This window comes from Orbicella franksi, chromosome 3 (assembly GCF_964199315.1).
Source record: "Orbicella franksi chromosome 3, jaOrbFran1.1, whole genome shotgun sequence".
NCBI lineage: Eukaryota > Metazoa > Cnidaria > Anthozoa > Scleractinia > Merulinidae > Orbicella > Orbicella franksi.
In genome coordinates this window covers 24,554,162-24,624,912 of record NC_138147.1, presented here as the reverse complement: position 1 = coordinate 24,624,912, position 70,751 = coordinate 24,554,162, and the positions used below count along the sequence as shown (strand labels likewise).

The window sequence follows — 70,751 nt, the reverse complement described above, 5'->3', positions numbered from 1 at the left end:
GAGGTAAGCCTCCTTGCTGCATCCTTTTTTTTCTTTAAAGACTATACCTATAAGAGCACTTTTGTGTACTCGTAAATATCGGATTCTTTCGTTCGGAAACTGCTCGATTCCGAAAATAGTCACACGACAAAGCGCATGGTTTCCTAAACTCTAAAGAGTTGTGGTTCGCCATTTCGTGTTATTGTTGGGTGTTGTTTTGACGGAGTTGATTTCTCTCTGTTGTTGATTGCTATTATCGGTGCTATGGATGTTTTTTGTACTAAAAATGCTGATAACAAGTCTCTAGTATATTCGGGGACAAACGCATTATCGCAAGCCTCGGGTGGCCGCGGTAATTCGAAAGGCCAGGAGACGTGTAGCTTCGAAGAAGCTTTAGTCGAGTTTGAGAGAGAACTCTCAAATACTTATCAAACAAATGCTATACAAATGCTAAATAATCTATACCAAATAACAAATGCCAAATACCAAAGGCTGAACAACTGTGAAATACATGACCTGTCAGATGAGAAATCGCTGAGACGTGAAAATACCAAGGAGCAGAGCGAATCTGTTACGGTACTCGAGCAGTATATCGACACATGTATTAGAAAACCTGAACTTCAAAATGGAATTCTACTCCAGACGTCAAGTAAGTTTAATTTTCAATGCAGTGGTGATCGTCAATTTCCAAATGTACTCGACAATAGCAAACTTCAGCTACGAAATTCAAGAGCAGTGGTAGTCTCTCATTTACGAGTGAGACGTGGAAGAGAGCCCTCTAGAATTTCTTTCAGAATGGTGACTAGACTTTTTAAAAGGAGAAAGATGCGAAAGACGGTCAAATTATACATAAAGAATTATGTGCCTCCATCATCTATGTTGAAGGTTATGCTGTGCGGATATACTCGTAATCATTTCTTTGACTTATGCACAAGATCAAAATTTACGGTTTTCCCAAAGAAGTGTTTTATTAGATTAAGCTTCATTTGTTTGTTTTTCGACTGAGGACAGGGAGGCATAAAAAATCACCTTCGTTTTCAATTTATACTGAAAACAATATTTACAAAACATTAAGGCAGCTCCATGTTAAAACTTATCATTTATCTAACAGAATCAAATCACTTAGTGGAGATGTTGAATTAAATCCAGGGCCTTCAGATCTAGAACAGACTTGTAATCCCTTGTGTAGTTCATCACTTATAAACTCTGCATTTCAATTAGAAACAAGATTGTCTCACGTAGGTAGAACTGCAGTTAAGGTTGGAGGAGGTGGTGATTGCTTTTTTAGAGCTGTATCGCATCAACTTTATGGCAATCCTAATAATCATTTTTATGTGCGCAGTGTTGGTGTTCAGTATTTAGTGCATAAGCCTGAACAATTTATAGAGAGTAACACTGAGCATTCTTGGCAAGATTATTTACAGAGAATGTCAAATCAGGGAACATGGGCTGATGCAATCATAATTCAAGAAGTTGCTAACTGCCTTAACTTATCAATTCATATTACTGAGTGAAATCCAGTCTTTTCTCCTGTTACTGTTGTTGAATCAATAAATGTGACAGCTGACAGCCTAAGAATTTACATTGGGCATGTAGATGAAATTCATTATGTTTCCACAAGTGAGATGCAAAGGAGATACAGTTATAGTGAAACAAATAAAGACAAAAAATACCAAGGTACCCAAAAACGGAAATTGAACCTGGAACATGTAAGGGAAACTAAGCGAAAGTCCTTTAGAAAACGAAAAGCAGCTAACCCGAAGCATATAAGGGAAATTAACAAGCAGTCAGTTAGAAAACGAAAACTAACCCAGAGCGTGTCAGAGAAATTAACAAGGAATCTGTTCAAAAACGAAAGGCAGATAAGCCAGAGCTTGTAAGCGAAACAAATAAACAGTCTTTCAAGAAAAAGAAAGCCAATAACCCAGAATACATTAAACAAATCAATATAACTTCCTAAGAAAAGCTCAAAACAGTGTCAGGTTTCCATACAGCTAATGGAGTTACTGAAACACTTTTTCATGATCTCCCAAATGTATCACAAGTAACATTTGGCAGTGACAGGTTGCATGCACAAAAAGCAAAGATACTAATGCAATCTCCATGATAAATTTGTTTCACAAAAACATTGCACATGGCCCAGAATATGTATGCACTTGTTGTGATCAGTTGTGGTACAAAATCTCTGTAGTGAAATGTAATGCAAATAAATACAAGTCATGCTCACAAAATGTGGTTAAGTCCTGTATTACTGGTTTTAAAAATGTTAATGACACTGAATGGATTTACATAACTTGTGATTCAAATCTGAAGAAAGGAAAGTTGCCCAGCTGTTCTAAAGCCAATAAAATGGGTTTTCCTGACAAGCCTGATATATTAAATTTGACATCTTTAGAAGAGCGACTAATACCGCCACGTATACCTTTTATGCAAATCCGTGAACTACCTAGAGGTGGTCAGTTGTTCAGTCATGGAAACATTGTAAATGGCCCAAGTGATGTCAATTCCACTGTACATTGTCTCCCAAGGCCACTGAGTGAATCACAAACTATTCCTATAAAACTTTAAAGGCATCCCAATTATAAGCGTCATTGTCAGTTTCAGAATGTTAGACCTAAGAGAGTATTAAATGCAGCCAAATATCTTGTAGACACAAGTGACTTGTTCAAAGGAGAAGGTATAGAAGTTCAAAATAGATGGCTAAATGACATTAATTCTACTAACAATGAGGATTGGCAATAATTTGTGGAAAACCCTAGTGTCCTATATCCTATTGATGAAACCCTTTCAAAGAAAAAAAAGTGAAGATTTAAGTAATAACAGCATTGCTAACACTGGCGTTGGTAGTCAGGACAAAATAGTTGATAATAATGATGATTCAGTGGTGTGAAGTTGAGGAACGTCCATCAGGAGTTACAGATACATTACTGCAAGAATCCAACTTAGTAGAAAGTGCAGACAAAATTATTAGTTTTGCACTAGGTGAAAGAAACAAACCATTGGGGATATTCTTGGACAAGGACTCAGAATACCTTTCGTTTCCTTCAATATTTTGTGGAAAACGAAGGCCTGACAACAATGAAAGAAAGGTCCCTGTATCATACAGTACAATTGCAAAGTGAGGATTAAGAAGTCAGGATAGGAGAGCTGCCATGTCTGTCCCTAATATCTTTTATAAGCTGAAAAAGCTGCAAATCAAGCAAATTCAAGATAGTGCGTGTATTTCACTCAGAAAGAGTGAGACGAAAGGGAAATGTTTCACTGCTGGAGACTTGAAATCTGAAGATTATCTCAATAAGCTTGTACACCTAGATGAAGGTTTCAGAGTTTAAAAAAGTGTTTGAGGGTCACCACCTTATTTTGAAAAGTGCAAAAAAGACCTGTTTGCAATGATTCGTCAACTTGGCAACCCAACATGTTTTTGCTCCTTTTCAGCTGCTGAAACAAGGTGGACTCATCTTCTCAAAACCTTAGGTAGAATTGTTGAGAAAAAAGAGTAAACTGATGATGAAATCCAACAAATGACTTGGGAGCAAAAATCAGATCTTATTCAAAAAGATCCTGTGACCTGTGCTAAGAACTTTCACCACATGGTACAGTTGTTTATTCGTGATGTTTTAAAGAACAGTGTTGCACCTATAGGAGAAATAGCTGATTATTTTTTCAGACTAGAATTTCAGCAAAGAGGAAGCCCACATATTCATGGACTGGTTTGGATAAAGGATGCACCACAGTATGAATAGGATTCCAATGAAGAGGTTGTTGCATTTGTTGATAAATTTATCATCTGCCACAAGCCAAACCGTTCAAGTGAAATGGAAAATCTTGTCAATTTGCAAATGCACAGACATGCCAAAACTTGCAAGAGATCAGGGAATAACGTATGTCGATTTAACTTTCCATTGCCACCAATGCCCAGGACAATTATACTGAAACCACTTGAGGAATCCTATCATGATGAGAAGGAGAGTAAACTTATAAAAGAAAATTCCGATTAAATTAAACAGGTCCTTGACAGCATGAAATATGGTGAAAATATAAGCTTTGAAGATTTCCTGAAAAAGTTAGGATTAACTGAAGAAAGTTATCTCTTAGCTATCAGGAAGACAATAAAGTGTGACATTATTTCTTAAAAGATCACCATCAGAAATAAGAATCAACAATTACAATACTCACTTGCTGCAAGCCTGGCAAGCAAACATGGACATACAATATGCGTTAGATCCTTATGCATGTGCTACATACATACTGTCTTACATTACAAATGGCCAGCGAGGTATGAGCAGACTTCTAGAAAAAGCATTCGAAGGAGCAAAGACAGGTAATAAAGACATTGCAAATAGAGTTAGACATATCGGAAACAAATTTCTCAATGCAGTTGAAATCAGTGCTCAAAACTTTGCTTGTCAGATAGAGATGATACATATCGGCTTCGTGAATTTACTCTTTACAGAAATGACTTTAGTCAGTCTAACATAAGAACTTGCTATTGAACTGCTGTGTACATTGAGAGTGATTTGAATTGTACGAAAATTCCATACAGATGTAACTTTTATAATATGGAAATTACTGTTACGGTTTTAAGCCAACCAATTCCGAATATTCATGTCATTGGTATCTACCGCTTGAAAACTAAAGTTACAATTTCACAGGTACTTGATGGTCTTACTCATCTTCACAACTCGGTATTAATAGAACCTACAATTCCAACTGTACTGCTTGGGGATTTCAATATTGATCTAACGCAGGCAAATACAGAACAAAAAGCTCTAACAACATATCTTATAACAGACAAAGGATACACTCAGTTGATAACCAGTATACTACTGACGACCGTACACAGATAGATCATGTTTATACCACTGTACCACAATTTGTGCAATCAGCAGGTACCCTGGAGTCTTACTACAGTGATCATAAGCCTATTTATATTTCAATGAAAGCTGTCTGAATATTTGGTAAAAAAATTCACCATGTGTATCATATGAGATCATTATAATTATATTTAATTTAGCTGAATATGAAACTTTACATACCAAAAAAATATCTAAATGTAACAAGCAACTATTTGAATCACATATAGAAAACATTCACAGAATCTATTGGCAGAGACAAAGAATGGTTTGGATTTGCTGTGCTTTTCATGTTCTTAAATTCCTAGTCATCATCGAGATTCAAAATTACATGTAACTCTACCAGAATCTGCAGATTCTGTACATAAGAATAAGAATTTTTCAGGTCAAAGAGATTATTTAGCTCCAGTGTTTCTTGAGGAAAGCATACCATTTATAACTGGCTTTTCCTTTCTTAAACCCTTTCCAGAAAAGCAAGAAATATCACTTGGACACCACATTTAGGTAAGTAGCTTATTTTTATTGGGGGTTGGGGAGGGGGGGGGGGAGGGGAAAGGGCAGCAAATTAAAGATATACATGTATCATTTTTCTGCATTCATTTTCATACCCTTTTAAAATATGTGACTATTATCGTATTTGTGAATTGTGTATTGCAGGTGAAGCAAGTTGTACTATTGTGCAGATGCATATAACCCAGATGAACACTGCAATAACAACTACGGTATAATATGCAAGTGACAGTAAGCAGATGGTGCTGGTGCTATACATGTTTACCAGCTGCCAAAAATAATATCAAAAGACTTCATAGAAACTGGCTTTAACAACACAAACTTGTCACCCTTAAGACTTCATGGAATTAATCTGAGAATTACAGGTGGATGTAAAATACTCCTGCTTACAAAGAGAGTTGCTTTCAACGCTTGTGTTAGCTGCCACTTGAGCTGTTACAAGCATAAAAAATGGCTCTCCAAACTGCACTTATAATTACAGTTGGAAACACTTTGTAACTTCATCCTTGTACGTTGATTAAAGTCAAGAATGTCAACAAGTGAAATCCACCTGAAGTCACTACATGTGTCAAAACTTAACTCAGAAATGAACCTATAGCTTTGCAGTGGAATAGAGAAATACAACTTCAACTTAAACTTAGCAGCTCCATATAATATTCATATACATGAACATGTACATGCACATGTAGAGTAACATCAGTCCTTTATATTAGGACTGTAATTAAATGAAACCACTAGACCCCATCATAAAGAAACACAAAAATAGAATGTGTAAATCTGTCTCTATTAATTAAATACAAATCTTGCAATGTTTATTTCAGGTATAAGCTATCCTTACTTTTCCAGCTTATACCTGTTGAATTCTAATTCAATTCTTAAAATGGTTATCTTGCTGTACTTCTACTACATGTGTGTCCTGCTGCTGTAAAGATTATGTTATTTATAACTCAGCAAAAAATTGATAACCTGCATGTATAGGAGACTGTTGGCTAAAATGTCTCCTCTTAGCTTTTGTGTTCTACGTTATGGTGGTCAGTATTTCAATGTGTTACTAAGAAAGAAAATTTCCCTAATAAAAGGAGTGTTCATCTTGATTTTTGTTGTTGCACTCTCTTGAAATCTATTTCAAATGTGTAATAAATAATTAAAAAGGGTGTCAATAAGCAACCATATTTGGACATCGGAACCTATGCATCACATTTGACCGAGAGATGTTTATTTTCCTGTTTTTCACTCTTCTCTTTTTATTCTACTACCTTTTGTACATTCATCCAATAGGTCATTTCCAAGTTGCCTTTTGCCTCTGTGTCAAAACGAGTCTAAATGTGAAACCATTCATATGACTTCCACCTACAGGTTCATTTTTCATGCCAATCAAACTCAGGTTTCGCACGATCGAAGACTCGTTGTGAAACAAAAGCACAAGGAAACATTTATCCATGAGCTGCCTCACAGGGGCCTTTGATTCATTTACTTTTTTAGTGTTGAGTAACGATGCCAGTTTCTTAGGCCTCTTTCCATCTGGATGATCAGTGATCTGAGATCACCCGGATCATGGTGCATCAAAGGAACCGGTGACTCCACTCTTGATGCATTATGATCCAAGTCAGTGATCCTGGATTACTAATCCTTATACGGATCATTCTAAAGGAATCCAGCCTTAATAAATGTGTTCATTTTCCGATGTTTCGCCGCCCTAAAATAGGTGGAGACATTTTGCGCCGATAAAGTTGATAAGTTCGATAAAAAGATAACAATAAGTTAAAAACCGATAATCATCGATTACTCACAATGTATCCCTTTATCGAATTTTATCGATTTTCGAAACAATTTATTTATTTTTGTCTATTTTTATGGTTTTGTTTTGTTTTGTTTTTGTTTTTGTTTTTGTTTTTGTTTTTTTCTGACTATCGTTTTTATCCTAAGAACACGCTGAGAGTATCGTCAGCAGACGGGAATTCAAAAGGCCTCCAGATACTCTAAATTCAAAAGAAAAAATGTTCCGGGTCTCAAGGCAGGGAAAAACGACCCAACAGAGCTTAGCCTTACAGTCGAGTGCACGAAGAATTTTTTTGAACCGACGGTAAATTAGGAAATCGCGATGGTATTTCCCTCACGAACGTCAACAAAAAAACACATAGGATTCAGAGGCCATTAAGAGGGGCATATGTGGAAGACTTCACCATTTTGCAAATGGCAGATGAAGGCAAAGTGGTTCAGTGCAAAGAAAATCCAACCAAAACAAGGCGAGGTGGCCTGCGAAATAAAAAAGCGAAACTCTCCCCAACAAATATGGCCTACAGATGACTGTGAAAGGGACCCCGTAAGACTCTTTGAAAATGGCTAAAACACCGATACGAAGCCATGAAGAATTCCGGAACTCTGTAATTGCGTAATTGTAGCCACGAGCTTGTGTGAAAATTGTAGATCGCTTCCCTGTCCTGCCAGGGAATGATACGAAAAAAAATACCGTTGAACCTCACATAAACGACCACCGAAAATGTCAAGTCTAAATGGTCGCTTACAGAAGGTGGTCGCTTAAGTATTGTCTACATGTAGAAATTATTCCTGCTGACATCGGGGCTAAATATTAGGTTTTTCATGTATAAGGGAGCCATGGCTTACTGAGAACAAGCAAAAACTCTAAAACATAACCTGGTCCGGAAATAAAAAAATATAATTAACTTAAAACTGAGAAATGACGGACTGAAATTACCAGTGCGCCTCGCGACTCCTGTTTTCAGATCTACTCGAAATACACTGTATTCTGTATTTTGAGGACCCTTTTGTCAACCACTCTACTTTGATGTTGGTATCCTCATTAAAGATTACTACTACGACGACGGCGGCGGCGGCGGCGGCGACGACAACGACGACGACTGCCGCGGCTACCGCTACTGCTGCTGCTGCCGCTGCTATTCGAAGTACATCTACCACCAGCTATCACTGTATAAAAGCGGTCAGTGTAAAACGCAGACTGCGAACTTCAGACTGCAGACTGCAGACCAGGAGTAAAATGCAGACTGAGGGTAAAATGCAGATTGCAGACTTCAGACGTTTTACTGAAGTATATATAGTGTTATTTCCTTATCGAGTGCTAACCGTAAACAGGGTTATTCAGGCTAATCGTAGTGAAAGTCTACACTCCTGTTAGCCTGAATATCACTCCGGTTAGCTTGAATATCACCCAGATTAGCCTGAATAACGCTCCAGTTAGGCTGTTTACGATTAGCTCTCGATTCTGGAAATTGTAACACGATTCACTCAAAAAGACTACAAACTGCAGTCTGCACTTTACTCCTGGTCTGTATTTTACACCCCGGTCTGCAGTCTGCGATCTGCAGTCCGCAGTCTTTTCTTTTACACTCACCGGTATTGGTAGGATACTGCGCTGTTTATGAAAAAGTTAGTATATCACAGCAGAGTTATTACAAAGTTGATAGTTCGTAAGCAAACGAACTTCTCGCACTGATTGTGACGAAGATGAAGCAAGCGTCATCGTTACCGGGTATAACTTTACAAATAAACGTGTTTAAAATTGACTTGTTGTCACAATCACAATCACTATACTTTATCAAGAGATACAAATAATATGTTAAAAAAAGTATCTCTTGAAATGGAAATCATGAAGTTAGCCCTATACGTGATAATTCCCATACATAAAAAGCGTAAATGACGTGTACAGTCTAACACCTATTTACAAGCCATAATAAAATGCAATATCAATTAGTTTCCAGGTTAAAAATTGTAAAACATATTTACATGCTAGACTAAGAAATATTCTAAAGTATACTTAACTTTCATAGAGGTCTTCAGTCTTGATCTAAACAGAGTCAGTGATGCAGCGTGTAAAACTTCACTAGGCAGACTATTCTATTCATTATTTGTCCGGACAAAGAACGAATTCTTATAGCATTGCTATTATAACGTTCATTCCAGATAATCTCATCGCCTTCTATTTAAATACCATTTCAATCGTTCAACTTAAATTCGCCTATTATTAAACTAAGCTCCGAGGAAATGGAGCTTTTCATCCCAATTCCAAACTACCTGCTCTGAGCTAAACTTTACGTAACGGCAATAAAATGGATTGGCCTCAAATTGTGATGTAAAACTCCAAGTGTTAACTCCTTAAACTCATTATAAAGGGGAAGTGACTACGCATTTTTTCAAAAAGGTTCACATAATCGCCTAAATTGTTCCTCGAATTAGATTGACGTTTTATAAAATATTGCTAAACAATGAACTTACAAAGGGCCGCATTTTCTATAAATTGCTTAGTAGGATTGGAGAACCTCATTGTGACAAATATCGTTGCGAAGAAAGGAACGAGCCAGTCCAGAAGATGATTTCAAAAGCTTTGTTTCTTCTCTGCCTTTGTGTTTTGCTCGGACAGCTCTCCGCTGCCCCCATGACTGGGCAAGGTGAGTCGCGAAAACATATGTGTTATGTTTAAAAATCCTTAGCGTTTAATCTGGTGTTAAATTTGGAGTTGACTTTCCGATTCCTGTCGTTGGTATGGTAACCTCTGTTGCTTAGAATGCAGTGAAAAATCAACCTGTTTTGAAGGGTCATGCGTGATAATTCTTGTGTAGTTAGAAAACAGTTAATATAGGGTCTTTGAAAACTAGTCAACGGAAAGGAATATAACAATTTAAATACTACTTCAGTTCACTTAATACAAATTTAGCGTGGTGACAGTAATAATGATAGTCGATAAGAACCTGCTTTTTGCTATTACATCTTATCGATAATAAAAACTCATTTTGGGACTAGAAGCTTTACAATTATGCTTACGATCCTACTCAAACCTGAAATGAGGGTTAAAGAGAATATGAGAAATAAGCCAATTTGGTAAGCCCGGCGTTAGTATAACCTTTAGAGAAAGTATTTCTTTTACTCAATTTCATATATTTTGTCGGGGGCGTGTTTCTCCCTCGCATTGCTGTATTGTAGAATGTCGTTCAATCGAGGATTGCATAATGTTTGAATTGATTCTAGGTGTCTGGCTTTGATTCATAATTATTTTGAATTGTAACCTTGACGGACTTTTCAGTCCACCCTTTCGGTTCCTTGTATTAAAGTATTTATGCCGTTTAATTCTCGTTTCATGTAGGGCTATGCACTCTAAAAAATGTCCGACGCTTAATTCTCCTGTTGGAACATTTTGCAGCTAGTTTAAAACATGACGTCTCCATGTAATGTCACTTTCCTGCAAAACAGTTCGCTCAACAATTATCTTTTTAGCCTTTCGAAAAACATTTCAACCACGACATTCGACCGTTCACTTTAGCAGAATACAATAGTATTGAATCTGGCAAGAGATATTGACGAACTCTATAACCGTGACGGCGGCGTTAGCATAAATGTCAAAAATATATATATTCGTGACCTTAGGCGAGTTAAAAATGCCGCTAAACATTGTTAGTTAATCATCAAATGTCAACTTCACTCGATGGCACAGCAGCTGAGCGACATATTACTTAAACAAGTTTCGCTGTGAATGCTATATTCGTAGTTAGAAAGGGTGTTTGGAAAACCTTTTAAACTTACAACAACCTTAACAGAATTAATTACCATAAATACATACAGGATACTTGTTTTTAACAATTAAGATTCCGGTCCTCAAGATTAAGTAATTTTGTTTTTATTATATGAACCAAAAACAGAACTTTCGCCAACAGTTTGGCATGTTTACTGATGGCCTGTACAAACAACCGTGGAAAGCGGGAGATGACGTCATCAATCTCCTGACTAGTGAGGATATGAGAAATACTCCATTCGGGTCCCAGATGTAGTTTCGGATGCATTTTATGAGTGACCTGTCTTAAGCGAAACACTTGTCTCTACTAAGTAAAAAGGAATCAATGTCTCGTACACTCACTCTAACAAAAAATATCAGATCATTCCTGATCGGTCACTATTTGCCGCTTTTGACAGGATCATTTTATGTTATACATTTTTATCACAAATTTATCCTGAATATATGATCCGAGTTGCCCTCTAGAGAGCCCGACAGGTATGGAACTTCGTCTAAAGAAAGTGTACAGGACTAGTTCTTTTATTTCATTTGATCGACAAACTGTTTCGTGGGAGTTTTTCCCACTCGTCAGGATCTAAATGAGAACGTTAATATTTGTTGGCCTATATAGTGTTCCCTTGAAATCATACGTGCTTTCACAATACTAAGTGTTTTTCAGTAAGAATTCGTTTGCGTGCCTGCAAGTGTTCTGATCTTTTGTCAATAGTGGCTAGTTCTCGTTTGCATATCATGTAGAACTTTTGTAGAGTGCACAATTTGCTTCTTTTAGTTGCGTTGGAGTATAACTGAGCCCTGTCCAGGATTTTCCATCTGATCTTGTAGTCTACCTTAATTGCCTTTCTTGAACTGCCATATATGTTTGCTGAGTTTAGTTTAGCTGCTGTATGCTTCCTTTCTAAGCGATTGTTTATAGTCGGCGTATCTAGGCTTAAAATATGTGTCGGTTAATCCCACGCAGCATTCGTTCCCCTGCTCTGTTGTTGGTGGCATGGTATACGATGCCCCTTACTGAGGCACTGGTTCTCTAACGAGCAGTCCTCTTTCTTGCGGCGATTGAAAATACTGGCGTTGCTTATGCTCTCGCTCGGGTTGGTTTGCTTCAGAAGGCGCTTGTTGTGTGCGTCGATTGTGCTCTATCACAAATTTATATTTTGTATTATTTATATTTATTCATCTGAAAATTCTTGACTGTATGACTGACTCATTACTAAATTATAGAAATTGCTTAGTGCCGAATGAACTGTTTTCTCCAATGACGTATTAACATCATGCTGTGATTTTGTGGCATTTGGAACACTGATCCATCTTTTCTCTAAGCGGAATGTTAATTATCTTTAAGGTTACAAAAAACTTTGAGATGGAGCTCTCTGCTCTTTACAATATATTTAATGAGCCCTTCCAATATGATCATGAAGTTTCTTTTCAAGTCACGGAAAGTTATCGGGATCAAGGAAAATTAAATCCCGCTCTCAAAATTACTTTAGAGTTAATTATCTATTTTCCAGCTTCCAATATCAGTAGAGAACGTAGAAACATCTTGAGTCATCCTTGGAGACCCTCGAACAGAAGTGGGTCAAGGGAGAGTCCAAACTGCGGAAAAAAATGAAAGAGTCGAGTGCAGAAGGTCCACAGTCTGTTTCGTATGTTCTACCAAGACTGCACAAAAGCAGGATTGTTCGCCACTAAAACTTTTAAAGTTCTTGATATACCTAGATAAGACACAACAAAAATGTAGTGTGTACACCTTTCCTTTTTTAAAATCATTGTATTCTTTTTCTCTCTTGTATATTTATATTATGTACTGGTTACTAGTTTTAAGACAAAAATGCTGTAAAACGTATATACCTTTCTGTAGTCTGTACGCGTTCACTAGTAATAATATGATCTATGCAAGTTACATGATATGAAAAGTTTTGAAATTAAATGTCAATCCAACAGGAAGGCAACTAGTTAACTTAAAAACTACATTACGTTAGTTTTAGAAGCAACACACAGGAAAGGTATCAAAGTTTATCTGCTAATTTTATTCAATCATTTATTTATTTCTTTTAGTCACAACAGAAGCTCCAGAAGGAACAGAAGCTCCTGAAGGAACAGAACCTCCAGAAGGAACAGAAGCCCCAGAAGGAACAGAAGCCGCAGAGGGAACAGAAGCTCCAGAAGGAACAGAAGCTCCAGCAGGGACAGAAGCCCCAGAAGAAACGGAAGCTCCAGAAGAAACAGAAGCTCCAGAAGAAACAGAAGAACCGGAAACGGAAGAGCCAGAGGAGGAGGAGGAGGAAGAAGAAGAAGAGGAAGAAGAAGTGGAGGAGGAGGAAGAAGAAGAAGAGGAGGAGGAAGAGGAAGAAGAAGAAGCAGAGGAGGACGACTGAGTCAGAACCTCAAATTATTTGCAATCCAGTCGTACAAAACATCATTTCCGTCTACTGTCATTATTAGTAATAAAGGTAGCATAAAACTAAGATTTTGTCAGTGAATGATTAACTTGGAAATATACAAGTATTCTTTAAAGCTCTTATCCCGCGTCATGTTTGTTACAAAGCATACAATACGATTAGTGATCAGCTGTATGAATCAGTGCTTTGCTCAACGTTATAACTGCGCACGGTGAAAATCTTCTCATAATAACTAAATGCCTTTCAAACCACGTGAGCCTTTGAAATCAAAACTTGAGAACCGGTACGTGGTTGTTGCGAAAACGTAATGATGACATAAAATTAGAGAGACGAGCCAGGTTTGGTTCTAAAACTGTTAACTTTTCTATAAGCCATGGCTTGGTAATAGAGGTCTAACTGTTCTAATCAGACAGCATGTGCAAAGCTTGTTGCAAGCAGCTTTTTGTCTAAGGAGAGGGACTCAATAGGGGAGGGGGATCTGTGACTGTTGAAGGTTAAAAAGAAGCCGTTTTGATGGTTGACGGTTATTCCTTTAGCAAATAGTTAAAATTCTTCAGTTTGAGGTGACGAAACAAATGCGGATTATCTCTATTTTACTGTGAACGTCGAATAAATATTTTAGAAATCCTTCTATTTAGTCTTATTTCATAACCTCTGAGGGATGTATTACAGGAACGCAAAGTTAACAGCCAAACAATAGCCAAACAAACGTATCCGCGGACCTCACATTGTACGTTAGCTTGTCTATTGGGAGATGCAGTCCACTGAAAATAATCCAACACCATTGTGAGTTTTGTTGTTGTGCAAATTATCCGTGAGGTTGAAAATGCGATTCTGATCTGTTTGGTACTTTTCTCCTTTTTAACTTTGTGCGCCGACTAAGCCCTGAGACCTGTACCCTATTTTTAAACAAAATCTTGGATTTTCGATTTCATCATACCTTATTTCACGTTGACGCCTCCTAAACCCTAACCCTAACTCAAAGTTCTATAAATTTTGGTGAAACAGTTCTTCCAACGAAAAACGCACAGACCTATATCTTGACAAGGTTGTTTGTATGTCAGTCATCTATCATAAACCAGATTCTTGACTTAATTTATTGAATGGTTGCGATTTTTTTTATTTTTGATGACCTGAGAGTGTAGACCAGCAATACCCCATTTCAAACCTCTAAACTTAGTACACATAGCTGGTCGATCAACATCGACAATAGCCTGGTTAATGGTGTGATCTTCGTTGATCTCAAAAAAAGTCTTTGATACCATCGATCATAGTCTCCTCAAACGGAATTTTCGGCATAAATATTGTTGGCATAAATATTGTTGTTGATACGAGTATTCTCAAATGGTTTGAATCATATCTCTGCGACCGAAGCCAAAGATGCAGCATAAATGGCAATTCATTTTTGCTTGGCGATAAAACAGGCTTAGAATAAGATTATTTCGCTCCCCCTATGGACCATGTAATATGACTTAAATGCATTTTCAAAGAAGCCATGCTGGCTTGTGCACCCACCTTGTGCACCACCCTTGTGCATTCGTAAAACGCCGATGCAAAAGATTCCAGGATCGAAAAGAAAGCGGTTGTGTTGACTTTCTGGAAGTTTATTATTTCCTCTTGACTTTTAATTATTCATGTGTGATTCATGGCTAAACGGAAAATGACTTTTCGTACTGTAAAAACTCTCTCAATACAGAAAATTCTAGAAAACACGTATAGTCGAACCTCCCGTAAGCGACCACCCAAAATGTCAAGCCTTGGCGGTCGCTTACGGAAGATGGTCGCTTAAGAGAATTTTGACCATATTGAGTCAAAATTTCGCCTCAATAGTAATTGATAACTGCAGAGGCTTACCCTATGTTTTAAATGTTTCATTTATGTGAAAAGTCAATTTCGAAAAAAAAAAAATCCGGTATCCCCATGGAGAAATTTCCGTCACTTGCACTAACCAGGAGTGCGATAATTCTGCGCCACCGTATTATCCAATTTTCGCTATATTATGTGTCAAGTGGTCGCTTACGGGAGAATAGAAACAAAAGAAATTCTCAAGCTTTTAGCTCTGAAAGTGGTCGCGGTCGCTTATAATTACGAGAGGTGGTCGCTTACAAGAGGTTCCAAATATAGTGATTTGACTTGGAAACGTTTGGTATTTTGGAAGACTGATCGCTAAGGAGAGGTGGTCGCCTACGAGAGGTGGTCGCAATCGGAGGTTCGACTTTCTTTCCACTCAGAAAAGTGTCAATCATGACACTTACAGAACAGCAAGAATTTTTTTTTTCAATTGTACCAACGTCCGTGGTAAAGGCTTCATGAAGCAGAAGGTCCGGTAGTAAGAGAAGGTCCAGATGAAACAAAGGGTGCGGTAGTAAGAGGAGATCCGGACCAAACAGAGGGTGCGGTAGTAAGGGGCGGTCCGGATGAAACAGACGGTGTAGTAGTAATAGAAGGTCCAGATGAAACAGAAGGTCCGGATGAAACAGACGGTGCGGTAATAGGAGGTCCAGGTGAAACACACCGTACAGTGGTAATAGAAGGTCCAGATGAAACAGAAGGTCTGGATGAAACATACGGTGCGGTGGTAATAGGAGGACCAAATGAAACAGACGGCGCGGTGGTAATAAGGGGTCCAGATGATACGTTGTGTCGGTTTTTGCTTTTGTATTCTTCGTAAAAGGAGGACCAGATGAAACAGACAGCGCGATAGTAATAAGGGGTCCAGATGAGACAGAAGATCCAGTAGTAACATGAGGTACAGATGAAACAAAAGGTCTGGTAGTAATAGAAGGTCCAGATGAAACAAACGGTGCAGTAGTAATAGAGGGTCCAGATGAAACAGAAGGTCTCGTAGTAATAGAGTGTTCAGATGAAACTGAAGGTCCGGAAGTAAGAGAAGGTCCGGTAGTAGTAGAAGGACTGGGAGGAATAGAGGGTCCGGAAGTAATAGAAGGTCCGGTAATAATAGAAGGTTCAGTAGTAAAAAAAGGTCTGGTAGTAATAGAAGGTCCGGTAGTAATAGAAGGTCCGGTAGTAATAGAAGGTCCGCGGCCGGTAGTAATAGAAGGTCCGGTAGTAATGGAAGGTCCAGATCAAAGGTCCGGTAGTAACAGAAGGCAACAAAATGGCTTAATATTGGTGTCCTCGCCTGTTTAACAGAGGTGTCCGCTGAATGCAGGTCTCTTTATTGGTTCGAAGAAAATTTATGGACTAAAGCTGGTGTCCACTTAATAGGGGGTGTCTGCTTAATACAGGTTTCAATGTATTTAAAGACAGAGAGGCTTTAAAGACCAAATCAAGATACTTTATTTCAAGCTTAATGTCTCAGTCTATAGATGCTCAGATCACAACTGCTTCGATAAGCACTTGCTGTCTTTTATGTCTTTTAAAATATAAAAACGCAAGTTGTTGTTTTCATGTGTGCGGAAAAATCACTGTAATTGATATATATATTTCCAAAAGGTCTGGATAGAATACTCAAAATTTATAATTTTAGGTCTTCTCTAGCCTCGTTTAAAAATTCATGTAAACACAGGTCCCTCGACAACACATGCTTCGATCATTCTCCAAACAGCGTCAGCTGTAAAGAAACTGCAAAGAAAGTTATAACAATATTATAGTGAGGCTATTACAGCAATACCAAAAGCAAATATTTACAAACAAAACTACAAGGAATTTACACTGATTGTCAAAGAAAAAAACCAAACGCGCGACATTAAGTGAAAAAACGAAAAATGTGTTGATAATAAAATATACAATGTATGTTGATAAGACAGAAAGAAAGAAATTTTAAACATGGTTTTCGACAAAAAAAAATACTGTAGACGGTGAATAAGGAGCACAAATATTTTTAACATCAGTCGCAACTTGGCCTAGGTTTAATTTTTCGTGTTAATCCAGGGATATAAAAGCGATACAAAAATATCTGTCCTAGCCAGAGACGATTCATTTTCGTCATTTCGAAATAACGACTCGCACTTTTCAGTGCTGGTAAATAATTCGCTGCAAAGGAAAACAATAGCAACATAGAACACCATTGCCCCCAGTTGTTCTAAGGCCGGATAACGCTCTCGGCGGGCTAAATCTCTATCCAGTGGATAAGTGCTAACAAAACAAACCAACCTATCCGCTGTACTGGGATTTAGCCGGTGGATACCGTTATCCAGCTTTCGAACAACCCGGCCAGAATGTACCCTTGAAGTATCGTCGAAGTTTCAGTGAAACAATTCGCATGGGGATAATCAAATTAATACTCGATTAGCTTTTAAAATGCACTATTTTTAATCAGCTTGCTCAGGTTTGCTCAAGAATGCTTCAAGGTTATCTCAGGCCCCGACCACACTAATGCGTTTTCATATGAAAATGCATACTTTTTGATGAGTTTTCGTCTATCGTGCACACTAAAACGCTGATGGAAACGGAGGCTTTCGAAAAACGGTTTCAAAAGTGGACCCTGTTGAAAACGCACTGTTTAAAAAATGCTCCGTTTCTAGTGTAAATAGGTGAAAACATACGCTCTTGAAAATGGTGCCAAAAAAGCGTTATATACTGTTGTTTCCTTCAGAGTTTTCGGGCATTTTAGTGTAGACGATCGGCGAAGAAAAGGTGTCAAAAATTATACGTTTTCATACAAGAAAGCATTAGTGTAGACAGGTGAAAACAAACCCAAACCGCTAGTATAAACGAGGATTTTTTGCTTCGTTTTCGCTGAGACGAAAATGGATACTTTAAGACCGCATTAGTGTTGTCGCGGTCTCAAAGTCCACACAATTGTGCGATCAATAGAAGGTACGGATCGAAGTTGACCTGAGTATCGACTGTATGTTGTTATCAAATTAAAACAAAGGAGAAAAACCCACCTTTTGTGTGACGGTAAAAAACTACCCCGCACTCCAAAAACTTGCTGTGAAACAGTTACGCCACATTCTTTGGGGATGACGATTTAACTTTCGGGAGTTGATGAGGGAAGGGTGGGTGACTCCAGAAAGCGTGAATTTTACTTATTTTTGGGCCCCGAACGCTCAAGATATATCCTTCTCTGTCCTGTGCGATCTTCTTATCTTATTAGTAAAAATTAATTTTGAAAGCAGCTTTGATGAATTTTTCCTTCATGACTACCCCACCCATCCCACACCCCCTCAACGGAACATTTTGCATAGCTTGAACAGCCTGCCAGCCAGCAAGCCAGCCAGCCAGTCTTCAGCCTGCATGAGGACCACCTCGCTTCTCAGTTACGTTGTTCGAACATCAGCAAGTTCTCCCTCCTGGGTAGCACTGCGTTAGAGCTTTCTATCTACAACATGGCTCATTGGCGCTCGCGATTAACAGACCAACTTCGATACATTAAAATTCAGCCTACAACAATAGACCTCAGTATGAGGCTCTGGTGAATAACTACAGAGTTAACCCACTTAACCCAGAGTCTCGTGCTGAGGTTTATTGTGTTAGGCTGAATTTCAATATATCGAAATTGTCCTATTCAGCCCCCAAAAAGAAATAAAAGTCCCAATGCCTTAACCGGTGCCGCACACACTACATACTGATTACAGGGTTCAATTTCCGTCATGGAACGCAGTCTATGACGCCATAATTAGCTGGGCATTTTCACAAAGTATAGTTGAAACGTTTGGAGCATTCCGTGAAGCACGGCGTTGCGTTTCCCTTACGCTTAATATTCTCACGCAAATCCAGAAACATTGTACCTCCTGTTTACGCCTGATGCTTGTAAATTGTCATGCGCTTACCACACGATAGCTTGCCTAACTGTCTGCAGTTAACTGAAATTTTATGCAATAAACATAAAAATAAACACAAATTGAAGGAATGATCAATAATTAATTATTGACAATATGGCGCGAAGCACAACTCAAAAGCCTGTTAACTCCTTCTTCAGAGTATTTTATTTTATTGGTTTTCAGTGAAATTAAGGGAGATATGCTCTTAAATGAAAGAAGAGCACGAACATGAAGTTTTCATGAGGCTTCTCCCAACTGATGATGAATATGTCAGGAGTTTCTACTGACTGCTCCATTACGCCCAGGTAAAGCCAAATGTCTGAAAAAAAAATTAGATCCTTGGTCTTTGTCCAATAGGAATGGCCCCAATAGGTTCTAATTAATAAATAAATCACACATCGTTGTTAAGGGAAACAGCGTAAGATGTCTGTATTAAAGATCGATTGATATGCAAGACGTTGGGGAAAGGGATCATCTAAGATTGAAAAACTGCCTTAATACTCCTGCAAACGAGGTATTTTTTCTCCAAATTGTTGTCTTAAATACCGGATATTTTCGATTTCATTTTCAAGTTTTATCCTCTCTCTCCTTTTTCTTTGTGCAATTATTAGCAGCTTGCCTGATATGACTGACGTTTTTGCGGCTATGTTAACCTTGAATGCATACATGTAAACTCAAATGTTACATCGACTCTTCAACTGCATTTGAAGTCAATTCCACTAAATGAATAAGTTATTCCAATATTTTTTGAAAACGGATATTTTTTTCTCTGTTATGATCTTCTGTCTGCAAGTAAAAAGCGTTTTGGGGCACCAAACGGTCCCCAGAGTAAGTGGACCTTTTAAAAGCGCTGGCTTATCGTTTCCGTGCGAACGGACGTAAAAGGAGCTTTTGGAATACAATGATGTTATAGAACGCGTCTAGCCTATCTAGGCCTCCTTTTTCGCGAGTGTGAAAATCAAGATGGTAACTTGTGTCATTGCTACTTGGGCTTCTTTCAAGTCTTATAGCATGCAACAGTTACATTTTACGTTATAACGTGAGAAAGCAATTGGATGAGTCAGCCTTTCTTTTGGTCGTTGATTTAGCGAGTTTTTCGCTGAATTTCTTTCTTCGTTGATCTCAAAAACAAAAACATGTGGATACGTCTGGACGAGAACTAACTAGTTAGACCTCATCACATTCTTGCACTCCCTATACGACTTTCCGTTTTATTGTACGATTTCATCGTTGTGTCACTGGAGCTCGATATTTCTACGTGCCAAGGCGGATAAAAATTCTTAATTGAAAACAAAGCTGAATATTGGACTTGCGGTATTTCTCATTAGAGAAGGAAACAACCCGAAAAGCTGCTATTTCTATCTATGTCAGACTATCCGATTGGACATGCAAGCCTACATTACAACTGTAACCTGTAAATTTTATCATCAATTGATTTCCGCAAATGAAAACAGGCAAAATACACTGCCATGACATCAGTCTGAAGGTGCCTAAAGCTTGAAAAGGATTGCGTGTTACCGAGGCTTCGCGTGAAAATTGAGTAATGGGGTGAAACGTGTTGTGCGGCACATTATTGTTTGTTCAAAAAGGATGGGTTACGCTATTTTAAGTGGCTTTGGGGTGTCTTTAAAATTGATAGGCTGTAAAGCTAATCATGACAACGATATTTGTACGCTATGAAATGCAAGTTTTGGTACCCTATTGTTGAGTTCTTACATCGGCTGTTTAGGCAACACAGTGCATTAAAAAATGTATTTCGATACAGAAACATAACAGAAAATTCGATGCAAATAGCGACGATTGCTGCATTTCAAACGCAGAAACTTGACTGCCTGCTAACGCATCCGACGTAATTCTAGGATCACCTGAAGCGTTCCAAAGATTTTCGTAGGTCAGCATACGACTCTCAAACGGTTCGATTATTATCCGAAGACTTCCGACAATTTCTTAATATTTCCGAAGGTAAATCGAAACTGCCTAAGTCTACCCGAGCATTTTCGAACATTTTCGGAAGCTATGTGAATAAAATCTTCTGATTTTATTTAACTCCTAGCACCTACCACGTGAGTTATCAATGCATAACCAAAAGCTATAAATCAGTGGTCCAGTTTTTCCAGGGTACTATCAAGCAGTTATTTCATGTTTTTTTACGTGCAAACTTTTCGAGAACTTATTTGAAAATGAATCGTCCTTATTTATCCAGTTTGACTTCAAAATCATGTGATCGGCCATACGCAAAAGAACAACCACATGCATTGCCGCACATTACCTTGTTTTTGAGGTTCTCCCCCTTACTCGTCATACTCATCTTGGTACATTTCCTCTGGAAGTTCATCTACTTGTTCGTCCTCGAATTGTTCATCGTCAAATTCTGTTGGAAAAATTCGTTTAACATACGCAGAAAGTGTGTTTGCCATGATCGTGTCGCTTGATTTTTCTCGATGATCTAAGCGAATGTCAATCAGTGTAAAGAATAATAAAACACACAGCAGGCACTTCTTTTCCAGGGAATAATATTCATTTACCTTTATGTGAGTAAATCTGTATAAATTCAACAAAAGGCATGTGGAGAAAAATAGAACTTGGAGAATTTTATTACTGAGCACGATTACACAAGTAAATGATGCGAAGATCGTTGTTCATTTAATTTAACTTCCAACACCTACAGAGGCACCATGCCAAACTGTTCGAAACTAAATGAGCATTTTTTTTAACAGTGGATTTAAAATACTCTGTTAGCTGCATGTGGCGGATACGGAGTGTAAATTATTAGAAAGTGACCAATTTATATGCGACCTTAAAAAGCGCTATCAGTTATTGTCGAAATGTATTATACCTTTATCAGGTAGTTCGTCGTCGTCGTATTCGTCGCTGTTATATCCGTCGTCATAATCAGCATCGTAGTCTCCTTCGCCATTTCCCTCGTCATCCCAGCCAGGATCCATATCTTCGACTTCCTCATCCATCTCCGGATAGTCTTGGGCATGATCTTCTTCTATTTTATGATCCGCTTCTACATGATACATGGTGATATAAAATCAATTAACTATCAATAAAAGAACGACGTGAACCATAGCTCAGCCTAAAACTTAAAGGAGCGATGTCTGGATTGAATATAATGTTAGATATTTTATCAACTTAGAGAGAGCTTCTTTACACTGCTTATCCTACTCTGTGAGAAATAATCGACATCGCATAATTCTTTGGCAGCATCGTATGGATACATGTTAAAATTAAGAAAATTGCCGGTTTAGATACATGCGCATACGTTACTCTATATGAGTGGAACAAATTGCCAAACCCAATCTTCGAAAAATAGTAACAAAAACTATCGTAGACGTTCGAGTGACCTACAAGGGGACCTGTGTTCAATCTTCAGTTGGCAACGTTTACAAACTGTTCCAACTTAGTGCCCGTTTATATGGTCTCGGTTACCCGAGACAATCCTTCCCCCGAGTTACCCTGGCCGAGCTAACTTTTCACTTATTTCTTTACAAAATTCAACTAATTGTTTACATGACGACCGCAAACCCGTCTCGGTGGGGGGGGGAGACATCTCGAGTGGACGAGTTTTCTCACCTCGGCCTGTGGGGTAACCCTGGCAGGCGGGAGAACTTTTCTTCGTATAATCACTTTGGCTCGCCTAACCGAGACAACTCTCGGCGTGGCGAGTGTCACGAAATCCCTAGATTAAGGGTTTAAAGCAAAAATTTGTATCAGAGAAGTGAAAATTAACTCCAAAAACCCACTGTGATCGAATGACCGAAGGAAACTTAAAGAAAAGGGGATATTTAAGAATTCAGCAAGGGTTATGAATAATCATGAAGGGTCAACTTTGACTCGGCCTGTAGGAAAACCGTTTTCACATGTAAACGCTCGATAAAGTTGCCACAGGGGGAGGGTTGTCTCGGGTACCCATAAAAATGGCCCCATAGAATTATTCAAAATGAAAGTACCTAAAAATCAAAATGCGGTATACCACAAATATACCGATCGCGATAAGTCTATTGCATTTAAAATATAATAGGCTATTGTATTTATTAGGCTATTGCATTTAAAATTATGACTTGTGATGGATTTGACAGCAGGTCAAAAGTGAAATAACCTTACGGCATATACATGTGCATTGTATTAGCCGAAAGTCGACACTCACCTAATTCTAACAGTTTTTCTTGATTTTCTAAGAACAAGGGTCAAGTTACGGGTGCAATATGTATGTTTCTTCTATTGAGAGAATTTGGTAGGTGACTTGAAATTTCATACCCAACTTGGGAAACTAATTACATTTCTTATGAGGTTTTCGTCAACGATTATTCCTATTGATAAATTCTAATCTCTACCATAACAGAGGTGCTTTCCCGTTACAATACGCGACAGTGAACAATACATCGACTTTAAAAGGAATTCAGTGTCGCGACGATGTTTTTCGCCTGGAACCTTCGGGATCTAATAACATGCAACATTCCAAAATTCTTGACGAATAAGTGAGGCAAGAACGCAGGAATTCATTTAAAGCGGCAAAAACCGATGAAAGAAACTGTCTAAGTGCATGTAGCCTTTAGGAGAGAGAACTGTTAACAGCTCCACCGTTGGTCTCGAATGAATGGTTATCAGTTGTTAATTAAAGCAATTAACCCTACAGTTAGCTTAAAAAATTAAGTATCTCTACGGTTCGCAAATGAATACTGAATGTTGTTAACAAGGCAAACTGCTGAACTCTCTATTCGTCTTAACTAAAGCCATCTGGTCGATTAAAATTGAATGCACAGAGAGCTCTGCGTTTTTTAGGTTACCAATTAACAGAAAAAAAAAACCTACCAGCTTCATTTGGCAGAGGAACACCCCAGAGAGGTCTCAAAAGAGCCACAAGGCAAATGAGAAGCAAACTCATCGACGCCATTTTACTTTCGTTTGTGGTCTTTACTTCGCGAGTTATTTGACTTAGTGATGCTTTTATTTTCACTCCGTAATTTAACACAAATTAAAACGCAAAGCTGTGCTTTTTTTTGTGAAAGGGAAGTCTGGATATTGTATTTGGAATGACAGGAAAATTTTGAATCAATGGGTTAGCACTTTAAATACAATATAGTAAAGATAAATGTTAATTGGTGCAATATTTAAATCTTGGTCCATGAGCCAGAAAAAAAAAAATAAGTAAACAACTATTTATTTTTGTTACTAACGTTTCGATCATTATTGTCTGTTCTGAATAATACATTTACTGCCACGCAGATAAACTCCGAATGAAGAAAGCTTAAGCGGCATAATTCATAAAGAAGCCTGGAGCGGAGAAATGCTTTATATAGATAGACTGATATTAGAAAAGTGATATTTTTATCTTTTCTTTGCAGCGACAATATAGTCATATTTTGTTACACCCAGAATACGTCATGTCCAGTTCAAGCGCTCGTTTTTAAGTTAGGTATAGTTGGGTAATTGCGATGGCAAGCCCAAGTTTCTTTGAATCGTATGCTTTCTTTCATATTTTTTTGTTTTTCTTCTTCTTCTTCAGTGATATGCAGTCAATTATGGCAATCTGCATCATTTGCTATTAATACACTGCCATGCATTCTATGTGACACCCTGATAGTGGCCACTTGTCAATCAATAGAACTTTCTCATGGGATTGTAATGACACTGATATTATAACCTTCTTCCTTAGCAATTGAACACGAACTCTTTGAAATTAAATGCAAGTCGATGGCTTTTAACCCAACAAAAGCTTAGACATCGTTAATTAGAAACGTTATGAATACTAAGTAGTTGTGCTTTGCTTTCATATGGGAGTATAGATATAGATTAACAGACCTGTTCAAGTACCCAGAATACCCAACAATATATATTCTGCTAACAAGTCGAGCAAATTATGTTGTAAGATCATTACTAAGCGGTCCGTGTTCTCAATGACTTCACGATTATCTCACGCGTCGTGAGCTAAATTCTAGCAAACAGCAATTGAACGAAGTGGACGCATATTCTTAGCCAGTGTAATATGTGTGCATAGATCACATGACCAATTCAGCTCTAGACAAATATGGGTCTAACCCTTTTGCCATAATAGCCATATTATCCTTATCGCCTCTTGGGAAGTTTTATTGTGGCCCAATAACAGGGCTTGGGAAGGACAGCTTCAGGGATGATGTGTTAAGGAGAGGAGAAATGGTATAATTTACAATTTAGCCAGCAGATAGGAAACTGCTTATTTGAATCCCATATTACACAGAACGAAAGCCTTGATTTTGACACGAAAGGGACTAATAAGCAAGGGTACGTGTATCAATCAGTTTCTATATCATCTCTTTTTGGTCCACTCCTTTGAAATTTCCGAGTTGTGTTTTCAGAAATGCACGCAGTCACGAAAAGGATTTGCTGAACTTCATTAAACTAGGTGAATATTCATTGTTTTGTTTCATTTCATTTCAAATGCGTCATTTGTATTCCGGGTTAATCGTCTCCATCCTTAACCATCCTAGTTCCTCTACGCTGTTTTTCCCTCTTAGTAAACTACTATATTCAGGTGTTCTTCAATTTGAATGTTATTTTGTATCTGGCAAACTACGGTGACTGAGCTTCCTTTAGGACGGTGTCTACTAAATACAAAGGTTTTTGCGTCAGGTTAGGACCACGCAAAAAACGTAGATCTTTGCAAGGGCTATTTGAATCCACAAAAAAATTGGGGTAGCCACGCATTTTTTCGAGATAGCCTTGAATCTCAAAAAAACAAAAAATGCTGACATCAGCATTTTTCTGAAAAAAGAAGGAAAGGATCTTTCTTCACAGATTTCCTGAGAATTCGCCTTTACATACGGAAAAGCAAACACATTTATAAAGATCTTAAAACTGCATGGTAAATGGTAACATAACACCCATGTTTGGTATGTTCTTGATAATAAAGTCGTTGCAACAGCGCTTTTAACGTCTCGGACATCCTTCCTGTGGTTAAGCTAAAATACAGCCTAAATACCTTCAGCTCACAACCAGAAACTCATCACGTGTTGAATAGGCTTGCCACTTCAATTTCATGACATAAAATTTAGAGATAACCACGCGTTTTTTAAAGTTATTCATCTTTTTGAAAACTTTTACAGTACCCGTTACATTTTTTCCTGTCACTTCCCTAGTAAAACATTTGCCTGTCTCGCACTAGTTTTGGGCGCGCACTACGCCATCTGCAGATGCATGTTTAGATTTGGATTTCAGTATAATTTTTGACAGATAAAAGCTAGTTTGTCAGCTGGAAGACGTAAACAGTTAGTGGCTGCGATATGCTGCTATTTTGGTGTTCCTAGTTTAAGTAAAGATTCATTAAACTTGATTTGGTCACAGCAAGAAATTTCGCTTTCATTTTAGTCGCGTACTTGGTAGCGTAGTTGATTGCGTCAATGTCAACCCAGCGCGCGCGTGGCGCTTAAACCATGCCTTATGTGATGCGCAGAACGTGTGCGTACTAACAAAAGTAGGCTCCGTCCTTATGTGGCGGTTTTTGATACATCCAGTTAAGAAAGTTCCTTTGTCCTTCATGACGGAATGCACATCAGTTTTGATAGAAAATAAGAAGTCTTGAAAAACAATAAGACGCATGTCATAATTATATCGTCACTGAAGCGGTTTTGAGTTAAATTCCCATTTCAAACCTCGCTCTTTCCATAATTTTAAGCAACAGGAAAGAAATGAGCCTCACTTACTGCCGACCACAAAATACCAGTAGAATCACGTTTACACACACTCGCTTTCCTTTAAAGGGCCATTGAGATGAAATGCACTAAACCTCAGCTGTCTACATATCGACTCAAATGTATTTTACACTTTAACTAATTTGTGGCAAAATTACTTTTATTTTTGCTTTGTTTTCCGAAACATACCAAGTGGTAATCAGTCCAACGGTTGTTGTGGCAGTTAATTGTAGCCGCTGCTCAATCCTCCAAGGGGTCGTAGGCGCTGTTGAAACCAAAAAGCAGCAAATTTTATCAATTTATCAGTATTCAACTTGAGTGCGGTTTTTAAAGTTATTTTTGTTATTTTCGTGCAATAAATAAACAATAACCTCCCTTGCCGTTAAAATATGCTCGGATATTATCTGTTCCGAGAGAAGAAGAGTTTTCCGAGAGCTTGAGGAAAACTGTGAGCTTCAAGGAACAGACAATTCACAAGGACAAATATTCCAGCATATTTTGGAAGTCAATAGACCGGGCTATTGTGTTTATTATCCTTCAAATATTTCTTACCACACGTGGGATCTTCTTGAAGTTTTGGAAATTGGGGAATATCCCTAGGATCCCAGCTAAAGCTGGGGAACATCCAAGAGAGAACATCCAGCTTTAGCTGGGGTATATTCTGTCACGTGGTGCGTTTAGACCAATAAAGTACAAGCGAAAATATTTGATGGATTATAAGCCGGTCACACCACAGTCACACGTGTCTTAGAAACGACCAGTTGGATGATTTTCACCAACATCTCAATTCAATTAATTAACCCCAACATACAGCTCACTCTAGAACTTGAGGACACCAAGGGACAGGGACTACCTTTTATAGACACTTTCACCACAAGGAGGGGTACGCAGCCTAAAGTGAATGTCTACATAACGCCAACGCACACAGACCGCTATCTTGATTTCAATTCTCACCGCCACACAGGCTATAAGAGATCTTTAGTCAGTACCTTGCTACGCAGGGCACAGAACATACCATCAACACAGGAAGGCAAACGCGAAGAAACGAAACGAGTCAAGGCTGTACTGCGAGACAATAATTATCCCTCATCCTTCATCAATAGCTCCGAAAGAACGCTGTCGAAACTCCCCACCGATCTACCATCCATGGTTTCACGTGCTACCCTATGTGCGGGGCATTTTGAAAGGATTAGTGGAATCTTGAGGCAACAACAAATCAAAGTCGCCTTCAAACCATTGAGAACTGTGAACAGTTTGTTTCCGCGACCGAAATCCCAGGGAAAGGTTGACAGGCCACAATCTGGCACAGAGTACAAAATCAGTTGCACCAAGTGCAGTTTTGTATAGTACGGTCAAACTGAACGACCACTGAAAGCTCGGATTACGGAACACAAAAGGGCTGTTTCTATGTTCGACCATGACTCCAAGATCTCCTGCCATGTCCACGAAAACAACCACGAAATGGATTTTGGAAGTGTCAGAGTTGTTGGACTTAAGACTAACTCACGAACGACTCTTCTTGGAAGCCTGGATGTCAATAAAGGATCCCAATCTGGAAATGACCACATCGCCATCCCAGAAGTGTACGCACGCACGGAAAGTGCGCGCATGAAGCACAAAGTAAACAAATAGGAAAGTCATTCTTTTAGCGCGCGTATGTATAATACGCGCTAGACCCGTAGTCACGAGAGATTAAAGTTAATGTTCAGACCGTTCGGTCGAAGCGTGCCCAGCATGAAGATCAATTTCATTTCATGCTGATTGCGGCTGATTAAGCCACAGACCATGATGTCATCCAGATAGTGGGAAGCGGAATTGAAATGTTCAACTACGGGAAACCCGCGCGATTGGTTTTGAATGCTACGGAGGTGCTCGCTGAAACGTTCCCGTAGTTGCCCTCCAGTCTCTCGGATGCATGTATAGGCAATGTTTTTCCTACTTGTTTACTTTGCCCTTCATGCGCGTGCTTTCCGTGTATTGCGTGGCTCAATCATTCCACCTATACTGAAGAAGGGCTAAGCCAGAAACGTTTAGTTTATCAAAAAATTGTCACTTTAAGAGCATTTTGAGCCTTCTATTCAACTTATCGGCAGTATCACGCATCGTATGAGTTTTTTGCTCGTTGCTGCTAATAATTGCAGCTTGATTGTAATGTTATAGTTAATGTTCCTAACCCATAACCCTTACTATAATTATATATAAACAAACAACACAACCAGAACATTTGTGGGGAAAAGGGGTAAGGGATGAAGCACTCCAATGAAGAATTCTAGGTCACTTTATCCTAGGGGTGTGAGGATCACCCTGGGGGTGATAATCCCCCCAGGGTACTCAGTACAAGGTGGTAATCCTCAAGAGGGGGTGATAATCCCCCAAGGGTAGTGAGTGAGAGGTCATCATGCTCTCTAGGGGGTGATAATCCCCCAGGATACTCAGAGAGAGGTGATAATCCTCTCTAGGGGGTAATAATCCCCCAGGGTATGGAGAATTGATAATCCTCTCTAGGGGTCGAATCCCCCGGGTTAAGGAATAATAAGAGTCTATGGGGTAAAGGGTGGCCTCTATGGGAGCACTTCATCCCGAAACCCATGTTTATTAAACACCAATAAAGCTCAATACTTTTAAACTGAAATTATCACTGTAATGGGGGAAATAACCTCACAGTTATTAATTATTTACAAAACCTCTGCAAACCTGCTACCTGGTTTATAATTATTGTATAATTTCATTGTCAAACTTTATAAAGTCATTATTTGGGGTTACTGTTTAAACCTTAGTTCTCACTGCAATACCTTTGTATTCTAATATATGTACCAGAGCTACTTGCATTTCAAAAAACACATATCTACTTGCCTCATTTCATAGAGAGAGGGATAAAACAGGGAAGGGTGGGAGGGAAATTTTGGTTCTGTGAATGAGAAAGTGCAAGAACTGTGCTGTGGACGGCTGAGCATGTGATTATACAGTGCAAGATTTCACGTGCATGGTAGATGCTGATTGGCTGAGCGGGATCATCCGACATGAGTAACTCATATGTGGGAAGTGATCGTGACCAGAAGTGACCTGATTTATTCTCTCTCCTTGGGTGTATGGTTAGACATTAACTATAATTTATATTTTGGTATAAATTGGCTTACCACAGGAAATTTCTGGGCGCGGAAGTTCACACGAGGCATGTTATAATTATCCCTAGCTAGACGGAATTTGATGCTGACTAGGGGAATGTTTGACAATTTTCATCTTTACATACACACATTTATTGCAAATGAAAAACTAACAATTCCATCATCGAAAACGGGGCTTGAAATCGCTGGAAACACCAAAAACTAAGATGCTTGATAAAAGACAAGAAATACACTGTATCGTTTAAAACTGACTCAGTACGAAATCCCTCCATGATAACCTGTTTAAATTGAGAATAGTTCTTATACTCTTTAGCATTCGTACGCGTCCGAATTCAGGAAAGTCTGACTAGCGAAGGTCACTCCTTGTAGGTGCAAGGAAACACAACATGGGCTCAACCACGAAATGGAATCGCCCTAACAGCAAAAAGAAAATGTTGTACTAAGATCTTATCTTTTGATAATAAAACTGAAGTTACTGAAGTTAGAACAACATTTCTTCACAGCGATTGAAGATGCTTCCACTAGAAGGGCCCCAGCGAATAAAATAACTTGCTATGCTCAAAAAGATTCCTTCATTGAAACACTCATTCAAAATGCAACCGTCAAAATGAGCAAGCTTTAATTGCATTCCTGGTACGCTTAATTTCGACCATCACCGTGGGAATCTTATCTGCCTACCCTGCAAGCGTTATAACATAATCCTTATGCGGTGTTTATAATTGCAGCTTGATTGTAATATTCGAGTCGCAGGCAATTTCTGGGCGCGGGAGCTCACACGAGGCACGCTATACAGTGTGTAATTATATCCTTAGCTTGAGGGACTTTGAAACTCACCAGAGGAATGTTGTGAAATTTTCATCTTTTCAAACGGACATTTTAAAAAAATAAACTAACAATTCCATCATCAATATCGTTTACGCAGGAAGTGAGTTGTTAGTCGGAAGGCATGATAAACGTGCAGAAACATATTCGTTGGATCCATATTTAGGTCAATTGCCTGGGTTCAGCGACTTGGTACAAAGGAGAGCCGATTTTTTGAACATCGTTCTCTTTAGCAAGAGACGATCTATTGAAAATCAGCTGGAAATATTTAGACAAGGAAAATAAAGGAGGCAGTCGAATATTTGAACCATCTGGGCTCGGCACAAGTATATCACTTATGTCCAGTCACGAAAGTGACAAATTTGATGAAACTTCGTCCAACTGCGTGAATATTTATTAATTTGACGATCTTTTCAAATTTTAGTCAAATTGTCAAAGCGAAATCAGCTTGGCGGAATTGACGATATATTTCAACTGAATATCAGCGTTTGCATTCTTTTATTGGCGAATTAAGACTGAAACATCTAGAGAGTTCGATTTATTTTAAAACCCTTTGGATACTTGGTGAAGTGGAAAAAAAGAATGGATTATTCTGTAACGAGACCGTTAGAAAATTCCAAAACGAAGATATTTGATAAAGGTTACGAATTACCTTGTATGATTTAAAACTGATTTAGAACGAAATCCCTCTATTATAACTTGCTTGAATTGTGAATTTAACAAATCGACTGTGGTTTAGTGTTTTCCGACCCGGCTTCTCGACAACGATATGCGTCATCCTAGTGGTCTAGTGGTCAAAATGTTGTTGGACTCACGAGACGCAGCAGATTGTACCCGGTCTTGGACCTTTTAAAATAAATCTTGGCATCTTTGTTTGCTGGGCTTGATAACCATTACCCTCTATTGACAAGGTCGCAGCAGTGAATAGGAGTTCAAGTAAGCTGTTCATTTGTTGCAGTCAGTTTGGGAACAATATTTCAATAAGACTATTAAATCCTTGTTCCGCCGTCCGCTGTCTGCATCCGCTGTCCCTTTCCCCGTTTTCTAGAGTTCCGTTAATCAGTAGAATTTAACATTAATAGAAAGTTTTAAATACTCACGATTTGTTTGTTGTTTTTCTTTTTTGTTGTTTCTGATTTTCTTTTTTCTTTTTTTTTTTTCTTTTTTTTTTTTTTTTTAATAAAAGACGTCTGAAGCCCAGGGTCTGAACCTCTCTTGCCCGTATTAAAACACTTTGAGGACTGTGACTCACAATTAAAATAGTCCAAATATCTCGGGCTCGCAAGGAAATATGGACCCTGATATTTTAGAAGCGCACAGCATTGATATTTTTAAACATACTTATAGTAGCATATAATTAAGTAAAAAAATATCAAAATGTATCAATAAAACAGAAATCATATAGAAGCAAAGAAGTGAGACGAAAGAAAGAAACAGGAAAAAAGCATAAGGCCTCATACATTATTTTGTTTTGTTTTGTGAAAATACCCCATCTTAAAAAAAAAAAAAAACATTTCTAAGCGTTTTTTCACAGACGTTTGCCAAAATCTTCAAAGATTTTCGCTGGTTATTATTTCATCTTTGCACTCAATCCTTCATGAATTTAGGGATGTTAACCAGGGGTTTGAGGACTGCAGGGAAGGAGAAGGACGGAGCGTTTGAGGGTCTTGACCTGTAACTCTTACAGCACTAAAGCTATTAAAATGAAACTTGGAGCATTATTTGTAGCGCGTTCAAAAATATTCTTTTGAGGTCCATTCCAAATAACTTTGCCTTGATACATGTATGTTCTACAAATGACGCTATCAATATTCCGACCAGCCACCATCCTGGATTCGCCATATTGGATTTTATGATAAAGTTTCCATATAACGCGCGCTCTGATTAGCTGAAAGAGCGTGCTTTATCAGAGAACAGAGCACGGGTTGATGACGGTAAGCTGGCTTTCAAATTTTTGCTTCGGAATTTTGACAAATTTGCCCCAAATCAAACATCCCCTGTGATTCAGACAAACGCAATGGAAACGAGCTATTTGTTTGTAGTAAATATGGCTCACAGAGACCATTGTTAGCAACAGCAGTGTTAAAACTGTACTAAAAATCACTAACAAAATTTGCTAGATTCCCGCCGACAAAACACGTAGCGAAATAAACAAATTCTCAACCTAAACAGTGTTTCGATAAAAGACATTATATTTGTTACGAAGGCAGAAATTACCGTCGGCTTAAGAAGTAAAACAACGACAGAAAACAACAATTGAAATGTCTCTGTTTATGATGAGAAGCTTTATTTTTGTAAAAATGCTCAATTGCTCAAACAACACTTACATGCAGTGTAGTAACACTCTTTGTCCGGTCATCTCAGCGAAGTGAACCGACGAGTAGTCAGTGCAAAGCTTGCTCTGACATTCTCTTCTGTACTCGGAGTAAAACCAGTGGGAGCCGTTTAGTCTTTCTAACTTTTACGCTAGTTCGGGCAATCTTGCTGCATGCGGCTAGAAGCCGTAAATAACTGAAGCTCCTTTCAAATTCAACTCGGCATTTCGCATTTTTATCCGCAAGCTTTGAGCTCCGCGTTTCGTAATTTCCATTGGAAAAGTGCACGTTTTCATGGGCCACAATACGGCCGGATTCCTCTGGACTATAAACCTTCACCTGCCTTTAGATCCGTATTTAAAATTAACTTAAAAGCGAACTTTGAAAGCATCGTTCTTCTCTCGAAAGCCGCTCAAACTACTCGAAACTGAAAGCTAAGCTGAAGTCCAGTTTGTGATTGACAGCTGTCGCTTCGTTAGCCAATCAAATTAATCAATCAAATTCTAACAAGGATTGTGATTGGCTTATTTTAACGTGCTTTATCAGAGAACAGTGCACGGCTGACGCCACTTTTGCTCGTTTGGAAAATAAAGTTTGTTTTGAAAATTCAGCCAAATGCGTGGGGAAATTGTCGGATTCTTTATCATAAAACAAATAAAGAAGCCTCGACTGTGCTCTGTTCTGTTGTAAAGCACTTAGGAAGCAGTAGAGCACTCAAGAAGTAGGGAAAAACACTCGACTACGTCTCGTGTTTTCCCCTACACTTCTTTCGTGCTCTACCGCTTCCTGCGTGCTTTACAACAGAACAGAGCACAGCCGAGGCTTCTTTATTTGTTAAATATATTTTTCTTATTTAGAAATTAGATTATTAGCTCGATATTTCTATCGCGTGATAGTTGAATAGGGCGCAGCCCGAGCCAGGTATCGCGCATAGAAATCCAGAGCGAATAATCTAATTGTTTTACTACTGATAAATCTTTTAATCATTTAAAAATCCTCTTCGCAGACACCTGGAAAACACAAAGAAGCGGTCGTCATTTTGTTAACAAGCGCACTCTACTACGCTACTCACTATCCACAACAGAATAGATAGTGAGCAGCTTAGCCAATCAGAGAACTCCATTCGTCATAGAAGGCTAGTAGCTTTACACTGAAAAACGTTAGCAATCCATCAAAACTGGAAAAAAAAATATTCCATCCAATGCAATAAAGGAAGTTAAAAAAATGACTGAAAAAGTTAAAGTTGCTGCAAAGGACTTTTAAATGTTTTCAATAAAAAAAAAAAACTGGTGATGCTGTAAATCTTTCAAAGTTGGTAATCAAGGTCCTCAAAGACTACTTCCTCTTTAAGAGAAACACGGCAAAGTGAAAGTATTGAAAACACTGAGGCTATTCCAAATAGATTCAATTTCACAGTTTCCTGTCTAATACATGTAGTAAATGAACAGAGGATGTCTAAAAAACCTGTTCGAGAATAAATCGAATTTGAAAGTGCACGTTCTATTTAAACGCTCATGTAAGTCTTGCTTTGTTGAAGACAGGTAGCATCTGATTTCATTGTTATTCTAGTAATACAGTCCCACATTATACCAAAGTATTACTTATTGATACAAAAACAACCACAGCAACAGCATTTATTTATTGACTATCCATTTTAATAGCTCAGTCTTTTTCCCTATAAATGAAAGCATCATAAATGATAATCCCATTCCCCATTAATGATAGCATCGTGAGTTAAAACTAAAAATACGCCTACGAACGGCTTCAAATAGCGTAACACCTTAACACAACTGTTCAGTTTTCATGGCATATTCCTCCGAATACCCAATGATTTATATAATAGGAATGGTGTTTTGTGCTTGGTAAATAACTACACATATAAGTATACGGGCATAGTCCGCATTAATAATAGACATGCCTCCAGAGGTGAAGCGAGACTGACTTCCTTTGACTCTGTTGCGAGCCCTGTCGTTATCTTCGTCGTCATTGTTTCTCTCTTCCTCCCCGTTCTTTCCTCTCTTCTTTGTCTTCCATTCGTCTTGATCATCATCGTGGAAGTTTTCGCCATTATCTTCCATTCTGTTGCCATAGTCATCCCCATAATTTCCTTTGCCTCTCCTTTTGGCTCCCCAGTCATTATCATGGCCGTCATCTCCCCAGTCGTCATCACGATCGTCGTTCCTTCTGTCGCTGAAGTCATCGTTGTCTTCTTTCCCTCTGCTGTAGTCGTCGTTGTCGTCAAATCGTCTGTTACTGTAGTCATCATCGTCGTCGTTGCTTTTGGTGTTGTAGTCATCTCTGTCATCGTTCCCTCTGTTGCTGTAGTTATCGCTCTGGTCGTTTTGGTCACTGCTTTCCCTATCCATGTCATCGCCATCGGACGGGCTATCATCGTACTCATCCCCCTCGTGACGAACTCTACCATCATCTGGTGTATACAAAGTTACCGTAGGAACTCTCGTTTTATTCAAAATTAAAATCATTCACTTTTGTAGAGTTAAACTGGACGTTCAAGAAATAAAAATATCCTATTTTCTCGTACTAGAAACATGAAGCAAGTGTGCCACTCCGGTAAATTTCTCGAGAATATTTGCGTCAAAGACAAGACTAAATGAGTTTCTTGCCATCTTATAGTCCCTAAAAGTACAAATGGACCAAGTTAATGCGATATGATCACATGAACTGGCCGGTTAACCTACAACTAAGATTCTTAGTGCGTATAATCAACATTTAACGCGGTGAAGTTCAATGATTAACACGAAAATTAAGCCAGACAGTAAACGGAACTAAGGTTAAGATCTTAAATAAACAAACGGGCAAATGCCGGCAATGTATCTATATGATTATGATCTAACACGATTTGGACTGATAATTAAACAGAGCACCAATGAAAGATTCTTACCATCTGGCACTGGCGAAGGGCTGACCCAACTTGGTGCCAACAGAGCCGCAATGAAGAGGAAGAGTAAGCCTTTGGATTCCATATTGTCAAGTTGATCAACGTAAAACACCGGCTGTATTCGATTGAGTGAAGATTTCACTTGCTACTTTGGCAATTTATACTTTTGCACTGGCATAGGTAAGATTTAAGATCAATATACTGCTGTGCATTTGATGGGAGTATCTAATCGGTCTTTTCAGTTTTGAGCGAAAGTTGTGATATTAGGAAGAGAAAACATTTTTAATTTTAGAAACAATGACATCAAATCAGGGGAAAAAAGATGGCTTAACATGCAAATAAATCTTATCCCTCTCAAAAATTTCTGTTTTCTTTTAGGACCACAATATCTAGTGGGATTAACAGTGTTGTGTCGAATTTGAACGTTGTTGCCATGGTGTTCAATTTTTACTCTCATCTCGGTTTTAATGCGATTAAACCCACGCAGAATAATGAATCATTACCAGAATTTTCCCGCTTACTATAGCTATTGCATAGGAAACGTTCATAATTACCTTGCATACAAAGAAGACCCTAGCACACTATTTCAGAGGTCTGTTTTTCACAGTTGTAGGCAAAACCAAGTTTATTGAAATAGGCCATATTCGTATTCTCGGTTTTAGACTGGAACTAGCTTGCAACGGAGGCTCCTGAGGGGGAATATCATAAAAAAAGAGATAAATGTGATTTGCATTTAAAAAGACTCCCTGCGTTACCCTCAGTTGCAGGCTAGTTCCAGTCAAATACCAGAATACCAATATGACCTATTGTAACATAAATAATCTACCCTGGTTTATAGAAGATTATCTCCGCATTGGTCTTGTTTTCAACGCTTTGTCGACAGGGATTAAGAATTTTGTATAAGAAACTATATTTAACTTGAAGGATTCTTGACGTCAACTCATGTGCGACTCACAAATTATCCAACATCAGCCCACTTAAAGGCAATTAAACGTACAAGCAATGTAAATATAAGGTTAACAGCTTACTTATTGCGTACAAGGGGATCAAACAGAATTGTAATCATTATGCTTGCCGTTTCTAATGTAAGGACGTTCGCGGGAAAATTTTCCAACATTGATTTTTTTTTTTCTGAGACTTTTACCACTGTAAGACGATGAGTTAGTTATGTCAGAAATGTAAAAAAATGCGGGGTCATCCGACCTCGTTTTGGACGGAACATGCTCGGAAGAACACCTTTAATCTGAAACAATCGGGCTTCGATAGCAAGTAAGGCCATAGTGTCTGTAAGCCCAAAATTATAGCAATTAGATCTTTGAAGAGAAATGTTCTCTGCCATATATTTTTTAAGTGGACCTATTAAGTGAATTTAGTCAACTGGTGAGGTTCCTTAAAGAACAAGTTCGCATTCAGCGACCGTAGGTTCACGCGCCTTGCAGCCGCAAGGTGGCAGGATTCGATGTCCCGTGGACAGAAATATTGAATTTTTCTTAACTTCCCACATTGATTTTTTGTTCATTTTTGGCCAATGCGGAGATAATTGTTAATAAAATCTGTTTCTGGAAAGAAAAGTAGGGGTCACCGTACGTCCAAGATCGTTAAATCCACGCAAAGTTATAACAATGGCCATCTGCCCTATCATTGTTCATTTCAGTACTTAGCGCGCGCGCTCGATTCATGACGTGGCGTGTGAATTTGCGTGCGCAGTAAGGATGTGCAGAAACAGTTAGCGCAAACGTCCTAAAGAGAAAACGACGTCTCTTTATCATTTATCAAGAAATACAAAATATTTTCTTTATTTCCATCGAGTTATAGGAAACACGGGTGGAGGTTTGGGAGAGCAAGAGATTTTGTGGGAGCACGAACCAAAGAAAGACACCTTTTTCGACTTCTCCCAAACTTTCACGAGTGTTTCTATATCACAATAGAAACACGGAGAAAATGTTTTGAATTTGTTTTAGAAAATACCGGGAGATAAAGAAGAGATACTCAAAAGTTTATTCCGATATTCAAAATGTTTTTAGGAAACGCTTCCTTGTAAGGTCTTTTCTAAGTGCCAGAAAAAAAAATGAACAAAATGAACGTATGCAACCCAGATGTCATTCCGCTTTTTCTTCACGGATATTCTAAGAAAAATTCTGATGAATAGTATCTCATTCGGATGGGGGAAGAAGCACATTTCTCGTAACTTCGTGCGATGGAGTTATGCTCTACCCCTATGAACAACTTAACTTAAAAACAGAACACAGTACAGCATAATTATCTTCAAGATACGCAACATCCTCCAGTTTAAGGTGTTCATAATAATTAGTCGAAGGAATTCCATTCTAATTTAGCCAAGCCTGCGGACGCAGAAATATTTCCGTTTGTCGCTTGCTTTCGCAGGCTAGCCAACTTTTTAACCTCAAAGAAGAGAGAGAGCCTCGAACCTTCGAGGAAGCGTTTTGCAAACAACTACAACTAGATATTTCATGAATGATTCAAGGTATAAAATAAAGCACCTATGTCGCAAGATTGTATTGGCCCACTCAGTGTATTGACCTGTTCGAAATTTTGCCTTGGACTGTAGAATAGTAATGTAGTTTCTTGCTTTAATCTAAAAAAAGAAAGTTTTGTACAATGTAAATTCTGCAAAACTTTCTTTCTCTAGTTTTTCTTTCAAGGAAATTCGTATTTTGCATATTTTGGAGACAATCAATACGTAACTTTCTAGAATTTACACCCATCAATATATAACAATGTGAAGAATGTCAAGCCAGGTACCTTCTCTTTTAATATTCGTTTGACGAAACCCGTTTTTTAATAAAAATAAGATTTAAAAGGACCATCAGTCTTATAAGTCTAAATGTTTGGAACAGCTGCATTTTAAAGCTAAGTTATAAACACGATACAAAAGCATTTCCAGGGTCCAACGAAACAGATAATAAAGTATCGCATACCTATTTAACTTTAATATTTTGAGCATTTAAAATATATTTTCACGCTCTTATCATGTCATCTACGCTGTTAGATTCAGAGTATATGTTAAAACAAATATGCTATGCTGGTGGCAGAAGTGGGACAGGAAGATTCGCCTATTATTATCAAGAATCGAGATATAACTTCTAAATTATGCTAGATATAAAGCATACGATTAAACACAAACATATCGAATGAAATGTTCCGATGGATGTAAATTCGCTGGCTGAATTGAAGAGCATTAATCTTTCAAGGCCCTGGTCAGCTGAAAGATCGGCATCGTTGTTGATGTCATCGTCCGAAGCACTACCACTATCATTGTCGCCACTATCATTGTCGCCACTATCATCGTCGTCATCATCATCGTCGTCGTCATCTTCATCTTCATCATCGCCGCCATCGTCATCATCGTCGTCATCGTCATCGTCACTATCGTTGCCGTTATCATCATCATCGTCGTCATCGTCGCCATCGTCATCATCGTCGTCACCATCTTCGTCATCGTCATCATCGTCGTCGTCGTCGTCGTCGTCATCTTCGTCGTCGTCGTCATCTTCGTCGTCGTCGTCCTCTTCGTCTTCAAACATGCACATAAAAAATCAGACTAACAGAAAACTTGGAGGAGAAGAGAGTTTTGGATTTGCTTGAAAGGAGGGGTGCAATTTGGATTAAATAAGCACAAGTAAATTTTCAAAGACTTAAAAAGATCGCGCTAGCCTGTAGAACGAGAGCAATATGTGCTCATTTATTCCGAATTACAAGAGAAAAATCATTTTATAACTTGGAATAATATACAGGTAATTGAATTTCAACTTTCCGTACTCAACTTCAATTTTCTGTATTGTAAAAAATGATGAAACGGGACATTGTTAGTTGACAAATTGAACGGAAATCTGCATAGCGCTTTGATTACTTTGCCGCATCGCAAAAAGCAACACAGAATATTATCTTGTTTTCAAAAATTCAAATGAGGGATTCAATTCGCTGTGGTTGAACTTCTATTCTGACGATCTAAACTATTTGTTACCAGTAAAAGAGCAATTTTGCTCGCTTTGCTTACCCCTTGTAACTTTGCTTAACTTTCCCTGATTCTAGAAAATATCAGTTTTCTCCTCCAATATCGTGCCAGGCACGTGCGACGAGTTGCTGTTTGTCATGAAACTGATTGTCACTTCGTGTTACAGTGTATAGCTTTCCTTCATTTAAAGGTTTAGTTTAGTGGCGAATTTGATTCCATTCTTAAATACATTAAGCTAGTAGGTACTTGTCTACACAGACAAAGTTACCTGTTGCAGTAATGGCCAATATGGGTACGTGTTAAATAAAAGAAAAAAAAAACACAGGCAACCAATTAATCCGCCAAGTTCCGTTTTGATTACCCAAAAAAACAGGGGAAAAAAAACCGTTGCTGCCCTACGTCCTTCTCAACTTGACTGCTGTTTGCTGTATTGAGACAAATTTTGCCCTCGGTCTTGGGCCTCGGTTGTACCGTAATGACCTCAGCCAAAGTTTTCGATTATAAATTAGAAATAGCAAATAGCATGTCTCTTACCAGGAATACCCCAGAGAGGTTTCAACAAAGCCAAAAGACAGAGTAACGCCAAAAATTTAGAGGCCATTTCTCCTTCTTCTCGGAACTCTACAGGTCTTGCGTGCTAAGTGGTGTGCTCAATTTCTACCTCACAAGTTAACGACTGATCTAGAAGACACAAACATGTTACTCATATCGATCGCGGCATTGACTGATGTTTAATCTTTGATATGGGCAAAAAACACTCCAATTTTAGAAACACTTAAAAAAGATGCAATAGCTGAAAATAAAGAGCAACGAGAGAAACGCTTCACTATTTAAGTGAGTCGCAAAGTTACACAAGTTCTTCTTATTCAGTATTTATTTACCCTGAGCGGGGATGGTTTCGCTCAATATAATATTGTACCGTAGTCAGTGCTTGTGCGTGTTACCAAAGTACTATATTTTAATCTGAAGTCAATAAAATGCACCGGAAAAGAACAGAGGCCTGTAATCACGTTACAGTAGGTTCCCACATTGACGATTTGCAAACCTAATTGTCGTTTTCCCCTTAAAGATAAGACTCAGATGAAAGCACATATTTCACACACCATCAAAAGTCTCTCGTCGGAAAAACCTTGAAAAACACAATTTTGGAGCAGCGAGTGCTTTTGGAAATTACTGACGATGTGTTTGATGTAGTCTTTCGTACCGGTTGATCGGAAATGTTGAAACGCTCTGTAACACTGAACCATTTCTTTATGTGTTCTTATTCTTTATGACTTCCATCAAAGACACGATAGCCAGAAACCGAAACAGGTTTACTGGTATTGAAACTACATTAACTTTATTGTCACTAATGTTTGTATTTGTCAAGTACAATATGAAGGCCACTCATCACAACCTCTCCGTAACCGTGTCAAAGCAGCTTATAAGACGATTCTAAACTAAAATTCATGAGCAATGCAAACCGTTAGAAATCATAGTATGCTAGCCTCATTGCATGGGTATCGATCAGTATATGATATTTGACAACAATGCAAATGATACACAAGGAATTCAGCGACCGGAAATACTGATCTATGAGCAATAATACAATAAAAACACTTTACCTCGTTCCCTTTTTGTATTTCTTGTGTCGCCGTCCAGTTTTAGGCCACTGGCTTTAATGAGAATATCACGAGCTTCAGCTACTGTGTTTTCTTCACATAGGAGATTATCAAGATGCTTCACTATAATTTTTTTTAGGAGAAAATAGTTTATAAACTTGAACAAAAAAGTTCGTTGAGACGGCTACACTAAAAATAAAAAAGGCTGCACCCGGGTAGAATACAGCTAGGTTCAATAATGCCGAAAGTGGCAAGTTATGTTCTGCAAAAAAAGCAGAAAGCTTAACGTTTTCTTTTTTTTTTTCGAATTAAAAGAATTCAAAAACAAGCAATCAACAGCAATGACAAGCAATTTTTTTTCATTACTATAAACGTAAGCCTGGCAGCTAAATGTAAAAGAAACCCGAAAAATCACACCTTTTAAGCCAATATTGCTTTTATCTCTTTAATACAGCTTATCATAGATTTTCTCAGCGTCCAAAAAAAGAAACAGAAATGCTTGAAGTGACAGACACCCTTCAAGGTACAATTCATAACTAAAGGTTTAATGCCTTTCCACAATAGATCACTTTCGTATTCTCGGTATCGGACTGGAACTAGCTTGAAGCTGAGGGTAATGTGCGGGGAGTGTTTGCAAATGCAAATAACATTAATCTCTTTTTAATGATATTCCCCCGCGCAAGCCTCCATTACAAGCTAGTGCTAGTCCAATACCGAGAACACGAATATGGTCTAATCAGTTGATGGTACATTAATGATACACACATGTACATTGTATCGGATTGTAGAAACAAGAAAAACGACAACTCTGATTGCTGGATAATCATGTGTCTCTACTGCCATTATCCTGCTTTAATAGAGCCCATCTTCTTATTAGACAAGCTAGGGGTACACAAAATATCCCAATTATGCGTGTGTGCGATTGTCAATCAATGGCCAGCTGTAAATGTAACTGTTGTCTATCATGGGGATTTTAACGTCATATTCTTAATTTTGGGGTGTTAATTGTTTCTTATATTAACTTGAGTGCAATACTACTTTTTTATTCTGCTTGCGGTCGCGGGCAAAGCATTAGTGCATTTGTATTGGTATTTAATAAAGTCTGTTTTTTTATCAACTTACACTTACACTTTTATCAACTTACACTTTTATCTTTTTCTTATTGTCAAGCGCTTTATACATTAGCCTCTGGCTCGGATATGGAAGGCAACCTTATCACACGTTTGAATTAATAAATTGATTGATTGATTGATTGATTGATTGATTGACTGATTGACTGATTGATTGACAACAAGCTTGAAATACAATGTTGAAGCCCCAATAATACATGCCTGGAGAAAACGGTAAGAAGTAATGCTTTATCTTGCCTTTTAGAATTGAAACAATTTATGACCAGTATTGAAGCAAACCAGCTCTAAATCACATTGAATAGCAAGCATGGAATTACATACAAACAGATGGAACCAAATTTCCCGTTAAATAGTGACCCGCCAGACGAGGACAAGCTCTCCTCGTCGAATTCTTTTTTTTCTGCTTCTTCAGGAAAATCACTTGCATCTGCAGCATCGCTGGGATATGCATCATCAGGGGCATCTGTAGCACCAAAAATAATCCTAGGATCCCTTAAATCTTTAGCAACAATAGCTTTTCCTCCAACACGAACATTCGGAACCATGAAGCCAGCCCCTGGAACAGGGTGATTTGCGGTAGCAAAGCGATCTTCATCATCACTACCCTTCGCAATGACCCCAGCAACTTCATTACCCAGAAAAACAACAGCATGACCTGCCTCTTCGGCATCTTCGTCACCTCCAACACCTCCAGCATTACGAATGTTAGACCCTAAAATTACAGGGGCACTGGCTTCTGCAGCATCATCGACATCTTCCGCGCCACTAGCTTCTCCACCACTCTCTTCTGTCTCGCCAAAGTCAACTGCCTCAGCACTGGCATCTTCCACGCCACTGGCATCTTCGCGTGCGGCAATGGAAAGTGCACGATCACGTGAATCTGCTCCATAAATAGTATGTCCAGCATTTTCGGCATCTATAGTACCGACAAGAATTGAAAATTAAAAAGTCAAAACATTTTTGGCACATTTTGGAGAGACTTAGAATATAGTTTAGACTATTTAACGCCCAACATCCGGCAGAGTGTTTAGCCCATCGCTTAAGGTTACTTCCCGCCTTCACGGGTGTGAAGCCTGGAACGAGTTCAAGAGCCCACAGATGAATGGGCTGAACAAAATGACAGAAGAGAAGGAGCACAAAATTCGAGACTTCCCAGTCTTTCAGATATAGCCACAGCAAAGGAAATAATGGCAATATGTAATGATCCATCCTTCACGCGCGCCAGTTTCAATTAAATCCGATACGATTAAAACACAATTTAAGCAAGTTTTTTTTTTTCAGGAAGTGTCAGGAGCCGCTAAGGCGTGAGACGACCAAGGGTTCTTCCATTGAATTTATCGGCTATCGGATGCCGCCACACGAGCAAAATTGCTGCACAGTCTTATTCACAAGGCATCAATCAACAAAAGAGTGTCGGGCTTTTTCGATATTCTGATTGGTTGTCTAGATATCCAAATCTAAAGCAGGAGTGGCTAAAAATATACAAGTCGTGTTGCGCAAATGGACGCCCCGGGAAAAATATGTTAATTAAATATCAAAATTTCCCGACGCACATGTCATTATCCCTGGAATGTTCAAGACAAATTTGACGAAAATTCGTCAAATCTGCTTACCCTATAAATTCACTCAAAGTGGAGGTATTCCTCTTAAAATCAAATGCGAGATTTTAACTCGTAAAGATTGTAACAACTCGCGCTATGCCAGGAGATTGTCTCGCCTTATGAAACCGCAAACCAATGGAACAACAGCACCTCCTAGCGTCAATGACAATGGATCATGATTTTCCGGGAAAAGCATCGCATTGCAACACGTTTTCTATCTCGCTGTCGCATTGAAGAGAAAGACACAAAAACGGGCAAAGTAGCCAAAGGCAAAAGAAAAAATGCGCGATATAGACAATATCAAATAACATGAAATACGGTTTCGCCCATTTAGCGATTATGACATCTTCCTGGTTTATTAACTTAATTTGAAAATACCTTTTTTCTAGATAACTCGGCCGCTTTTTGAGATTTTTAATATTTTCCTTTTGTAAACTTAAGATAAAATGACTTACTTAAATTTGTCAAGGAAAAGAATAAACGATTTTTTGTGCCCTTGAAGGTGGGAAGTAACCTTAAAGATTTGGAAACGTGAAACAGTTAGACTATTTGATTGACGTTGCACTTTTTGGACAGAATACGGAAAGCTTTTCAGCGTCGTTTACATTGGTGGATACTGATCTCTTTGATAACATAACATTAGAGTTAGTGGGTAACCCTGTTGCAGAACAACTCTTTATTGGATTTATTTTAAGGCTGCATTTAACAGCTGCAACTCAAACTGTCAATAAAGTTGACATTTACTTGTGATAATACATTGTTCGTGGCTAGTCTTACGCAGCTCGTTTCATCCCGGCCAAGGGACTCATCAGAGACCTTTCTGCTTGGCAACCTCTTTGGGAATCGCGCCTTAAGTCCCGTTCGCTAATAAAATGATGACAGTAATCTCCCCTTATATCGCATAAGGATTCCCGATCGCACAAATTCACGAGTGAAAATTGACAATAAAGTTGACAGTTACTTGTGAAAATACATTGTTCGTGGCTAGTCTCAAGGTTAGTGCCTGGTCTAAATCAGTTCAAAGTGTATCGTTAACATAATTGTGACAGCGTATTCCGTTTTCCTTGGTTTACCTGTATCGACGAAAAAAACTGCAACAACAGGGTCGGAATTTTAGCGCATGCGAACGAAAATTGCTCCAAATTAGTTTGCGCTCTACGAATTCTTCGTGTATTTCTTGGAAAAGTTTGATCTCCTTAGGAATCCATGAGATAATAAATTAGTAGCATTCTGGGGTCAACTGCTTAAGAAAGAAATTGTATAAATCTTTCAATTCTGAAAGAGAGACTACGCTTCTCTTAATTCCACAAGTAAGTGAATCCAAAACGGCAGAAAAAGAAAAATTGTTTCAAAACACACTCATGCCTTACCATCATTTCTTGGGAAAGGAACACCCCAGAGAGTTCTCAACAAAGCTACAAAACAAAGGAAAAGCAAACTCTTCGGTGCCATTTCTCTTTTGTTCTTTGACTCTGTCTCTGCAGGTCACATTTGCCCAATAATGTGTTCGTTTTTCACATTTTAATTAAACTACTTATCAGGTAGATCAGGAATGTGCTTTTTTTTTTAATTGTTGATTATCGGTTGAAAGTTATATTACGCGAAGAGATCGCTTTAATTTTAGAAACAGTATTAGGCCAGGGTAAGTTAAAGAGGAGTTGGCCAAATCAACTTCATTAAAGGTTATATTAGAATTTCATTTACTGAGTACAATTGCAATTCTGTCTCAATTTCGAATGTTCCATGCCGCTCAAATAATATTGCGTTAATTAAATCCGAAAGTTTCCCTCATGAATATTCCTTTTTACTATTATTCCCGAATCGTCTTTGTTTTCACAGAAACCGTCATTCATGCAAACATTTTATTGAATTCAATATAGAAAACGCAGTCGAGAAAAGCGGCCACATGCACGTAACATTATTTCAGTACAAGTTCAAGTTATCGCATGCAGCCTACATGATGAAAACGACTGAATTTACTGCTGAACGTTTCTTTTCTTACAAGTTCACGACTCGATTTTAAATAGTCATAAGGTAAATAACCCTTAATAGGAATTTTATATATTGGATTATATACAGTCACACTTGAATTCCTATTGACTTGTATTCATGCACGGTAAACAACTTTGACATAATAATACCTTAGATGCTAAAATGTGAATTGTGAGTCACGTGTAAAGCAGCGGACAATGTCAGTTTTAAGGTGAAATTTATTATCAAAATGTAAACAATGAACTACGGTACATGTAAAAAGTTGATTGCTTTCTTGAAACAAACTGTAGTACAGGTTCCTTTTCAATCGCTTTTTTGGCACTACGGAGCAAATACATGCAGATAACATGCATATTTACGTTTCCTTGTTGTTCACCATTACCCCCTAATTATAACTCTTTATCAAGTGATGTTGCAGTATTGTTATCACACAAATGCTCAATCATTGGTAAACAGATTTTAGTCCTCAAAAGCCCATTTTATGTTATCTAATTGTGATAAGATCCAATATTTTACAAGGCTCAAACAAATTATGTAGGTACAGAAAGATTTAGAGACACTTCAAAATTTCAAAATTTTTCAAGGCTTAAAGGTGTCTCTGAACCCTATCTACATTTTGAATAAAAAATTGCAAAAAAATTGTATTTTAACTTGCTTATCGCAAATGGATAGTAAACAATGGGTTTCACCGAGCCGTTTTTTAATTAATATCTTCTTAAAGCTACAGTAAAACGGACGTTGTGTTAACGGTTTGTATCTTTGCTATGGAAACCTACTACCACAACTTGTTCAGCAATGATTGGGCATTTGTGTCGGATAATAACATTGCAACATCAGTTGACAAATAGTTGTGGTATAACTGCTGGTAAGTGTTGGAAACTGTCGTTAGCCACCCTAACTAGACTAGGAAAACTTTCGCAAAAGTGTACATCTGTGGGCAAATTTGAGGAAAAGTTGGGAACACACTTTTCAAGATGAAAATTATGCACTGAACACGAAAATCCTGTTTACCAAGCTTGGTTCTGCCATTTTAACCTTCAAATCAGCTATTTAATTATACATAATTAAGACATGAAATCGAGGCTATATGTTCTATCACGTCACAACACACGGTAAAACTCTTTAAATATCAACAAAATGCAGCGGGTGAGAAGCGCAGTATGTTTATAAAATACTCTGTCGGTATTACATGGTAATCACGACATTTTCTGTTCACGTGACTCGAAAACGAGGCTAAAAGCTATTTCCTGATTCAGTTAAGGACGGTGCCTACTAAATACAACGGTTTTTGCGCCAGGTTAGGACCATGCGGAAAACGAAGGTCTTTGCCAGGGCTATCGGAATCCACAAAGAAAAATTGGGGTAGCCACGCATTTTTTCGAGATAATTAGCCTTGAATCTCAACAAAAATGCTGACATCAGCATTTTTCTGAAAAAAGAAGGAAATGATATTTCTTCACAGATTTCTTTCGAATTCACCTTTACATACAGAAAAGCAAACACATTTTTAAAGATCTTAAAACTTCATGGTAAATGGTAACGTAAAAACCATTCTGGTGTTTTTTTAAAAACAAAATCGTTGCAACAGCGCTTTTGGCGTCTGTGACAGCCTTTCTCTGGTTCAGCCAAAATACAGTCTAGATACCTTTTGCTCATAACCAGAAAGTAATCACGTGTTGAATTGACTTGCCACTTCCATTTTATAACATCAAATGTAGGGGTAACCACGCGTTTTTTTTTAAAGTTATTGATCCTTTTTCAAAACTTTTACGATGCCCTTTACATTTTTTTCCTATCTCCTCCTCAGCAAGTAAACCATTTGCATATCTCGCACTTGTTTTGCGCGCGCACTACGCCATCTGAACGTATATGTTTAAAGTTGGATTTCAGTATAATTTTCGACAGATAACAGCTAGTTTTTCAGCTGGACGACGTTGACAGTTAGTGGCTAGTGATATGCTGCTTTTCTGGTGTTCCTGGTTTAAGTGCAGGTTTATTACACTTGATTTGGTCACACGTGTACCGTCGAGTACTTGGTAGCGTAGTTGATTGTGTCATTGTCAATCCCAGCGCAATCGTGGCGCTCAACCATGCCTTGCGTGATGCACAGAACGTGTGCGAACTAACAAAAGTGGGCACCGTCCTTAAGTGAGAAGGAGGAGATTCACATAAGTTTTCGTAGCAAGGAAAACCAGCTGCAACCTACAATTTCTTTCATTAGAGAGTTTAAGCATCACGTTTAGGGCAGAGGGCAAACGGCAAAGATTACCTCTGATTTTTTCATTCTCTTCTTGTAATCCTTAAATAAATCACACATAAATCGACAAATGTCTTCTACTGTTCACCGCAAATAAAAATATTTTCATTCTACTGTACAGACAGCTGAAGACAGACAGCAAAAGTTTCAATTTTGCCGTTTGACGTAACGTCATGCTTAATCTCTCTATTTACAAATACAGTAGTACACCTGGATGAGTTGGAAGGCATCTTAAAATCCATAAAAGATTCTGGCTAAGTGAGTTTGGAACCTAGTCTGAACATCCTAAAAACAATCTCAATGCCATGAAAATCCTTCAGATAGCAGAGAAGTACAGACGCTCGGCAGTAGAAGCAGGACATTCTTGATATTTGATATTCGTCCTATAGAAGCAGAGACCAAATTTCAGATCACCTCTTTGAATAGAACTATTTTAAAAAACATGTTAAACAATTTAACAGTACTGTTCCATTTACTGCCCTTGGGTTTCAATAGCGTCATCATTAGCAACATCTTGGCAGCGGTCGTATTTAGTACTTCTGCATTTACATGCTCCAGAGCATGGTAATCCTACATTTCGGCAGCTACACTTCATTGTTTTGCTTCCTGAATTGCAGCCACAGTTTACCATCTCCTCACAGGTTTCAGGTAGGGGGGCAAGAGACATTAGCTTGGGTACGAGCTTGTCATTCAGTCTTAACCAGCCCATAGTCTCTGGAATTGGAAGGGTAGGGTTTGTCAGGTGGGCTTGTTTCCATATTATTGCTTGGAAGTGAGCCCTTCTAATATGCAATCACGCTTCATCACTCGTCGGGTGAAGAGCTTCAAGTGACCGACATCTGGAAAACAACGTTGCGCGTGCTTCATTGCTCTCAGCATCAGCAACATTACATATTCTGTAGAGGAAGTTCTCAGCACACGTCATTGTCAAGTCATCCAGGTCACCATTTCCTAGGTTTCTCAGCAGCATGTGGTGTTCTGTGAACTTCTTCCACGATGTTTTCTTGCTATGGCCAGCAAAGTAGGAGACAGTGTTGCTCCCTGTTATCGCACGAAATGAGAGAATGGGTTCTACTGTTCACGAATCTTGTGGATTGGTAGATACTTAGGCTTCTTTGATGTCCTAGCTCTCACCCACAACTGCTTGCAGCTCATTTTGTCCAGGTGTGAAAATAAAAGGAGGAAAACATCCGTGTCTTGACATGAGACGACAAGGAATTCTGCATCTGAGTGTACACAGTGTAGAATCATTCAAGTCTCCGCCTCTTCATGGAAATCTTTAAGGGCTCTGATATCAATGTTCGGGCGGGAACACTTGACTGCATCTCCCTCTTCGAATCCACCACCAACAATGACGATCTTATTGACTGGGGCTCCCGCAAAAAGTTTATCTGATAAGAAAAGTGCTAGATCTGCCTTGTTTTAATCGAGGGCCACGAATTTGGACCAGAGCTTGGGTAGCAGTACTGAGCCATCTTCAATAATTGTCGCATGGCCTAGAGAATGCTTCTTTCTAGTTGCGCACTTGATCGACGTTTCCCATATCGGCCAAATGTCATGTTTATTCGATCAAAGTCCTTTCCAGAGGCAAGAACAGCTTTCACAAATTTATGAATCTGAAGGTCTTCCCTAGCGCCATTACCAGTGCTTAACCATCTACTATCAGCGTCGATCTCCCTGCGATTGGCGTGACCCGAGGACGTTCCATACCACTACTCAAAAGTTCCATCATGACCGATTTATTTCCAGTGCGCAGCTGACTACTGGCATCGAAAATGGCAAGGTGAACTGCCATTGGTTCATGGCTGAGGATTTGAGGCAAATCTACTTCTCTACCAACATAGCTGTAATGATGCGCTAAAGAGCGTTTCTGTCGGCTTTGATGGCCGCACACTTTCCAGCATCTTTCTTTTTGATCTCATAAAGGGTTGAAAATGTGGGAGCCCTATTTTTAGGCAGAAGGTCCCGGAGCTTCTTATGATGCCGATCTTCTCTTGGCGCCTTAACTCTATCCTTCACAAAGGTGATCAGCTCCTCCTGGCCAAAACTGTTTGCTTTAGGTAGAGACTCTTCTATCTGTGTCGTTGCCACGTCTTTGGTGACCATGTTCTGCAACCTTTCAGGGATCGCTGCTTTGTTTGTTGACGTTGAAAATATTCGCTTGACGTAGCAAAGCGATAACTTTCTTCTCATCGGAATTATCCTGCAGTTTCCTTGACGGGTTGGACTCGTTGCATGTGATCTGATATTTTTGGCAACATGAAACATCTTCCTTGTTAATACAGCAATATGTGCCCGGAGGTTATATGACAGTGTCCATCTAAACAGCGCTGCTGTCGCTGTCCTTGTTATGCCAACTATCCCACCACCTCTCTTTCCAGTATCATTGAGCCACTCCCGACCTTGATCCAGATCTACGTGATTAAATTGTCGAGAAGAACCTTTTACAACCCAGTTGCCCTTGTCAAACTCGGTTTTTACCTCTACTGGAAGCTGTTTCATTTGCGCAAATTACACAGCACCCCATCGAGTGTAAATGGTGTGATCATAACGATGGAAAAATGGTAGCATCTTTTGAAACGCATACAGATGTAGGTCACAAATTCCCTCTCTCTGCCTTTTTTTTTTGACTCCTCGCATATATAATACATTCACCGAATGAAACAGGGGGAGCAGATCGTTTTAAACTCCTCCGTTCTTCCATTATTTATAACCATCTCTCAGCACAACCCGAAATGGAGCTCTCCGAGTTAACTAGCTCAACTTAGCAGCCAGGCAATTTTACTAAGACTGGGACCGCTGCGCAGGAGAAAACGTTTTACCAATTGAAACTTTTCAATGAAGTTAGATTCCTTGAATGAAAATGTCTTTAACTCTTTGACGCCCAAGTAGCCATAGACGGCCACTTAATTGTCGTGCTCTTTGTACCACTTGTGACGTCATCAACTTAAATGTCACTAGATATTATTGATAAGTAGATGGTAGTAATAAGCTAGGACTTTCCCTACAATGGTTAGGTTTAGATATCGACGACATTCCGACGTCGCAAATCGAAAAACAACGTTATCAGTTTTGGTGCAAAAACGGTGGTAAAATGGTCCACTATGCCTGGCCTATGATTGATCAAGGTCCATTTCTACGCTTCGTCCATAATTAACATCCAACTTTTCACGGCAGCCAGAAAGAACAAGCAACGCAAAAGGTAGCCAGAGTAAAAGCGCGAGAAAAAAAGAAAGGAAAGGGGCAACAAACAAAATTGAGAACGGTTAATGGCAAAAAAAGTCCAAATTTTGGCTTATGCGCATGCCCAGAATTGAAATATTGCTCAATTTTGTATGTAATCATGGAAAAATCTCTCCATTTGGTAAAAAAAAGCTTTCTTAGCAAAAGTTAGGCTTAATTTAACGTCATGGCAGCCAAAAAACCTGACTAAACGGTTAAAAACGGTATTTTTTGGCCAAAGTTTGGTATTCAAAGGGTTAATTCTCAATCGGAACTTTGTAAGGTTTCTCTTTTCGAACTCCAAGCGCCTTTATTTTTCAAATTCAATTTGATTCATTTGCAAATTGACAATTTTCCTACACGCATAGCTGAATTACGTTTTCGATCAGAGTCAAAGCTTAAAGCATACGAATGGGTTTGTCTGTGCGTTTAAAATTGCCGCTTTCATGTTATCGCGTGCCATTTAACAATTAGATTTTGAGCTCGAGATTTTTATGAGGTGATAGTTGATGAGGCCGAAGGCCGAATCAACTATCGCCTCATAGAAATCGAGAGCGAATAATCTAATTGTTTTAGTAGAATTCTAACTTAAATTAACGCAAATAATGGTTTCCAAATATTTTTCGACTTTTCAAATATTATTGAACTTTGGCGCTTTAACAGAATCGCACGGCTAAACAAGATGGTGTTGTCTACAGGATTCCCTGTGAGTGCGGCAAAGTCTACATCGGGGAAACAGGGGGATCTATGCAGGAGAGGATCAAAGAACACGACAAGGATCTACGACTCGCCCGTACCCAGACCTCCGCCGTTTCTGAGCACACCCACGAGACCGGCCACTATCCTATCTGGAATGAGGTCAAGTTTATTGATCGAGATCCTCACTGGTACACACGTAGGGTCAAGGAAGCTATTCACATAAGACCTCACCCTAATAACATCAACAGGGATAGTGGAATTGAAATTCCTGAAGCATGGATGCCCACGATCAAAATACACAACAACAGGAGAACGGTACAAAAGCGGACCACTGAGGGAACAGCTACTCGCCGGAACAATGAAACAATAGGAGGATCGAAATGCACCTTATTGCCTGAAGAAGGCTAGCAGTAAGCAGTCGAAACGTCGCGATCTACATCTCAAGTGACTACATCGTGAGACAAACGATAATACACTTTATTAATAATAAAAAATATACATCTATTCCTTGAAGTGGACATATCTTCGCGGTTGCAGTCTGCATAAATGACCTCTGGAGATGAAATAATTTCAACATAACATGTCTAACTTAAGCATCCACTCTAAATTTGTGCTTTTTCCTAGAGAAATATTTATAGTAAGCCGATGTAGTAACACATTTGGATTCAAAACTAACTTGAAAAAAAGTAAAACAGTTTTGCCTCGTTTTTATGCCCCGTATTTGGGTCAGTTATTTAAAGCTACAATTTTCACGGTTAAAAACTTAAAATCAGGCCTGGTAAACATTTGTTTCCTGTTCAGCGCATAATGCTCATCTAAAAAAGTGTGTTTACAAACTTTTCCTCGAGTTTTCCGACAGACGTTTCAAATAACAGGCTTTCTTGTAATTTGCCCCAGTCTAAACAGTGTAAAACCCGCACATAATCGGGAAAGTAAAGTTTAAGATGGTGCACAGCAGTTTTAAGCTCCCCCTTTTTTGATGCATGAATGTAACCATTCTTATTCAGCTTATGCTGTAGTAAAAGCCTTATCTTTTTTAAACAAGTTATGCTCATTTTCATATTTTGTAATCATCGTTCTTGTTGCAAGAGGAACGACTTAACGATGAACTTGAAGGTGATCAAAATAAGTTTAATATGCCGTAACAAATTTGAAAAGCAGAAGTTTCGAGCGTTAGTCTATAGTTAATCTTTTATATCGTCTAGCTATAAAACTCTTCGTGTAAAACCAGAAAAAAAATTCTGCAATTCCCTTTTTCCGCCTTTTCATAACGGGGTACTCCGCCTTTCGGGGATTTAAAGAAATAGATTTTATTTGCCACCAAATAAAAGCGTTTATGGCTTCTACCCACGCCCCTGGTGTTACTTTAAACACAGTGTTAATTTTCAACCAGGAGTTTAAGATAACGAAGAAAGGCTGGGAGTACTGAAAGGCCGAACTAAATGGGGACGGGGTCACCAAGCACAAACTTAATTGAGCAATAATCGCAAGACCATCACAAGACAATCTTGTGACTTCGATGACAATGGCGAATTTATTTGTAATAGTCACGAGTTTCACTGGAAAATAACTTAGCCTCCCTTTCAGCGATCGGTAGAAGACGTGGCATGTTTCTCGAGTTCGTCCTCTTTGTCTCCAGACCTGACACACTCAGCGAGTTCGACCCTCCTCCTCCCTTCCTCCACCTCATTTATATTATGTATTTGTGATATAGGTACTTCTCCTTTTTTCTCCTGCCCTCACCTTTGCAAGAGCTTAACAAATAATAATTCGTTCATATTGTATTTTATATTAGTTTTAATCAATAAATCGGCCATTCTGCGTGGCCAAAATTTATCCTAACAACGACTTGTCTGGTTTCGATTTCTTTAAGCGCTCTAGCAGAAAAAGCTCGACTGTTGACCTAGAAAATTTCACATAGGTGCAGCTTCATAGTTATAATTTTGGAAACAAGGGAAGAAGACATAAAAATGCATTTCACACTCGCGAAACATCAGGACAAAAATTGTGGGCTATAAACACGCACACGTTTTATTTAGCTTCATCTGCGAGTGCAACGAATGTTTTTCGCCATAAGATAAACAATATAAATTATCAAATAATACAATAGAGTAAAATATTTATTTACAAAACCGTTCATATCATGTAAAAATATGCCGTCAAGAAAAATGAATACAATTCTTTTTACCTGGACTTAAATCGATATTCTTCTTATCTCTCTTAATGAAGCAGAGAAAATTCAATTTGTTCAATAATTTAAATACATGAACTATTTTCTTTCAGTCTGCTTTTTACTCAGTTAATGATAAATGTGTCAATTAAATTTCGCACAGCGAAATTTCGTTTTTTCAAGGCCGGTATTGAGAACAATAGGAACCGTGAAGACGACTAGTAAAATGTGCTTGAAAGTAAGCATACAATTGCACTGAGACATAGAGAACCTAATGTTCCGCCTAATGTAAGTCCGCCAGACGAAAACAACTGGTCCATCTCGAGACCTTGTAGTCTGTCTTTTTCTACATCGTCGATTGCATTTTCAAATTCCTCAACTACTTTCTCAGAGTCTTTGTCATCAAAGTCTTCCACATATGTGTCGTCACCGTCCATGTCTGCAGTATTATCTCCGTCACTTTCATCGCCGTCCTCGCCGCTCTCTTCATTTTCATCTTCACTATCTTCTTCCGACTCCTCGCCACTTTCATCACTATCGCCATTGTCATTTTTATCGTCATTCTCTTCGTGGGACTCTTCGCCGCTTCCATCGTTATTTCCGTCACTGTTGTCATCTCCCGAATCCTCGTCATTATCTCCATCATCTTCAGTCTCGCTGTCATCTCCATCACTACTATCATCATCAGGTTCATCGTCATTTCCATCACCATCATCATCTCTAGACTCACCACTTTCATCGTCATCTTCATCACTGTTGTCAACACCAGGCTTATCGCCATCTCCATCACTGTTCTCATCACCAGGCTCATCGACATCTCCATCACCGCTGTCATCACCAGGCTCATCGTTATCCTCGCCACCGTCATCATCACCGGGCTCATCGTCATCTCCATCAACGCTGTCATCATCAGGCTCATTGTCATCTCCATCACCGCTGTCATCATCAGGCTCGTCGTCATCTCCATCAATGCTATCATCATCAGGCTCATCGTTATTCTCACCACCGTCATCATCACCGGGCTCATCGTCATCTCCATCACCGCCATCATCGTCAGGCTCATCGTCATCTCCATCACCGCTGTCATCATCAAGCTCATCGTCATCTCCATCAACGCTGTCATCATCAGGCTCATTGTCATCTCCATCACCGCTGTCATCATCAGGCTCATTGTCATCTCCATCACCGCTATCATCATCAGGCTCATCGTTATTCTCACCACCGTCATCATCATCGGACTCATCGTCATCTCCATCACCGCTATCATCATCAGGCTCATTGTCATCTCCATCAACGCTGTCATCATCAGGTTCATTGTCATCTCCATCACCGCTGTCATCATCAGGTTCATTGTCATCTCCATCACCGCTGTCATCATCAGGCTCCTCGTCATCTCCATCACCGCTATCATCATCAGGCTTATCGTTATCTTCGTCATCGTCATCATCACCAGTCTCGTCGTCATCTCCATCACCGCTATCATCATCAAGCTCATCGTCATCTCCATCAGCGCTGTCATCATCAGGCTCATCGTCATCTCCATCACCGCTGTCATCATCAGGCTCATCGTCATCTCCATCACCGCTGTCATCACCAGGCTCATCATCATCTTCGCCGCCGTCATCATCTCCATCACCGCTGTCATTATCAGGTTCGTCGGTATTTTCATCACCGTTATCATCTTCAGCACTTTCATCTTCACCTCCATCACCACTGTCATCATCAGGCTCATCGCCATCGCCATCACCACTGTCTTCATCAGGCTTATCGTTATTTTCACCACCGTCATCATCTCCAGACTCCTCACCACTTTCATCTCCATCTCCATCGCCGCTGTCATCTCCAGAATCATCGCTATTGTCAACATCGTCGTCATCTCCAGAGTCCTCATTGCTTTCACCTTCTTCACCATCACCACTGTCATCATTAGGCTCCTCTTTATTTTCATCATCGTCATCATCTCCAGAATCGCCACCACTGTCATCGTCATTTTTATCACTACTGTCATCTCCAGGCTCATCGCCTTTCTCGTCATCGTCATCATCTCCAGACTCGTCACCACTTTCATCTCCATCTGCATCACCAGGCTCATCATCATTTTTATCACCGTCATCATCTCCAGGCTCCTCGCCACTCTCAACGTCATTTTCATCGTCGCTGTTATCCGCAGACTCTTCGCCTCTTTCATCTTCATCTCCATCACCGCTGTCATCTCCGGAGTCTTCACTAGTTTCGTCATCCTCAATTACCTTGTCATTTGCATTATCTGAATATGAAATAGTGCCAATTTACTCGCAGAAATATGGAATCGCATTTAAATAGCTCATGCAGTTAATAACTTAATATTTTGATTCCCGAAGATCCAATGGAATGTCTTTGTGGATTCGGGTAGAGTATAGCGTTGACTGTTTTCGCTTTGGATCTGTACAAAACAATTAACCACAGTCCGCCCCAAAACTTGACGATTTTCATATATTAAGCGTAATTGGAAATATCTTAGGCTACTTAACGATCTAGGTAAAATAAGTAAATGCTAGAAATTTTATTCAATTCAATTATACTGCCCTACGGATGGAAAATGTTTTGTGCGGTTAGGAAACTTTCTTTTAGTAGTTGTTTAAAATATGTTATCAAAATATCAAAAGTGTAAAAAGAATGGATGGGGAAGGTATATAATATTTTATCTGGATTGAAAACCTCGCATCGAAGAGTCAGTGGCAAATTTAAGTGACCGCCCTAGAATATTGGCACCAAAGGAGTTACTACGTGGAGTAGAAACATGCTATATCGAAAACATTTTTTGCAGGCAGGGGTTTTTCGGCTCCAATCCTTATTGATATTTTTGTTTTTGTCTCGGAGAAATCGGCAACAGCTTTTACTCATGACACTAAAAGATAAAACCAGTCAGTTTGAATATCTCACCATCAACGTCGTCTCCACTTTCATCTTCTACACTTTCCTCCTCGGTACTTCCGTCATCACTGCCACTTCCACCACTTTCATCTTCGCCACTGCCACTTTCGTCCATGACATCTTTGAAAAATAAAACGTTTAGTGGTGTCAAAGTTGAACCGGAATAGTGAATTGTGCAAGGCGTTTTGATCTAGGACATTTGAATAATGCGGCAACGTTGAAGTTAACTTATACGGCCATAGTGAAAACAATATCTTAAAACTTTACTCTTAGCAATCAAGTCAGCTCTTATTTAAACAAACGAAAATTATGGCCAACCAAATTTGGAAGTGAAAGTTGTTTCAAACGCTAGTCAGTTAACAAAATCTAAACTATCAATAAAGTGATTGTACTAATAACTTGTGAGGAAAGAAATAATGCGGTATTTAAGTCATAATCCTGTTGTATATATTCATTTCATTTCAAACAAAATATATTTAAATCTATCAAAGAAATACGTTAAGCTCAGCTACGACATGAGGCACACTCTGTTTTCTTTAATAAATTTTGTTCAGATCCAAAATAATCACATGCCAGTCTCAAATCAAGCTCACGTTTTCGACTTGTAGTCAGAAACCGAAATTTAAAGGATACAAAAGAAATAATACATATATTAACATCTTACCATTTTGCATAGGTAAAGGTAAACTCCAGAGTGGTGTGAACAAAGCCACAAGACAAAGAATAAGCAAGACTTTGGAGGCCATAAATATATCTTCTGCTCTTCAATGTTCCCTGTGCAAGTCTACCTGGTTAATGATTTCGTACGCGTTTACATTAGCGCTTATATGTTTCTTGAGTTAGAGGCAAAATGCTGATATTTCTCTGGTACTTGAGATATTGCAATGTTTGTTAAAGAAGGCGGAGGAATATTGTCAAACATTTAAGCAGAAGAGAATCTAAGATATCGCGAAACTGATTTAGAAACACTTAGACCGCATTTACTAAGAAAAGAAATAAAAAAAAGTTAATACCTTGGATTAATTGTGACGCAGTTCCCTAATCTCAAATATAGTAAAACTTGACGAAGATCAAAGTTGTTTCCTTGGCAAGACGTTTTCCCAATATTCGCCTACTCTTTATTGTTTCCATAGCAAAACTTGTGTACACAGCAAAGCTATCTTTTAAATATAATATAGCACACGTTGTTAAAATACCTTTTCTTTGCGGCAGTTTCAATTACCTAGTGTTATCTTTTGCACTCATTGGATTTTACTAGCACTCACGCTATCTATTCTGTTCGTAGCTCGAGTAAGTAACGCTGAAATGAATTGAAATATTTCTTATCAGTAACACCCATAAAAAGGTCATGCCAAAGATAGTTCAAAATATGACTATACTGAATCTTCTGCCCACGTAACACGTCACTATTCAGCATTTTTCGTAGACACCGAAACAGCATCTAACACCTTTCTTAATTTAATTGTTAAGGACTATTTTAATAACAATATCCTTCTAAAATAAATTTTTGATATTCAGCGAGTACCGCGGCCAATAGCATTAACGATTCACACGCATCCGGTTTTAGAAGGGCCCGCCGGCCCATTAATAATATTTTTGATTTTGCGGCTTTGTATCCAAGGGAAGACTCACCATGGATATGTTCAACACTTCCTTTCAATGTATATTGTTTGTTTTGGTGTTGCTAGGTGAATACATGACAATAACAAAATGACTAATTTCCGTATTTTATCAAAAATGAAGGTAAGCATTTGCTTTTCACCGTTACCAGAACCTACCTTCGAACAAAAAATGCCTGAAAAAATCAAAATAACACTCTTTAAATATATTTTGTAAAAGAAGTCGAGATGATTACAGAAGTATAACTCATGAAAATCAGTGTCAGCTTATTTTAAGGTCTCCTTGGGTAGTTGTGTGGAGTGTTTGAGAAACAATTAAACTCACACTTTCATTCCCATATCAATGTTGGGTTTTTATAAATATCCATAGTATTTCTCTCATATCACTGAAAACTTAATGTACATTATAATACAAGGTTCTAAACTGTAAATGGCTGTCTTCGAATTTTAGAACTACGAAAAGGAACAATGATCACTGATATGATTTATGTTCATCGCCAAATGTTTCACCAATGCGACATTTTGTCTACTAGCCAAAGAGGGTAAAATTTTTGATGATTTACGCATCTTTGATTGTGGTAGGCGAGACCTTGTTACTTATTTCAGGTGTTAGTCCAAGAGTAGTTTTTACGTTGCAGTGTTTCTTCGACACAGGTAATATTTCCATTCAAATCAATGCGAATTAGGGCGGTCGTTTTCTTACGGACAGATCAGAATCTTTAGAATAGCCATTTTTATAGTGCCAGTTGCATGCTTGAACATCAGCTTCAGCGAACGCAGAGGCATAACTCGAATCTTGATATGACTTTATCTAACGCTTCATTGATCACTCATGGCATTTCCATCATCAAGTCTTTTGCCAGTCCCGACAATTCCCACATGCATTGCCTTAGTAAAAGGGAGAACAAATGAACTTCAGCACTTAACCTGAAGTGACTTTCAAAAAGAGCATTTAAACGACGACGAACTTAGAATGATCCGGATACCAGCAAAACCAACAAATTGCAAAATAAGGAAGAAAAATATTACGATCAAATTAAAATGGTAAAGACCAATAAATAACCCTATTTAGAAACCAACTGAAGGCGAACGTTGCGGCTAATACTTTATACCAAAATGGACAAACATTTTTTCAATTTATCCCCAGTCAGTAGAAGACCACTCCACCTTTGCGAAGCCTGTTGAAGAAGGATCTTACATGGATCTGGTCTGACGAGCACATGTAGTCACTTGAGCATTTGAAGCAGATCTTGTCAAGTCAGCCTGTTTTGAAGTTAGTTGATCCCTCTGAGCTAGTCAAGTTGCAAGTGGATACTTCGAAGTCAGACCCCGGAGGTTGCATCCGCCAGGATGGGCCCGATTGCTTATGGATCACGGTCTCTTAACCATGCAGAAGAACGCTATGCGCAGGCAGAGAAGGACCCTCTTGCAGTTGTATTTGGTTGTGAGAGATTCAATCATTATATATATAATAAACCAGTAGACGGTTGATTTAAAATGGTTCCACAGCCCTGTTAAGATATTAGGGATATATTTTTCGTATAATATTAAAGAGAATAACGAGTTCAACTTCGACAAAAAGATCCGAAAGTTGTAAACGCTAGATATGTGGAGTTTACGGGATTTGACGATATTTGGAAGAGCCGTGTTAATTAAAAACTTGGGTATATCGCAACTTGTCTATTCGGCCTCTAATCTAGATGTTTCCAGAGGAATTGCGAACATTGTAAGAACAAAATCTTTCAAGTTCCTTTGGAAAAACAAAAAAAAAAAGGATAAAATAAAAAGATCGGGCCATTACCAAGATTTAGACAACAGTGGAATACACATGACCGATTTTTATATTGTGTTAAAAGCCCTCAAACTCGCCTGGATCCTGAGACTGTTGCGAAATTCGGACAATAGTAATTGATGTATTATTCCAAAACATTTTTTCAGAAGAAAGGGAGGGTTAAACTTTCTACTAAGCAACTACTACAAGAATTACTTTAACGACCTCCCGCTCTTCTACAAGAAGATACTGGACTTCTTCAACGAATTGAAAGCTCTTTACCCCTACGATCAAAAGTAGGAGTTAATATTGTTTAATAACAAAGATATATTGGTGGACGGAAAACCCATCTTAGTGAATGGTTTTTAAAGGGTATTCTATCTATTAATGACCTATTGAATGAAAGTGGCAATTTTTTAACATTCCACGAGTTCCGCGATAAATATTCCTGTAAATCCAATTTTTCACAGGACTATCAAATTGTTAGCGCTATTCTGAAAGGTTTATGGTCTCTAGCCAAGTACTCCGACACCATCAACAAATCATTCTTTACCCGAAATGATAACATCTTTTCCCTGAACGAGTAGACCCAAATTAATCTGTACAAGGCTAAGTTTAAGGTACTTCTATAATTTGCTTAACGTCAAGATTCACAACGAAGAACAAACGGCCCTAAACGTTGGAGCGAAAAACTCCCTATAAAGAAAGACGGGTGGATTAAGATCTTTAAATCACTGAAACACATTTGTAAAGAACTTAAAGAAAATATAAAAGAGTTTCAATTTAAATTAATCCATAGAACGATAGTAACTAAGAAAAAAACTATTCAGGTTTGGTATTAAGGCGGGCAATGAATATCTATACTGCGGAGATAAAAATTCAATTGAACACTCTTTTATCGAATGTATGTTTACCAAGTTGTTTACCCAAAAGGTCTTGAACTGGTTCAACCAAGTGAATACGTGCCAAATCTCTCCTACCACAGAGGAGACCTTGTTCGGTATTATTGCAAACTCCCTCGACACAACAATAATACGGAAATTCAACGACACCACCTTATTTATGCGTGATTATATTTGTTCAAGCAAGTTAAAAAGCCTGGACATCTCCATTCAGGAGTTTACCAGTAAGCTTCTCATTAAATACAACCTTGAAAATTTGTCTTAATTAAATGTCTTAATCGAGAAGTACTCCTCTCTCCTCAAAGCTAACATATAGCATATCCCCTCCCCAATAATACGACCAGCAATTCATTTCTGAAACGAAAGCTTTATATTAGCTGCAAATAATCCTTTTTTTTAGATAGAATGTGAGAACTTCGTTTTGATCATATTGCATAGGACGTGCTGGAATATTGTACCGTATAAAATGTATTTCGTACAACGTTTTGTAAGTATTGTAAGTAACTGTATGTGTTCAGCAAGTAATGTAAGTAGAGTATTGTATTGTTAGTTGTGTGAATAGCTCGTAATGCAAGTAATTGTATTTCCTGTAACTGCATTCAGTATTGTAATGCCAGCATAAGTAACGTGCATTGTAAGTAACGTTAGTATTACTTTGTAAGTAGAGTATCGTAATGAGGCATTGTAAGTAATGTATGTAGTAATTGTGTTTTGTAAATTAAGATTATTATTTTAAAAAAATTGAGCAAATGGTTTCTTGATGCTCAGTATGTCTCAAGTATCAAAGAGAGAACCAGAGAGAGCCCCTCAAACCCCATGAAGTCTCTTAAGGCCGATTTACACGGTACGACTTTGTCGCATAAGACAAGCTTACGTCAGTCCTACGACATGACTAAGGACCATTTACACGCGCCCGACATTTCCACTTACAGAATTAAATATGCAAAAGTTTGCACCGGCATTTTCGGAGCGAAAGTTCTAACAAACGGTAAACAGATATTTTTGCTGTCCTGCGCTTTGAAAAAACTTTCTTAACGAGATATTTTTCGCTTTAATCTGTTCAGTAGTTCTCGAGAAACGACTTCATTTGAATCAGTCAAAAACAACTTCACCCGCCATTTTGACGAAAGAAAACTTCACCTTCGTCCCCTACTCAGTAGAAATTTGTCACAAAATACGTCATTTTCTATCGATTTCGGCTACGATTGTTGCAGCGTTTCAAAACATGTTTTAAAATCCTACAACATTTTTTTGATGTATACAACAGTCGTAAGCGAGTTGTAGGTCTGCTTTACACGAAACAATTTATGTCGTAGGCCTGTCGTAAGCTTGTCGCATGCGACAAAGTCGGACCGTGTAAATCGGCCCTTACAGACCCTGGCAAAAGCTTGGTGTAGACATATTTGAACTGAAATCTGACTGTTTGTTTGTGGCTGATTACTACTCTAGGCTCCCTGAACTTTGTCTTTTGAAAGACAAGACAGCCAGCTATGTTATCACCAGCATGAAATCTACTTATGCGCGGCGGTGTATTCCAGATGACGTTTTTGGTAACAATATGTCCTGGCCTTCTGTAAATTTCCAAGTGAGTGGGGATTCGAAATCTCTACATCGAGCCCAAGATACCCTCAGTCAAACGGGAGGAGTGAAAGAGCAATTCATACCATCAAGATCTTACCTAGAAAGGCATGTGAAGATGAAAATGACCCTTTCATTGCTCTCCTGGGATACAAAAACCCGCCTTTCTTTGGACTAAAAGTGTCGCCTGCTCAACTGACAACCCCCAAAAGAAGCTGCAACAGTAGAATGACAAACAGAAGATGCAATATGATCGTAATGCCAAACCACTACCAAGTATTAAGGAAGGTGAAATAGCTTGAATAAGGAAATGAAAGTTTTGGGAGCCCGCCATTGTCACTGCGCAACATGCTGCCCAAGATCCTACATGGTTACAACACCCGATGGCACTGTCTCCAGACGAAACCGTCGTCAAGTGCTCTCGACAAACAAAACGCCTCCAGTGATCGCAGGACAACTTGATGATTGGCGTGTCACACCCTCAATTGTATCCGAACACGCAGTTACTGTCGCAAGTATTGGTTTTCTCTCTCCGAACTACTCCCTTAATCAATGTAGCCCTCAACAGACATACCCCAATTATAGTACTTCCAGTGGTCGGACTGTCAGATTAACAGCAAGATTCAGGGAGGACTATGTCACTAACTAAACTTGTTACCTACAATGAGTAGAAATTGAATTCAAGCTGCTATTGACTTCATTGACTGTATTGGCCCTACAGACCCTACAGATGCCTATTACAGATCTATGTTATTGTTGGTTATGAACAAGCTCGAGTTAATTCTTCAACGGTGACAACAGCCCAGAACAGTCATTTTTAACAATTTCCTTGGATGGTTGTCACATACTTTATTTGGATAACTTTGCCCTGTTTTGTTTATTTTTGTTATCTTGCTTTCGTTCCGTTTGTGAAAGGAAGATGTCATATTTAAGTTAGCACAAATCAATGTAATTGGCATGCATCATCCTCGCACGTTGGTTTGTTGTAGTTTGTACAATTAAGAGTCTGAAATGACACTATGTGCGTGTTACGTGCCGAATGACTAAACATTACAGTGGGCTTCCTTTCAAATGCACTGATTTCTTAAGAACCAGTCTTTGGGTTTGTTATATAAACACAATGGAAAAATTCTTATGACTTAATTCTCAGCTATCAAAAAGGTTGAAACTAACGCCTGGTCTATATCTTAGAAACTGAACTTTAAGGTAGCTGGTAACAGTTTTCGGTACCTTCCAGCAGTTATTCTTTGACAGGTCATACTACAACTCTCTCTCAAGTGACGTTACATTATTTGGTATCACTCAAATGTTCAATCATAGGGAACAAGTTTGCAGTCATCAAAAACGAATCGGTAAAATCAGGAGCCATAATCGGGGACGGAGACCGTACGTCTCGGGATTCGCGCGCACCTATGACATGGGACGATTTTTTTTTTCTATTTTTCTGACGTCATATATCCGCGCGGATTCACGCACATGTCAGGGGCTCTCGCGTGGATGTTGTCACGTTGCGTGATCAAATGGTGAGAGTTGAGAGATTCTCTTGGGTGTTTTTCACAGCGATGGCAGGGAATAAGGCAGGGAATACGAACCAGGGCGCTTATATGTAGTTTTATGCTCTGAGCTAACGGAAAAGATGGGTTTTTCAGGGTCGAAAAATAGACTTCAATCTCGCGCTGGGAATGAATAATAAGATCTGCTCACGCTAGTTGTAAGCTTGCGCGTATGCTTAAGAATATAGCAAGAAAACTCTCTACTCTGGTATGGAGTCAATTTGTGAGTTTCTCAGACAATGCTTAGTCATAACCAAAACCTGTTTTGATGGTATCTTATTGTCTCTGCTTGTTTGTTGAGTTTGCAAAAGTTTTTGAAAGGAAAGTCTGACGCGTACAATTAGCTCATTTGCATAGTGCATGCAGCTCGTGCACTCTCAAGTCCGAGTCGGTGTTTTCAATTGTCAACAAATCTTGACAAAGATTTCTTTCGTTATCTTTTGTGTTGAGATGCTGCAACAAATTTCACGAATGCAAAAAATGCTACTAACATCATGTGTGTTTCTTCAACATAAGCATAGTGAAGTTTTACACTGCGAAAATGAAAATAGACAAGGAGTTTTGATAACTCGATCATCAAAATCGAAACCGTTATTCCAAGTTCATTAAAGAAAGCGTCATCGTAGCTTTGCTGATTGTTTCTGCTTTATTCTCATATTTTCAGCTTAGCTTTTAGTATGTTCTCAAACATTTATCAATCTTAAACATATTTAAAAATTACAGAGCTATTGTTTGAGTTCTATGTACGCTTTCACACGAAAATGCGGCGGAAGTAAATTTGTCATGTTTACTGACTGTACAAAACACGCATCGGCGGGCGCTCTCATTCATCGACAACAGAGAATTTACTGGATTTTTACACAAATAAAACTTAGCAGTATCTACGGACGTAAAGTTATTAAGCCATGATGAAACATCAAGCGTTGCTTACAATTCAAGCGAAACTCAAACTAGCAATTATTTTGTTGTACTTTTCGTACTTTTCGGTCGTGATAGACTGGCAAATTCCTCGCAAGCGTGTGGCAAGAGGAACTAGGAAACTATAAAGTCCTGAGGCTCTGCTATATCTAAATATATCCAGCTAGTTTTTTGCTGTGTAATGGAAAAGCTGTTAATCTTCAACATATGTGAAATTTAAAGTGGAGTAATGTACAGCTCATGTAAAAGAAGCATCAGTCGGAACACAACTTGGTCAGCGATATATATAAGCTTACCGCGGAACATACCTAAATTCGACACTGTCTTACTTCACTCAAACTGGAGCAGTTTACGACGAAAATACTTAAGCAAAATTCCAACAGACGTAAACGCGTTGAGTTGTGGGGCAAAAACATGAAACATTTCGGGAATTTCGGACGCCATTTCCCCCGCGCGACATCCGCAAAAATCCTCGCAGCATGTATGCGCGTGTGCCGCAGGTGATGGCGCAATTTGTTCTAAAAATAGAATTATTGTCCCATATCATGGGGACAACCCCAATACTTGAAATGGCGCGCGCTTACGGTCTCCGTCCCCGATTATGGCTCCTGGTAAAGTTCTTTTTTTTTTTTCACAATTATCAAAAGCTTGATAGATACCATTTTAACAGAATGTATCTTTGCTATGGGACCCCATTATGCCATTACGATGACCACAATGCAACCTGTTCAGCAATGATCGGGCATTTGTGCAATACGAACATAGAGTTGTAATATAACTGCTAAATAGTGCTGGAAACAGTTTCTAGCCACTTTAAAAGGGGAGCACAATAGGGAAAGTAAAGTTTAAGGTCGCTCGTATTCAGAAGATACTGTAATAAAAGCCTTATCTTTGTTAAACAGTTTATGCTCATTTTCAAATTTTGTCATCATCGTGTTGGTTGCCAGGGGAACGACTTAGCGATGAACTTGAAGTTGAGAAAGATAAGTTAATACCGCAGCACCAAGCGATGTTTCGACTGCTGGTTCGTAGCTAATTTTTCTTGTCGTCAAGCTAGTTAAAACTTTTCGAGAAAAACCAGAAAAACAAAAGCCTTGCCAAGTACCATTCTCTTTCATTCGTTTTTTTCACAACAGGGTATTGCCATTAGAAAAGAATTCACTTTAAACCCAGGGAGCACCACCACAAACACTGTAGGCTGTGAACGCGTACACGTTTTATTTAGCTCTATCTACGAGTGCAACGAACAATAAATAATATAAATTATATAATAATAAAATTTAGCAAAACATTTATTTACAAAACCGTTCATATTCCATAAAAATATGATGTCAAGAAAAATGAATACAATTCTTTTTACCGTGAGCGTAAATTGATATTTCTCTCATCTTACTTAACTGGACATAGAAAGTTCAGTTCGCTTAACAATTCAAACACATGAGCTACGTTTTTAGTCTGCTTTTTACTCAGTTAATGATAAATGCGTATAAATGCGTAAATTTAAATTTCACACGGCGAAAATTTCGTTTTTTCAAGGCCGTTATTCAGAACATTAGGAACGGTGAGAACACTAGTAAAATATGCTTGAAAGTAAGCATACAATTGTACTGATACAGAACGAAGTAAATGCTCCACTTAATGTAAGTCCGCCAGACGAAAGCAAGTGATCTATATCGAGACCTTGTAGTTTGCCTTTTCCTATATCGTCGATTCCACTTCCAAATTCATCAGTTACTTTGTCAGAGTCTTCGTCATCAAAGCCTTGCTCATATGTGTCGTCATTGTCCATGTCCTCGCCGCTGTCTTCATTTTCATCTTCACTATCTTCTTCTGACTCTTCACCACTTTCATCGCTATCCCCATCGTCACTTTCATCGTCTTCGTCTTCGTCGGACTCCTCGTCATCATCGTCATCATCTCCATCATCCCCATCATCTCCATCATCTCCATCATCTCCATCATCATCATCATCTTCATCATCTCCATCATCATCATCATCATCATCGTCGTCGTCATTATCTTCATCATCTTCATCATAATCTCCATCATCATCATCTCCATCATCTCCATCATCATCATCTCCATCATCTCCATCATCATCATCTCCATCATCTCCATCATCATCATCTCCATCATCTCCATCATCATCATCTCCATCATCTCCATCATCATCATCTCCATCATCATCATCTCCATCATCATCATCTCCATCATCTCCATCATCATCATCTCCATCATCTCCATCATCATCATCTCCATTATCTTCATCATCTCCATCATCTTCGGAGACTTCTCCCCTATCGCTGTCACCGTCGTCATCTTCAGAATCATCGCCACTTTCATTATCTTCTCCATCACCACTGTCATCACCAGGCTCATCGTTATTTTCATCACCGTTGTCATCTTCAGACTCCTCGCCACTTTCGTCGTCATCTCCATCACCGCTGTCATCACCAGACTCATCGGCATTTTCATCACCACTGTCATCTTCAGGCTCATCGTTATTTTCATCACCGTCATCATCGCCAGACTCGTCACCATTCTCATCGTCATCTCCATCACCGCTGTCATCACCAGGCTTATCGTTATTTTCATCGCCATCATCATCTCCAGACTCCTCACCGCTCTCGTTTTCTTCTCCATCGCCACTGTCTTCTCCAGATTCATCGCTTTTTTCGTCGTCATTATCATCTCCAGACTCCTCGCCACTCTCATCTTCATCACCATCACCATCACCGCCGTCATCTCCGGAGTCCTCACCAGTTTCGTCGTCTTCGTTTAATTTGTCATCTGTATCATCTGAATATGAAATACCTCTATGTTATTTGCAGAAATATGGAATTTAACTCATACAATTTTCATTCCCGAAGATCCAATACAATGTCTTTTTGGATTCTGGTAGAGTTTAGCCTTGACTTTTTCCACTTTAGACAACAAACAAGCACCGCATTGTCGTTTAGGACCGGCATAAACAACAGCAACTTTTCGCCTGAAGACTTGATTTTAGTAAATTAGAGGCACTTGTACTTGGTAGGCGAAAAACTTCGATTTTCGCAGTCATCTTTATAAACTTAATTCGAAATGTTTCATAACACAAATTATCCTTTGACATTGTGTATCACACATATAAGCAATAATTTAAATCATTAAAAACGTGAAAGGGCGAATGGGGAACTTACATAATCTTTTATCTGGATGGAATCGCAGAGTCGGTGGTGAAGTAAACTGGCCGCCTTTGAATATTGGGACTTAAGGACTTAACTGCGTCGAATAGAAAAGCTATATCGAAAACATTTGCAACAGTCAGGGTCTTTGGCTTCAGTCGACCCTTACTGATCATTTCTTTGGGAAATCGTCAACAACGTTTACTCATCGGACTAAAAGTTAAAACTAGTCAGTTTGAATATCTCACCATCAATGTCGTCTCCACTTTCACCTTCTACGCTTCCTTCTTCGGTACTTCCGTCTTCACTGCCGCTTTCACCACTTTCATCTTCACCACTGCCACTTTCGTCCATAACATCTTTGAAAAAAAAAGGTTTGTTTTTGTCAAAGTTGAACGAATAGTGAATTCTTTAAGTGGTTTTGATCTACAACATTTAAGTAATACGGCAACGTTGAAGTTACGGTTATAGTGAAAACAATACCTTACAACTTAAGTTTACCCTTAGCAATCAAGTTAGCTCGTATTGAGAAAATTACTGCTAACAAAATTTGGAACTGAAAATTGTTTTAAAGCTGGACTGTCAACAAAATCTTCACTATCAGTAAAGTGATCACACAAATGACTTGTGAGGACATAATAATGCTGAAATGAATATTAAGTCGTAATGCTGCTCTATATATTCATTTCATTTCAACCGGAACATGTTTAATTCTATCAAAGAGATACGTTCAGCTCAAATACGACATGGGACACATTAAGTTCTAGAATATTTTTTGTTCAGTGCAAAAAAAATCTCATGTCAGTCACAAAACACGCTCATTTTGTGGACTCAGAAACGGAAATTTTAGGGTAGAAAAGAAATAATACATTTTATCACATCTTACCATTTTGCATAGGTAAAGGCAAACTCCAGAGTGGGGTGAACAAAGCCACGAGACAAAGAATAAGCAAGACTTTGGAGGCCATATTTCTTCTGCTCTTCAATGTTCTCTCTTCAAGTCTTCTCGGTTAATGATTTCGTCCACTCTTACATGGGCATTTATATGCTTCTTGAGGTAGTTGCAAAATACTGACATTTCTCTGGTACTTGAGATATTGTCATGTTTGTTAAAGAAGGCGGAGGAATATTGTCAAACATTAAAGCTGACGGGAATCTGAGATATTGCGAAACTGATTTAGAAACACTTAGACAGCATTTACTTAAAAAAGAAAAAAAGTCAAGACCTTGGATTAATTGTTACGCAGTTCCATAATCTATAAATATGGAAAAACCTGGTGAAGATCGAAGTGTTTCCTTTAATTGGCAAGAAGTTTTTCCAATATTGGCCTTCTTTTTATAGTTTCCATAGAAACACTTCTGTACACAGCAAAGCTATCTATCTAATATAGCACACGTTAAAACACTTTTTCTTTGCGGCATTTCAAATTACCTGCTGTCGTTATCTTTTGGACTTAATTGGATTTTACTAGCTCTCATGTTGATCTATTATGTTCGTGGCTCAAGTTGTTAGTGGCTGTTTCAATAACAATATCCTCTTAGAATTAATTTTTGATATTCAGCGAGTGCCGCTGACAAGGGTGCTTCAGCTGCCAATAACATTCAAGATTCACACGGATCCTCTCTTAGAAGGGCCCGCAGGCCCATTAGCGATGTTTTCGAATTTGCGGCTTTGTATCTAAGGGAAGACAACAACTCACCATGGAAATGCCCAACACTTCCTTTCAATGTACGCTGTTTGTTTTGGTGTTGCTAGGCGAATAAATAAAAATAACGAAGTGCCTAATTTCCGTTTTTAAGTTACAATTAATCATTAAAATATAGGTGAGCTATATGTAGACT

At 38.6% G+C, this 70,751-nt stretch overlaps 7 protein-coding genes across 8 annotated transcripts; 1 reads left to right on the top strand and 6 right to left on the bottom strand.

The window, feature by feature from the left end:
- The first annotated feature begins 9,604 nt into the window (after nt 1-9,604).
- On the top strand, nt 9,605-13,393 carry LOC145483127 (uncharacterized). Its single transcript, XM_081461727.1, has 2 exons — nt 9,605-9,766; nt 12,937-13,393. The coding sequence occupies exons 1-2, from the start codon at nt 9,688-9,690 to the stop codon at nt 13,254-13,256; spliced, it is 399 nt and encodes a 132-aa protein (XP_081317853.1). The 5' UTR covers nt 9,605-9,687; the 3' UTR covers nt 13,257-13,393.
- A 2,965-nt stretch (nt 13,394-16,358) lies between these two features.
- Nucleotides 16,359-24,035, bottom strand: LOC145481720 (uncharacterized). Of its 2 annotated transcripts, none has more exons than XM_081460244.1 (4): nt 23,828-24,033; nt 21,846-22,022; nt 21,279-21,380; nt 16,359-16,865 (listed from the first exon to the last, which is right to left on the bottom strand). In XM_081460244.1, the coding sequence occupies exons 1-3, from the start codon at nt 23,907-23,909 to the stop codon at nt 21,301-21,303; spliced, it is 339 nt and encodes a 112-aa protein (XP_081316370.1). In that variant the 5' UTR covers nt 23,910-24,033; the 3' UTR covers nt 16,359-16,865; nt 21,279-21,300. The 2 variants fall into 2 exon arrangements, with proteins under 2 accessions (XP_081316370.1, XP_081316371.1); XM_081460245.1 differs by lacking the exon at nt 16,359-16,865 and adding an exon at nt 16,872-19,328 and having other exon boundaries at nt 23,828-24,035.
- A 10,398-nt stretch (nt 24,036-34,433) lies between these two features.
- Nucleotides 34,434-36,087, bottom strand: LOC145483126 (uncharacterized). Its single transcript, XM_081461726.1, has 2 exons — nt 35,847-36,087; nt 34,434-35,372 (listed from the first exon to the last, which is right to left on the bottom strand). The coding sequence occupies exons 1-2, from the start codon at nt 35,926-35,928 to the stop codon at nt 34,777-34,779; spliced, it is 678 nt and encodes a 225-aa protein (XP_081317852.1). The 5' UTR covers nt 35,929-36,087; the 3' UTR covers nt 34,434-34,776.
- A 1,336-nt stretch (nt 36,088-37,423) lies between these two features.
- On the bottom strand, nt 37,424-40,683 carry LOC145482885 (uncharacterized). The gene is made up of 2 exons (XM_081461525.1): nt 40,354-40,683; nt 37,424-39,378 (listed from the first exon to the last, which is right to left on the bottom strand). The coding sequence occupies exons 1-2, from the start codon at nt 40,418-40,420 to the stop codon at nt 38,948-38,950; spliced, it is 498 nt and encodes a 165-aa protein (XP_081317651.1). The 5' UTR covers nt 40,421-40,683; the 3' UTR covers nt 37,424-38,947.
- A 458-nt stretch (nt 40,684-41,141) lies between these two features.
- Nucleotides 41,142-45,607, bottom strand: LOC145482868 (uncharacterized). The gene is made up of 2 exons (XM_081461505.1): nt 45,522-45,607; nt 41,142-43,466 (listed from the first exon to the last, which is right to left on the bottom strand). Exons 1-2 carry the CDS (start codon nt 45,601-45,603, stop codon nt 42,835-42,837), a joined length of 714 nt encoding a protein of 237 aa, XP_081317631.1. The 5' UTR covers nt 45,604-45,607; the 3' UTR covers nt 41,142-42,834.
- An 8,558-nt stretch (nt 45,608-54,165) lies between these two features.
- On the bottom strand, nt 54,166-58,540 carry LOC145482786 (uncharacterized). The gene is made up of 3 exons (XM_081461420.1): nt 58,069-58,540; nt 57,414-57,524; nt 54,166-56,757 (listed from the first exon to the last, which is right to left on the bottom strand). The coding sequence occupies exons 1-3, from the start codon at nt 58,148-58,150 to the stop codon at nt 54,710-54,712; spliced, it is 2,241 nt and encodes a 746-aa protein (XP_081317546.1). The 5' UTR covers nt 58,151-58,540; the 3' UTR covers nt 54,166-54,709.
- An 8,001-nt stretch (nt 58,541-66,541) lies between these two features.
- LOC145482811 (uncharacterized) lies at nt 66,542-70,114 on the bottom strand. Its single transcript, XM_081461456.1, has 3 exons — nt 69,796-70,114; nt 69,158-69,268; nt 66,542-68,544 (listed from the first exon to the last, which is right to left on the bottom strand). The coding sequence occupies exons 1-3, from the start codon at nt 69,875-69,877 to the stop codon at nt 67,316-67,318; spliced, it is 1,422 nt and encodes a 473-aa protein (XP_081317582.1). The 5' UTR covers nt 69,878-70,114; the 3' UTR covers nt 66,542-67,315.
- Between the last annotated feature and the right edge of the window lie 637 nt (nt 70,115-70,751).

Coding starts and splice junctions, on each gene's coding strand:
- LOC145483127 (XM_081461727.1), top strand. CDS start 9,688: ATGATTTCAAAAGCTTTGTTTCTTCTCTGCCTTTGTGTTTTGCTCGGA. Junction 9,767..12,936: donor TGCCCCCATGACTGGGCAAG/GTGAGTCGCGAA, acceptor TATTTCTTTTAG/TCACAACAGAAGCTCCAGAA.
- LOC145481720 (XM_081460245.1), bottom strand. CDS start 23,909: ATGGCGTCGATGAGTTTGCTTCTCATTTGCCTTGTGGCTCTTTTGAGA. Junction 22,023..23,827: donor TCCTCTGCCAAATGAAGCTG/GTAGGTTTTTTT, acceptor TGTATCATGTAG/AAGCGGATCATAAAATAGAA. Junction 21,381..21,845: donor CGACGAACTACCTGATAAAG/GTATAATACATT, acceptor TTTTTCCAACAG/AATTTGACGATGAACAATTC.
- LOC145483126 (XM_081461726.1), bottom strand. CDS start 35,928: ATGGAATCCAAAGGCTTACTCTTCCTCTTCATTGCGGCTCTGTTGGCA. Junction 35,373..35,846: donor CCCTTCGCCAGTGCCAGATG/GTAAGAATCTTT, acceptor TGTATACACCAG/ATGATGGTAGAGTTCGTCAC.
- LOC145482885 (XM_081461525.1), bottom strand. CDS start 40,420: ATGGCCTCTAAATTTTTGGCGTTACTCTGTCTTTTGGCTTTGTTGAAA. Junction 39,379..40,353: donor ACCTCTCTGGGGTATTCCTG/GTAAGAGACATG, acceptor GCATGTTTGAAG/ACGAAGAGGACGACGACGAC.
- LOC145482868 (XM_081461505.1), bottom strand. CDS start 45,603: ATGGCACCGAAGAGTTTGCTTTTCCTTTGTTTTGTAGCTTTGTTGAGA. Junction 43,467..45,521: donor TCCTTTCCCAAGAAATGATG/GTAAGGCATGAG, acceptor TCGGTACTATAG/ATGCCGAAAATGCTGGACAT.
- LOC145482786 (XM_081461420.1), bottom strand. CDS start 58,150: ATGGCCTCCAAAGTCTTGCTTATTCTTTGTCTTGTGGCTTTGTTCACA. Junction 57,525..58,068: donor ACCTTTACCTATGCAAAATG/GTAAGATGTTAA, acceptor TATTTTTCAAAG/ATGTCATGGACGAAAGTGGC. Junction 56,758..57,413: donor AAGTGGAGACGACGTTGATG/GTGAGATATTCA, acceptor TTTCATATTCAG/ATAATGCAAATGACAAGGTA.
- LOC145482811 (XM_081461456.1), bottom strand. CDS start 69,877: ATGGCCTCCAAAGTCTTGCTTATTCTTTGTCTCGTGGCTTTGTTCACC. Junction 69,269..69,795: donor GCCTTTACCTATGCAAAATG/GTAAGATGTGAT, acceptor TTTTTTTCAAAG/ATGTTATGGACGAAAGTGGC. Junction 68,545..69,157: donor AAGTGGAGACGACATTGATG/GTGAGATATTCA, acceptor TTTCATATTCAG/ATGATACAGATGACAAATTA.